This window comes from Dryobates pubescens, chromosome Z (genome assembly GCF_014839835.1).
Source record: "Dryobates pubescens isolate bDryPub1 chromosome Z, bDryPub1.pri, whole genome shotgun sequence".
Classification (NCBI taxonomy): domain Eukaryota; kingdom Metazoa; phylum Chordata; class Aves; order Piciformes; family Picidae; genus Dryobates; species Dryobates pubescens.
Window position 1 is genome coordinate 128795670 of NC_071657.1, and position 72089 is coordinate 128867758.

Consider the following 72089-nt stretch of genomic DNA (forward strand, 5'->3'; position numbering starts at 1 on the left):
AACTTTAGGACACTAACATCAATTCCTTCATTACCATATTGAGTTTTAGTAGGTTTCTGAAATAAATAGGCTGGACAGGAGGATCAGTGCCAAAACCTGGGTTTTTAACTGGATGGATACTGACGTAGGCTTGCATCATTTTGCCTCAAAAGATGAAGCCTCACCATTCAAGAAGATGTTATTTCAAATGGCTGTGTAATAAATACCTGAATTTTGATTATCCAGCAATGGACCCAAATCATAAGTCTCAGCTTCCTCATGCACGTCCATAAAGGAATTGCTGGCTGTTACGTGGGGTGTGCATTACTAAAGCAAGTGAGAGGATCTTTAGACCATGCTGCACACAAGTCTTTCAGTCATAGCCTACAAAATCTCAAAGCCTGTCTTATATTCAAGGGATCTTATTACCTTGGTCAACCAAATAAAACCCTATTTCCAATACCATGATATTTGACATTTGCAGGGTTTAAAATTAGTCAGAATTCATTTCAGGACATAGCATATAGAGGTATTCAAACTGGAAACTCATGTATTCTATTCCCTGGTGAACAGCCCACGGTCAGTAGTCAAGCTGAACAGGTGTAAGAAAGTCACTTGAAAGGCACTGTATGGAGGATTAAGGAAAAGTGGTCAGCTGAAGTGCTATCAGTAGTCCATAATCTTGAGTAATTTATGCTTCTGTTCTCTGTTGTGAGGGAAGTAAAATCCTGGATTCAAGTCACAGAGCCTAATTTTTGTTTACAAGCAGTGAACTTAAATTACTACCAACTTCACTCTCAGGTCCTATTGTGCCATGGCATTCTTGAGTCACATTGATCACAGGCATGCTGATACAGTGCACCCCATGGACCACAAGACTCTGGGAAACTATGCTCTGCACCAGCAGTATTTAGTCTTGAACACAAACACAGGATAACAAACATATTTTGTTTCTTGTGCACCAGAAAAGGAGATTTTATATGCAGTAAGACATAACTCTCCTGCTGACACGCTCTTCGGTGCATAGTTGCTTTTGGCATTTCAGTGCACAGAGGAGAAGAGGAATTAAATGCATAAAAAGGTTGTGCAAAGTATGGGAATGCATGTATTTTCTTATAAATATTTTCTCTCTCTCCTGAGTTATGCACTTACTTCATACACATACCAAGAGCTTCCTAAAGCTGCGGCTAGACTGTCTCCACACACTTCCCCCCTCCTCCAACACACAACCACTACTGACTTCTTGCTGTGGACTACACTGTGCTCTGTGTACTGAATGCATTTGTTCTAGCCTGTAACCACATGGACAGAGCAAGCAAAGAAACTGGAAGCAGAGTAGTGTGGGTTATCAAAGAGGGTCCCCAAAGGACATGGGAGCAGTACTGAGCTATGAGAAAAGGCATAAGAAAGGGGAAAGGCCACCTGTGCCTTTTGGTTAAGTGATAGGATGTACACATTATTTTAGTGGAATCACTGACCCCCCATACTTAGGCACCACAACCATGTAAAGCACTTTTTTGCTACATGTAAGCGAGCAAAGGTATGTTGAGAGGGCTGGAGCACCTCACCTATGAGGACAGACTGAGAGAGTTGGGATTGTTGAGTTTGGAGAAGAGAAGGCTCTGAAGAGACCTTCTTGTGGCCTTCCAGTATCTGAAGGGGGCCTACAAGAAAGCTGGTGAGGGGCTTTTTAGGGTGTCAGGTAGTGATAGGACTAGGGGGAATGGATCCAGGCTAGGGCAGGGTGGATTTGGATTAGACATTAGGAAGAAGTTCTTCGCCATAAGGGTGGTGAGACACTGGAACAGGTTGCCCAGGGAGGTGGTGGAGAGAATACAGAATTAACCAGGTTGGAAAAGGCATTTCAGATCGTCGAGCCCAACCTATCACCCAACACCCTCTAATCAAGTAAACCATGGCACTAACTGCCTCATCCATCCCTGGAAGTTTTTAAGGACAGACTCTGGGCAACCTATCTAGCATGAGGTGTCCCTGCCTATGGCAGGGGCCTGGGAACTAGATGATCCTTGAGGTTCTTTCCAACTCTGACAATTTTGTGATTCTGCGACTGTGGCTTTTATTCCCTGCTGTAACACTTCCCTAAAGTGTGACAAAGGAAGGCATCTGGAAAGCTCTCCAACCAAGTAAAACCCTGTGTTCAAGAACTGCACCATGTTATACACTGGTTTCCTCCCCTCACTTTTTCTTAATAATTTCACACAGCTGCTAAACTAGAATCCATCTAGTCAGGCGTTCTCTATGACAAAGCAGTACACAAAGTGAGAAAATAAGGAAGACTTAACTGAGAAAATGTAATTCTCTGAGAGTGTCACATCTGCAGTAAGAAGTCTTGCAAGCAGCAAGAAAAAATTCTGCTTGCATTTACACTAGAAAAGAAACACAATCCCCAATTATGCTCCTGCCTTGGCAGGATAAATCTCTGTGAGTTTAATGCATCTTGAATCTTAAGTCTTAGTTTTAAGCTTCTTTGAAGCAGTTCAAGGAGCAAGACCTAAGTGTTCAAGAGTCCCCTAGACTGAAAGAAGAAAAATTTGGTGACACTAGACTAATGAGTCTTCAGTTAGAAAAGCAGCAATATTCTACTGCAGAAAATTTGGGCTTAACTCTTTGCAACTGTGGCACTGTCAAGATCCATTTCCAGTTAAGTACAGAATTCTATTTGTTCACAAACTTCTGTAGTGCTACTAAGGTTTTATGTGCTGGAAATAGTAACAGTTTTCAATTAGGAAACTACACAGGTATCCCCCAGTGTCATCTCAGGCACGCATTCAGGTTATTTGGTTAGGAAATCCTCCTTGAGATTCTGGTAAACAACTAACTCATTTTTTCTTTCAAAAATATTAAAATCATTATTTAGAGCTTGCAGAAACTGTACCTCAGCAACGGTTTGTATTGAGTTCATCAGGCAAAACATTTTGTTGTGTGAAGCCTTAAGAGAATACTGCCTTTAAATTATGTTTTACAATTTTCAACTGAGTCCAGGGCAAGATTCCAGCTGCTGCTGGTCATAAAACTGCAAAATCTCTCTTCTGGCATTCAGCAACACTTGTGTCTCATTCTAAGCCTCTAAGATGCAGGGCAAGACTTCACCCAGTCTTAGCTGTAATTTATTTCCCCATCACATCGACTTATGATTTAGCTTTCAGCTGTGTAAATATCAAACTACCAGCTCCTTGACGTCTGGATCTTCAGAGGGAAAAGAAAGGGGGGGAGGGGGGGAATAAAGGCAAGTAACTTCCAAGCCTGTAAACCAGATGTTTGGTTACTTTTGTGGTCTTAAAGAGAACTATTAAGATATTGCAAGTATCTTGCCGTTACAGATTGCCACTGTATTTAAGTACAATCAACTTACTACATGAAAACTTGTAGGCAGAAAAGACGACTCAGGAGTACTCATTTCCATTTCTGGGTATTTAAAGCATCACATTTTTAAGTAACTTGTATTTTTAGGATGCTAAATGAAACCTGATAGGAAGCACTTAAAATTCAGTCACTGACCCTGAACATTTACTTGAGTACTGAGATCCATGTCCTTGGAAGATTAGGAACTTTATACTCTTCAACAGTGAATCAAAAAAAGAGTACTTAAAAGAGAGAAGGTGAAAAAGGAATAAAATTACCTTGCCACCATTCCCAAACTTCCCTTACTACAGAAAATAAATGTGAAGTTTATTTTTCATGATGGACCTTTAACGTGGAAGTTGCAAGGATAAATATTAGCTCTGAAATGAAAGATGTGAGGTTTCTTTTAACTTTGGGGGTTTTGGTCAAAAAACAATGTGCAGTTCCAAACACAAGTTATCACAGCCCCCAACTCTTCTTCCTAAAAACACCAAAGTCACTTGGAGGGGGGAGGGGGGAGGGAGAGAAAAAGGAGAGGCATTGACTAAACATAATTTAAGACTTCTTGTCTCATTGACTTACAGCTTTGTGTTTAACCCTGGAAAAATTAATCTCTTTCAAAATGCAGTTAATTATAATCAAATACCCATATCAACGTCTGTCACCACATGAGCACATCTGGCAGCAATATAGACAAATTAACAATGAGAGTCAGAAAATCTGGCAATATGATCAACTAAAGCACGCTAAATCCATTCTCTACACTTAGACCACCAGTGACTAAGAATGGATTAACTTCCTGTGTCTAATGCTGGTGCCCAAATTAAAGGGAAATTGCATCGCAATGTGGGCACCAGGTTTCTGGCTACAAACAACAAAAAGCCCTTAGCTCAGCTACACCAGGCAGCTAAACCATTGCTCTAGCTTTAGCCATGATGTCTGCAATGGCTTACGCTAACAGCTGCTTTTAATTTAGTTTAAAAGAAGCAATTTGGCAACCATGCAAGCTTGCACCTTCAAAGTAGGCAGATTTTAAAAGCTGATGTCCTGTAATATTAACCATTTTGGAGTCTTGCTGTTTTAATGCAGTGATGACCACAGGATTCACACCTTTTTAGAATAGTAGGCATCTGTATTCAGAAAAACAAACCAGAGTGCTTTCACTTAGTTTTAACTACCCTTGTTCTCTCACTATAGTTAAAGGCATTGGGCTCATTACTGCAAATCTACTCCAGCAAGAATTACAAATTGCTCAACTTGACTGAGCAACTGAATAAAGCACAGATCTCATCTATAATCGGAAAAGGAGAGCTGAGTAAAGAGCAGAAGCATGAGTTAAAATGGAAAGAAAACATTATCTTGTACTTGGATTACCTTCTCATGCTGGGTGTGGAACTGGCTGCAGAAGCAAAAAAAAAAAGAAAAAAAAAGAGGGAGAAAGGCTATGGGAAAGCAAAGACTTGGGCATGCACTGCATATTTGGCAAACACTTAACATTCAGCCACTTGGAAAAGAGTGGTGCTACCAGGCAGATATCCAGTACCTTTTTTTCTTCTTCTACTAAATAGCTTGACATGGATTTTGCACTTCCTGTGCACGTCCTCCACCAGAAGCATACATGCAATTTGCACACCGTTGTGTGCATGGAAACGTCTGACCGGAGGAATTCACAAAGTGGAAGATTTGCATACTTACTTTGGCACAAATTGCATCAATTCGCTTTACCACTGGTCAAGGCAGGGCCACAGCCACTCTTAGAAGTTGAACTTCTTGAACACAGTAAATCTAAAGAGACAAGTTTTAGCCAAAAGGTGCAAACACGTAACAGAAGGCATCTACATATGCAACACTATCTCCAAAACCAATCCACGTTTTTCATGCCTCATACACTAATGCTGGTCTGAGACCACATGGCAGCAGAGTTTATTAAAAGTAATGTGCAAATAAGATGCATGATACCTGCAAACAGCATGGAGTTGCCATTTGTAAAAAGGTACAAGTAACAGTACAAAATTAGAATGTTTATTACTCGTCTCAATAAAATGAAGTCTGACATAGAAATACATATGCTGTATTATTTACACCATTAATTTACAAAAGATATTATTTGCATAAAAGAAAGTATTTTTATAAGGAATGTTTTCCCTGTATTAAAACATAAGGGTGTTTTGGCAATTGTGTTTTATTTGCATTTAAAACAAAAAAAAAAGGTCTTTATTTGTTCTGATTTCATAGCACCATGTGCTTGCCTTCTTCCCTTCTTCTTCTCCTTAATCACTTGTTAAATAGAATTCCACGCTGAGGTAGTAGTATGCAAAGTGTTTCTTTGGTTCCAGAAATCAATGGCAGGTCCAAAAGAAGCTATGTATCCAAATCATAGGATTGGAAAGTAGAAGTCCTAAAGTTTTCAAAGGATTGTTTGTAAGTATAAATGCTATCTTCTCCTTTGGAAACTGTCCTTTCCTTTCCATCTTCATCTGCCTCCGCACTGCAGATCAGTGAGGCATGAGGATTATTATAGGAGGGTTTTGGTGGGTGATTTGCTGGCTGTCTACAGCTTGAAAGAGAGTCCAGCCGAGGCCTCCATAAAGGCTTTCCAAATGTTCCTGAAACACAGCAAATGTACAGAAATACTTAGGCTAATGGTCTTGTTTCACTGGGGGCTGCATATTAAAATGCAAGCAAAGAATCATAGAATCATTAAGGCTGAAAAAGAACTCTTAAGACCATCAAGTCCAACTGTCAACCCAACCATGCTCACTAAAGCATCTTCTGAAGCACCACATCTACACCTTTTTTTTAACACCTCCAGGGATAGTGACTCCACCACCTCCCCTGGGCATCCTGTTCCAGTGCCTGACTGCTCTCTCAGTAAAGAAATTTTTTCTAGTATCCAATCTAAACTGCTCCTGGCATAACATGAGGCCACTTCCCCTTGTCCTATTGCTAGTTACTTAGGACAAGAGACTGACCCTCACCTTACTCCAACCTCCTTTCAGGCAGCTGTAGAGAGCTGTAAGGTCTCCCCTCAGCCTCCTCTTCTCCAGACTAAATAATCCAGTTCCCTCAGCCTCAGCTCAAGACTTGTTCTGCAGGCCCTTGTGTTGCGGTGCTCAAAACAGAAGACAGTACTGACGGTGTGGCCTCTGTACTCCCGTTGGTCACACTATTCCTGATACAGGCCAGGATGCAGTTGGCCTTCTTGGCCACCTGGGCACACTGCAGGCTCATATTCAGCCAGCTGTCAACCAGCACCCCAAGGTCCTTTTCTGCTGGGCAGCTTTCCAGCCACTCTGCCCCATGCCTGCAGCGTTGCATGAGGTTGTTGTGACCCAAGTGCAGGACCCAGCACTTGGCCTTGCTAAACCTCACACAACTGACCTCAGCCCATCAATCCAGCCTGTCCAGATCCCCTCTGCAGTTCACCAAAGTGTGATTTTACTTAACTGTTATTTTACCCCTAAAAGAAAACATCTGTGTGATCACAAGCACAAGGCAAGATTCTGCCGCCTGACATTAAAAAGGTTTCCAAATTAAATGCACAGCCACACACAACCTCTTTCATTTGTTTTTAGACTACTCCCATGCCCATTTTAATTTGAGGAGGGTGATGGGGGGGGGGGGAAGGGGGCACACAGATCAAACTGCAAACATATCACAAGACACATTCTAATGCAAAAGTCACAACAGTCTCTTTGTTTTGTTCTTCAGTGAATGAATGACACACAAAATCTGCTGTGCAGTTCAGCAAAAATAATAAACACATGTCAGAGCCCAATGACTCTATTGTCTCAAAACAATGCATGTCGCAGGGCAGGGCTGATAGCCCCTAATTACTCTATTGTCTCAAACAAGGTGTGACATTACCTGGTCTGAGTAGACAAGAGTGGTGGTTTTGATAGGCTTAGTATCTCTCCAGGAGAGCTGCCGTGTTGTCAGAACGGCTTAACATCGATAAGAGATCGTTTCTGTGGCAGTGGGAATTCCCTCTTTCATTATTTTAAAACCACTGCAACAGCGCCACTGAAAGGCCTACGTGCACACTGCATTCACGCATACCTCTGTGACTTGGAGAGGCTGTCCCACTGCCAAAAGGGTATAAAAGGACCACAGCTTCCGGGGTCCACGGTTTGCATCTACCACAGAAGACACTGAAAGAATGTACACTCGCCATCAAGAACTTGGACTAAGCCCATGAGACCTTGTGGGAACCAAGGGTGGTGATATCTTTCTTTTCCTTTTACTTAATTCTCTCTATGTATTTTTTCCTTTCCTCTTTTCTCCCCATTTTCCCTCTGTTCCAGTACAATCTAATAAACCCAACTCATCAGCTGTTTGGCATCAGTTCACTTTTATTTACTCCAAGAAAGTTTTTGAATCTTAGAACGGCCTCCCCCACTGCCCAGGGTTGGCTCAGGATACTGGGTGGTGACAAGACATAAATAAGCAACCACAACTTGCATAGGGCTACACATCTTCCCACCGTGGAATCTTTTTCTGGTTGCTATCTCCCATTGATATCAGGTCCCACTAGCCAAATTTTCCATTCATACCTGTAGATCCCTTTGCTCACAACTGGCTAGAACAGCCATATGACAAAAGAGAATTTGGCATTTCAGCAGAACGTTTGTTAATAATTAGACTTTACTAGCCAGAAAATAATTATTGTGCCTGTCACTTCACCGTTGACAAGCTGCAAGATGGGCCTTTGCTTTTTTCACTGAAGGAAGATTTGGCCATAGCAAGTCACAGTGTCTGTGACAATCAAAAGACTTATTTTCAGAGGACAATGTGCCACAGGCAGATTTTGAAGTCCTCAGTTTTTATTAATAACACTACAATCATTAATAAATATTGCACCCAAAATCCTAGTTTTGCCTTCTAGCTTTTGCTTCTAGTTTTGCTTCATTGCTGGAAGTTTGAAGCAAAACTGTAATCTGAGGAGCTACTAAAAACGGATTTGGACAAGATCTGTATTTGTATTAATGATTTACAAAGCAGTTTTATTCCTATCACAATATGGAAAGATGTTCCTCTAACCTACAAACAAATCCTGTCTAAAAAAAATAAAATCCCATTTGTGAACTTTCAGGCTTATGAATCTAGTGATGGTAATTCCAGCTTTCATCTTCATTGTGATGGTGGAGGCAAAAGTGGGGTTCAATTTGAAGATAATGATACTAAAGAAGTGAAATGATGCTAAAGAAGAATGATGCTAAAGAAGTGAATCCACAACTTAAGAGATCTGCAAGACTTCTTCCACAGCCACTATCTTTAAGATCTACCCATAGACTCTTTGAGTGAAGAGGACTAATTATTATGAACCATTCAAGGCAATGAAGGTGGGTGGGGTAATAGCTCAGAATGTAGCTCTGCATAGATTTTAGGGCAGGAAGGGGAATATGAGTCCTTGACACTGCCTTAACTCCTCAGTACCCCAACATACACACACTACTTTCTGCAGGTGATAAAGCCCTATCTGCACAGCTCCACCACAGAAATAGTGGCAAACAGCCAGGAGGCCCTCTAGTCCCAGGGCTTCTGTAAGATGTCAGGGCACAGATCTGCAATGTTTTTGCAGTCCAAACATCTGGCTTTTGCAGGGGGAAAACTTCAGAGCTTGTACCTCCCTCCTCATCCCCTGAGAACAAAGAGCCCAGTGATGCACATTTCCCCAGGTTCCCTTGCAGAATGAGTAGGCCCAGGCCTTCACCAACTATGCTGACACACCAGCCAGGAAATAATCCATAAGAGGGCTGCACTTGGTGCTCAGATATCACAGGGACAAAAGCATTTTGGGTAGCTTCAAAGGTGAAGCAGTACTCTTTTGTTTCCCCCTACCTCTCCCTGAAATCTGGATCAAAACTGTAAAGTCTGAATTAAAACTTCAGCAACAATTTTGTCATATAAATCATAAGCAAAGAAGTACAAAAGAGGGGTAGAGCATTTTTTCCACAGTGCCTTACTTTGAAGGGTAAACAAGTTCTGGCTCACCATGTTATGTACCTTCATACAATGGAGTTCAACAACTCTCCCCACCTGCCCTGAGCCATCCTGGAACCCTGCACACCTTTTGCCTGCTGGGCAAGACTTTTGGTATACCTGAAGTTTGTTAAGGTGTATCTGATTATTTATGGAAATCTGGCAGTTTTAATATTAAAAGATGAGAACCACAAGACTGATGACATCATTGAGTGCACTGGTAGGGATGGACCTTTAGAGGTCATCTAGAGACATTCCCAATCAGATCAGGTTGCTCAGGGCACCATCAAGCCTGACCTTGAATGCCTCCAGGGATGGGGCCTCCACCACCTCCATGGGCAATACCACCCTCATAGTAAAGAACTTCTTAATGTCCAATCAAAACCTACCCTTCTCTAGCTTAAAACCACTGCCCCTTGTCCTAGGTGCTACCTTTGTAAATAGCCCCTCCCCAACTTTCTTGTAGGTCCCCTTCAGGAACTGGAAGGCCACTCTAAGGTCTCCCCAGAGCCTTCCCTTCTCCAGGATGAACAATCCCAGCTCTCTCAGCCTGTCTTCATAGGAGAGGCGCTCAAGCCCTCTGATCATTTTTGTGGTGCTCCTCTGTACACACTCCATCAGGTCAATGTCCTTCTGGCCTCCATGTCCTATGTAAGTGAGAGACATTAAAAACTCCAGGTGATCTAAATATGCTCATCATACAGTTTTACTGTAATTGCTCTCCTGTTCCTGAACTTCAAATACTTGGGACATTGTATCTTATGGTTCTTAGAAGTCAGGAACAGAAGACGGCTCACAGTTATACCTGGAGGTGAACCATCTCACTGGACTCCCACATTTAACCTGAGGACCAGAAAGCACCCTGAGTTCTGGGGCATCCCAATTGTCTTCATGCACTGCAGAGAAGAGACAGCAAGCCTATGTGTACAGTTCAGTTCAGTGAGCCTTAAAAAATTAGATACTGCAGCACCACAAATTAGGAAGGAGAGAGGGGAAGAAAGCAAAAAGACAAGAACACAGGCAAACTGTCAAGAACTCAAAAAGCCTTTTGCCAGATATTTTCTCTCTCTCCTCTCCTCATTTCTAAAGTATTTGTATTCCACATGCCACATTATCTTACTAAATTCACAGACACTTGCAAAAAGAAGCCTTTGCAAAACTGCATGAAATAATTTTTTTTCACAACTCTCTCTCTATGAGCATCTAAAAACGACCACAGAATTACCTATTCAAAGACTGGGAAATAAAAAGCTGATAAACCAGTTTTGCTTAGTGCTGGAAGTAGAAAATGAGGCAGTAAGGATACCAGAAGCTTGTATAAAAACCAATAGCTAGAACATACCCATGAAAGTGCTGTTACTGATAACAGATGAGGGTTCCAAACATCTGTTTAAATCAAACGTGTCTGAGTTCAGACTTTTGCTTTTCAGTCCAGTTCCTTCATTCTGAGTATAAATGGAGTTAATCAATTTGCTATTTGCTGCCTGCATCCCAATAATGCCAACACACTGGTCAAAGGGATCTTCCAGTGGAGGTGAGTATTGATAGCATTCCTTTTTCTTTAAATATCCAGACTCATAGGGGTCCAGGCATGCTGTTCTTTGTTCTTGGTCAGGGTTGCAACCTAAAGAAAATGAAGAATTGGTTTTATACACATTTGTGGTAGCACAAGATCATATAATGAATTCCCCACCCTGCCCCTGACTTACTTGCACTGTAGGCTTCAAAGGCCTCAGAGCTGTATGTGTTTCCTTTTAAGTACACGGTCCCTGAAGTCCCCAGATAGTGGCAGAGGAATGGATCTGCAACACCCTCCAAGTCTGTTTCACTGCCATTATCTAGATGGCAATTGCCTTAAAAATAAAACTGACATGTCAGTGTATGGTCTTTTCTTAAACTTCATCTTCCACTTTCCCAAGTAAGTTTTGTTCTTTTAAGAACTTAATCTGTTCCAACAAAATTTCACAGTGTACTTAGAGTTTAACCTTTTGATGAAGATTCTAATTCTAGCAAATGTTCAGTTAATTAGCCTGACAGAGCATGAGTCACGCTGCTTCATTATACAGTCTCTAGGTTACAGAACAAACTCAATCCCAGGAACCAGATCTAGGGAATTCCTTCCTCTAAAGCACTGGAAGTTAGACTCATGCTCTGTCACAGAGCCACCTTTTGGAGCACTGAGTGCTAATGAGACAGACCCAAGTGGCAGAATCTGAGGGAATTATGGGCTGCCCTAACAGCTATACTGACTTTCAGCTCAACAGTTCTTGAAAGCTGTGGACATGGTGTGTGGTACTTGCTTCATGAAGAAGCTGCTCCTCCCACTACACCACAATGCAGAACTATCTTACCAACTGCTCCCTTCTCATTTGCCCCAACTCCTGACAGTACCTCAGCCACAATTCCTTCCCAGAGCAACATGCCTTTTCCTACCTAATCCAGGAATGTTCTGGATTCTCAGGGGCCAGATGTATAAATGCTAAATACAGAAGCTTTTAACTTGCAGTGAGCTTTATTGACTCTGATCCTAATAACTGTTCTAGCAGGGAAGTTTAATCAGTTGTACTATACTGAAGTTACACCAGTATCACAGTATCACAGTATCACAGTAACTAAGGTTGGAAGAGACCCCAAGGATCAGTATTACCACTCATGCCTACATTCTATTAAAAGCATCCTTTTCATGTCCTAACAGAGGAAGATATGTTACTGTAATTCCTTTTGGATACTCTTGGTTTAGAAATGTGCCCATCAGCTTAAACTTACCCTTGAAAGTAGAGAAAAATTTCATGACTTAAACAAAGCCATAATGCCATTTGAGTGAACAGAACCAAGCTTCTGCTACTATCTTGTTGAAGCAATAAATTTCACATCCTCTCTTAAACTGCACTGAAGACATTTCTTTAGTGTTATTTCTATTAGTTAGAAAGACAATAGCCAAACTGTGGCTACTCAACCAACATGGAAAATCTGCTTAACATTTTACACATACCATTACTGTCTCTCTGCTGCAAAAAATACCCCCCCATGGAAGATGTGAGGAACTGATGATGACTGCCATTTTCAGATGAACCATATCCATCCTGCCTTTCAGCCAGTGTGCCCTGGGATGACAGGTAACTCGGGATGTCAGCAGGCAAATTTGTTTCATCTGTGGGGGCACAAAACACACACAAAAGGTATCAGCACACCTCAGAATTTGTATTAGAATTTTTTAACTTGTCAGCAAACTGCTGAAGGTAACAAGTAATTCATCCTTCAGACTCTGAGTCAAAGCACACAAATGTTCCTACAATAATGTAGGAACCATAAACCTTTTCTTTTTCCCTTTCCAAGGTAAACCTTCAGTTTACACACCTGTATTTGTGATGCTGCAATCTTCATTTCTCCTTCTGGTGTGGTAGATGATGACCACCCACACCAAGGAAGTGCCCACCACACAGCAAACCACAGCTATGATCACAATGCCAACTGTGGCCCATCCGTCATCATCAAGTGATGGAACAATGTTTTGAGGAGAATCACAGGTGGGAGTAGGAATTACGTTAAGGCGGATGTTGCCCCGTTCCGTTCCAAGCGTATTAGACATTTCACAAGTGTATTTTCCAGCATCTTCTACATCTGTATCCACAATAATTAGTAACTGATTGCCTGCAGCAAAGAAATGCCTTTCTGTTACCACGAGGGAACTGTCATCCTTAGTCCAGTTCAGCCGGGGTGGTGGGCTACCACCAGCGATACACTGCAAGACTGCAGTTTCACCTTTTGTTACAGTTCGATCCAGCAACGGCCGCAAAAATGATGGTGTTTCTGAAAGAAAAAAAAATAAGCCTTATATTTTAAATGACCCTGAAAGAATGAGAACATGTCATTTTCCTTCACAGCTCAAGAGGAAAAACTAAATTAAATGCATCAGTAAAGCCTAATGAAGCTTACTCTCATTCTCAGAAAAAAACACACTCAAGGAATTTGAACTCGGAGCCTACTGTTTACTTGTCAATCGATCAGACCTAGATGCTTGAATACCTTAGAAGGTAAAAAGGCCAAATCATAGCTCAAGATTGCAGAGAACTAAAATAAGAAGAGTTAACAAAATGTCAGAAAATTATAAGTTAAAAATCTCCTGTCTCTAAGCAAAACTAGCAGCCCCTTTTCCCATTCTGACGTATCAGATAATATGTACACATAGTGAGACATAATTAACTTTTATTGTTTTGCATCATAATAACAATGATGTGCTGGAATAGATATTTTCAATCTACAACAGTGTGGTAGGTTGAGAGAGGGCTTAGCTCTCCCTCCTCCACAGAGTAAGAAACCACAGCTAACTCAGTCGAAGAGCAAAAGCTATATATTTACAAGCATATATGGAAAGCAGGTTATATATAACACAATATATACAGGTATTTACAATATATACACAGAAATACACAGCAAAGACAAATAACACAACAAAAATCCCTCCCTCAGGGAGGGATCCCCTCTTTGGAACCCCCCTCTCTCCCCCCCTTACCTCCCTTTTTCCCCAAAAAGGGGTTAGAGAGAGAGAAAGGCAAGTTACTAAGGAAAAGAGTTGTTAGCAAGCTTCAAAAGCCCATGCAGGATTAGTGTTTGCTTATCTGAAGGCCAAGTCCAGCAGTTCGCAGAAGAAGCAGGCAGGGAGAACAGGCTGAAACACCAAACTCCCCCAACTCCCAAACCGAACTGAACTGAGGAAAAAAAAAATTTTCCAACCGCTTCACAATCTAAAGCTGAATTTTTGTTTATCAACCAATGAAATTCGTTTAGAATATCAGAATGTTTTGGTTCTAGTACCAAAAACATTAGCCAGTGTGTTCCAGCAGTGTTTGTTCTTAAAGGCACAGCCTCAAACGACCACAAACAGTTACAGGACAAGGGACAATGGCTTCAAATGAGAGAAGAGCAGATTTAGATTGGATATCAGGAAGAGGTGCTTTACCATGAGGGTGATGGAACACTGGAACAGGTTGCCCAGGGAAGTTGGTTGGGGCCCCATCCCTGGAGATATTCAAAGTGAGGCTCAACAGGGCTCTGGGCAGCCTGATCTAGTTGAGGATGCCTCTGCTTACTGCAGAGGGGGTTGGACTAGGTGACCTTCAGAGGACCCTTCCAACCCAGACCATTCTATGATTCTATACCAGTTTTGCTCTTCCAAGGAGATTATGCCATTAAGAACTGCCAGCATCTTACCTAGCACTGTTAAGGTCGCGTTAGCTGAAATGCTGCCGGCAGTGTTTTGAGCTGTGCAGCTATAAACGCCGGTGTCCTCAATCTTCACATCAACAATAAAGAAGACGTCGTCTTCAGGCATGACATGCATGCGCCTCTTGCGTGCTGCAGGAAAATCTGTTCCACCATCTTTCTGCCAAGCAATCTGTGGGACAGGATGCCCAACTGCAGCACATTCCAAACGGGCCATTGCCCCAGCACGGATGGTTAAGTCCATGGGGATCTTTGTAAATGAAGGCAGCACTAAGAGGAAAAAAAAGTTAGCGATACCAAAATGAGCAAGCGAAACACACACTTTTAATTTCTTTCACAACATTTTCTTAACATTCTTCTTGGTCTCAAAAATGCTGGTGAAGCATACAACTTAAATTTATCAGCAACCAGCAAAGAGAAAGAGAGGCAGTTGTGAAATGTGAGACTGCCATCAAAACCTCATTTCTGCTAACAGCCTCCTACATGACCTTTCATAATACCTTGAAACAAAATACACCTCTTGACTCCTGTGAAGGAAAGATTGTTTTTCCATCATTACACAGACTTTGGCAGATTTGCTACAAATTTGGTCTGTTTGGTTTTTTAACTGTACGCTGGTTCAATGCAGTGGGGCCAGGTGTAAAACTGAATGATAATCTTGGAAAGAGATAAATATTAAGAAATCATCTCAGTCTATTAAGGGATCTTCTAAAAGACACAAATAATAGGGGAAAAAACCCACTATGTTTATACATCTTGATTAAATCATTCTATTTTGAGTCTGCGAGCAAAAAGTAACTAACTCAATACTTACTGTTGACTGTAAGCTTCGCTTTGACAGAGTAGGATGAACCAAAATGGTTTGAAATAACACACTGGTATTTCCCTTCATTACTGAACTCAACATTGCGCAGCCGAAGGATGGTAGTGTACTCCATCACTTCACCTCCCTGTGCCCGGAGGTGGGCGTAATTCTCCATTTCAGCGTCTTGCAGTAACTCATTGTCCTTCTTCCATGCAAAAGTCATTGGGGAATCGCTGCTGCTGGCTGCCGAACACACAAAGCTCAAATTGGAGCCTTTGATTGCTGACTGGGTTTCTGGCTGGACAGTGATCTGTGGTTTAGGAAAATCATCTGCGCAGAGGGGAGAAAATGTAACACAGAGAAAAAGAAAAAAATATGTGAGCCTTAAGGATCTTTCTAGAGTTTGCAAGCCTTGCTTTATGTGTCTGAGCAAAGAGTCAGGTATTTATAAAAAGGATACACAATGCTTTTGTCTCAGATTACCTTGGTCTTAGGGCTATACTCATGAGTTTATTGTGCCAAGTCATCTCTTACTAAAAGCAAGCACATTTCAAAGCAGATTGCATACATTTTGCTCAATGGCAGCACCAGGGAGGAGAGATCTACCCCTGACATCTACAAGAACTGTTGTGAATGCCAGTCATGAAGCTGGGTCTCTTCAGTTTGCAGAGGAGGAGACTGAGGGATGACCTCGTTCATGTTTATAAATATGTAAAGGGTGAGTGCTAAAAGGGTGGGAGTCAGGTTCTGCTTGGTGATGCTCAGTGACAGAACAAGGGACAATAGGTGGAAGTTGAGGCATAGGAAGTTCCATCAAAACATGAGGGGAAAATTTTTCACTATGGGGGTGACAGAACACTGGAACAGGCTGCCCAGAGGGAGTGCAGAATCTCCCTCTCTGGAAATATTCAAAACCTGCCTGGATGAGTTCCTGTGTGATCTAGTTTAGGCGATCCTGCTCTGGTGGGGGGGTTGGACTAGATGATCTTTCAAGGTCCCTTCCAGCCTGTAACACTGCGATTCTGTGATCTTTACAACAACTTAGGCTGCTCTGAGTTCTTCTTTATTGAAAGTACAGTTCTTCTACTATCAGAAACTGTAAGTTAAAGTTGAGGGGTTTCCCCAAACCCATAAAAAAAGTTACTCTTCCAGTGATCCAGGGCTGTTTGGTCCAGCTAACAAACACAGCAGCGTTAAACATACTTTATACAGGGTAACACACAAGGACTTCAAAAGATGCTAGCCTTTACTGTTGGAAAGTTACCTCCAAATTGGCATTTGGTGAATTAGCTGCCTTCTGAACTACTGATTCTGTCAACTGCACATATATTGAATGCACAAAACAAGTGGGCAAGTGCTTGGTCTCCACAATGCAAAAGCCTTAGTGCAGTCCCAGATTTCAAGATGTCTTGTAACTCCTGACAAACACACAGGCCCAAACTTCATAGGGAATACAGGAAAAGCCCTGGGCCCCAAATACTTCTTAGTGCAGATCTTACCTGCACTGTGGAGAGTCAGGTTTTACCTAGCAACCTAGCACCTTTGCCTTCCTACATTTCATTTGTGTAGGAACAACATATCAAGGTCAAAGTGTTATTTCCTCCAGAAGAAGCAGGGGTGGAGGGCAAAGTGCAGATAGCCTGAACTATTATGAGAAAGAAATTGAAGTGCTGGAGCATGTCCAATAAAGGGCAACAAAGCTGCTAAAGGGCCTACAGCACAAGTCTTACAAAGAGTGGCTAAGAGAACTGGGGTTGTTGATCCTGAAGAAAAGGAAGCTGAGAGAAGACCACCTCACTCTCTACAACTACCTGAAAGGAGGTTACAGGGAGCCAATAATCAGTGTCTTCTCCCTAGTAACAAGTGATAGGACAAGATAACATGTCCTCGAGGTGCACCAGGGCAGGTTAAGTTTGGATATTAGGAACCATTCCTTCACTGACAGGGTTGACAAGCATTGGAACAGGCTGCTCAGGGAAGTGGTTGAGCCACCATCCCTGGAAGGATTTAAAAGACATGTAGGTCTGGTGTTGAAGGACATGGCTTAGTGGTGGACTTGTCTGTGTTAGGTTAACAGTTGGACTCAGTGATTTTAAAGGTCTCTTCCAACATAAACAATTCTGTGCTTCTACAACTATGTAATATAAAATAAGGTATTAATCACTTAGATGGTACTTTTCTAGCATCACTACATCAACTTGAAGTAATTAACACATGCCAAAAAAGCATCTGTTCTGCTATTCTTCCACTGTTACCTTCAGTGCAGAAATGTCTCATGGTTTGTTTCAACTTGAAAGACATGATCTCAGGAAGCACAACACACAAAGATTTTGTGTGTTTCTAGTTTCACAGATATGTAATTCCTGCCTAATACATGCTTGTCTTCAACAAAATTAGGATTACTCCCTCCCATCTCCAAGCTGTTTTCAAAAATGCAATTTGGCACTACTTTCAGGATTTATACACTCATATAAATTACACATCAGTTTAATCAATTTCAGACAAGACTTAAAACTCCTCTTAAAAAATGCTATAAAAGTGGCTATTGTAAACTTGTATGGCAAGGTTGTGTATACTCCAATGTCTAGTGATGGCATAATTTAACGATTCAATAAACAGTGAAACATTGATTGCATTAAGACATTCTAGTTACTTCTGCATGACAATTACTTTACATATTACATGTAACAACTTTGTACATCCCTTTGTGCTAATATGTCTTAAAGTGTTTGAAATTATTAATTAAAAATGGCATTCAGCAACTAAACCAAAGATTACACACCCCTGTGGTTTAATAAGAGATGCTACCTTTGAATACCTCAATTTAGTTTCTTTCCAGAATAATCTCCTCATAATAAGGCTGTATACTTCATATATACTCCATTAGCTATCAAGTAATTTTTATTTCCTGCACTATGTCATCTTCTCCTTTTCAGCAGTAGCTAGATTATAAACTATCAACTCATTGTGTAACAATAATTATATTAAACATTAGATTGCTGATAGGAAGCGAGAAACCAACGTTTAAGTACACTATTTTATATTCTGTGCCTGCTTTTCCACTGAATCACAGGATGTCAGGGGCTGGAAGGGACCTCTGGAGATCATTAAGTCCAAGCCCCTTGCCAGAGCAGGTCAAACAGGAATGCATCCAGACAGGTCCTGAAAGTCTCCAGAGAAGGAGACTCCACAACCTCTCTGGGGAGCCTGTTCCAGTGCTCTGTGACCCTTACAGTAAAGAAGTTCTTCCTCATGTTGACGTGGAACTTCCCATGCTGTAGTTGCCCCTTGTCCTATCACAGGGTGCAACTGTGAAGAGGTTGTCCCTTCCTTCCTGACACCCAGCCCTCAGATATGTATAAACACTTATTAAATCCCCTCTCAGTCTTCTCTTCTCCAGAGTAAAAAGCCTCAGGTGTCAGCCTTCCTAACGCTCCAGTCCCTTGAGGATCAAGTAGATCCCAGTCCCTCTTGGAACTGGGGAGCCCAGAACTGGATGCAATATTCCAGGTGAGGTCTCACTAGAGTAGAGTGGGAGAAGAACCTCCTTCAATCTGCTGGACACACTCTTCTTAATGCACCCCAGGATCCCATTGGTCTTCTTGGCCATATGCTGTCCCATGGATAACCTGTTTTTCCATCAGGACTCCCAGGTCCTTCCCCAAAGGGCTGCTCTCCAGTAGATCATCTCCCAACCTGTACTGATGCAATTTATTCCTTCCCAGATGCAGGACCCTGCACTTTTCCTTGTTAAATCTCATTAGGTTACTCTTTGCCCATCTTCCCAGTCTGTCTAAGTCTCTGAGTGGCAGCAGTAAAAATTAAGCAGTCGTATTTGCTATGTGAGCAAAGTTACTAAGACAAGTATGGTTACTGTTTTGTCTTCAAGGAACATAAAGTCTGAAGTTTCTTTAGTAAGAAAAATATGTGTAAAACAAAGATAGATAAAAATCTAGCTAGCTTTTAATTTCAAAGTTCCCACAACATATCAGACTACTGAAACACACATCTTCTCTCTGAATGCTTACCTTTGCTATAAATGGAGAACATCATATATAGGTGATAATGAATGCTACTACATACATATAGAGATATTTCATTTTTAAGGTGGATGCTATCACCTCAAATTCTTGAGTCTTCAGAGTACAAATATTTTACTAGCATTTACTCTCTGATGCATTGAAATACAAAGCATCAGCAGCATAACTATAGGAAACAGATCTTTTAAAAGAGAGTTTACATACAGGTAGTAACTTCCATGGTTCAAATAATTTTTGAAGTGGACAACAAAGGCATATAAAAAAGGTCAGAGCTGAGGTCACCATGGCTATTTCATCTTCAAATTTCTCAGCTCTGCAATAAGCTCAAGGGAGAGAAAGTATGAAAATGATTTATAAAACAATCAAAACCAAAAACTGCACCCTACGTTTGCCAAAATATGTCTCACTGAAAAATGACAGTTACCTAAACAATGTCCATCTTTTACATTCAGAAGCACATTTACCACCACAAACTACTGAGCTTTCTCTTCTGTGCTGTGCTAGGTACTATGTAAGCACAATCTACATGAAATAGAAGTCAGATAACCGTTACCCTCCATGTTGTACAAAGCCACAAGCTTTAAGCATCTACATCACAGTTTAGGAACAGAAAAGGAAATGTTAGCAAATACTCAATCCTTTTCATTTTGTTAGAGTAATAAACACATTTCAAAGAAACAATAACAAAAATCAAAGCACTCAACAAGATTTGTGCAAGGCAATGCAGAACAAAGACTATACTCACCACAAACAAACCCATCCAGGCTGACAGCAAAAATACTTCTCCCTTTTAACAGCTGAGGATGGGCACAACTGGCATTTACAAAGTTCTGAAAGTTGTTCTCTGACATCCACTGTGGCAGCCATTTTAACTGGCAGTCACATAAGAGACTCGATGTGTTTAAGTGCCTAAGAAAAAAGAGTTATGTTCAAAGCCTGTCTGGTTGTAGGTTTTTCTCCTGTTTGTAATATAGATCAATATGAGCATGTCAGTAACAAATCCGAATTAGTAGGTTAAATACATATATCACAAGAGAAAGAATCTAATACTACTTAGCTCAGATGTGGTGACACATTGTTGTGACTCCTACACTCTACAAAGCAGAGACATTATCCTGAACACTCAGCTTCTCCTATGAGTCCAAGCTTTTAGGCATGCTCAAAGAGTTTTGGGTAAAAAACTATGATCAGAAGGGAGGTACTCTAAAAGCTAACATCAAAAAAGTTCAGAGACAATTTCATTCCTTCATTTCCATTCCAGTCAGAATTTATCTTGAGGAAGACATTTAAAAAGGGGGTTGGGGAGATGAAAAATCATCAAGTGCTGAAGTAACAAGTGCAGACCTGATTATCAGTTTACCTAACTTACGTGAATAGCTACATTCACAGAGGGGGGGGAAAACAAAAAACACCCCAAACAACAAAGCAAAGGGATATTCTATGAAGCATCTAGAATTAGAAGCTGAAGTAAGAAGAGTTCTCAGTTGGGCCAAGAACTCAGAAACTCAGAATAGCCCTTGAAAATTGCATTAAAAAAACAGAGTCAGTAATGAAATTCCCCCTCAAATCTTACCTGTTCCTGGTGGTAAAAATACTTTATGGGTTTAGGGAGAGAAACAGCTTTAAAGGTAAGTGAAGATATACCAGCTCTTGATTTTTTTTCTCAAAGAAAATGAAGAGTGTCTCTGTGCTCTTTTTTCACACTAAAACTGCATGGATAAAAGCTAGGGATGTCAGCTTACCAGTTCATATTGAGATGAAATAGATCATCTTTCACTGAAGTTCTAGGGGCATTCTTGTTATTCTTAGGAGGCAGAGAAACCACAGCATTTTTTGTTATCCTGATGCAATGAGTATCTGTCCTGCCATTTTCAAAGGGCTTCAGAAAAAAATTACTCGATGGGAATTTATACTAAATAATCTTACTTCTGGGAAAGTTCTTTTTACCATCTCTCTACATCTTCCTCAAACATACGGAATGTCTATGAGGTGTTTCAATGAAAAAAAATAATCTTGAATTATTATTTAAGTGTTCAGAGTTTGATACCTTGTAGGCACTCTTAAAATCATTTTTATCAGTCCTTAATAGTCAGCACTGTACTCCTACTGCTTCTGTTGTGCCAGGATCCAGCAATTGCTCTGCAGATGGCTGAGTGAGTTCAGCAAACTAATCAAGCAATACAACCAGATCCAGCTCAAGGAAGAGGAGAGGCAGAAAATCCTTGATTAGGGCTAGAAGCTAGTTTCTTTTTAGAGCAGCTGCTGCTACACCAGAATATGGGGAACACCAAACTGAACTTTGAATGAATGAAGTATTGTCTAGGTGTAAGAAATGTTTTACAGTGCAAATAATCATACGGTGGAACAACCTCCCCAGAGACATGTTGGTGTCCTCACCATGGAAATTGTCAAGACACAATTGGTCAGGGTGCTAGAAAATCTCATCTAGGCTCTCTCTTCCATGACAGTTTGGACCAGATGACTGTTAGAGGTCTCTTCTAACCTGGGCTGTCCTATGATTCTCTGAAATACACAAAGCTACTCACTGCTTTCTCTATGACACCCAATATGTTGTAATAATATGAGATGAAGTAGACAGCCAGCTGCTAGGGTGACATTTTAAAGGCAACTGGAGAACAACAAATGAAAAGCACCAAACAATACTCTGGCAGTTTCTATTCATAATGAGAGCAGCTTCTTTTAGTTATTCTTTAGTTTGTTGACAGATTACCCACAGAGCAGCTCAGGATAACATGTGTGACTAGAAAAGATTCATAGGAATAGAGAAGACATTGCAAGAGGAAAAAATCAGCTGTGCTTGAAACACAGGGAACAGTGGCAGTGTTTTTCTGCACTGATCAACAGAAAAAGAGGGTATGAGTTAAAAAAAACCCACACCACTAGAGAAATACATTCATCCCAGTGACCGCTTCATGACTTCTCTGAAGATCTGCCCCTTTGCTACTACTACAGGACAGATAGAAGGACTCAATTACAAGCACTGACAACCAGGTCTTTACAGAAGAATTACAGCAGTGTATTTCACTGGTCCAATAAGCTTTACCTCAGTGATAGCACTGCTGATCTTATAGCACATTATATCAAAGTCTCCCTTATCTAATACCTATTAGAGATCAGCCACCTTAAAATAAGGACTCTAGACACCAAATGCAGCAGGAAATTAACACCTCCTATCCTACACTATCTCACTTAAACACAGCCATCATGTGCAAACAAAAAACCTTGAAACACTGACATACCCTTTTTACATCACTTCAGAGAGATTATAATGAGTTTATCGCTGCATCAGGTAGCATCTCACAAGGCTCTTATTTATACTTATATGGAGATATATATTTAATAGAGGTGATGTCTTTAGACAGAAACTTACAATTCTTTGAGTTTCTTCATTTGTGAAAATGCATTTCCTTGAACTGACATAATTGCATTGTTACTTAAATCTCTAAGAAAAAAAAAAAAGAAAAGAAAAATAACATTAGAGGAAGAAAGAGTAACTTATTAAATTTAATGAAATATTAAGGTATTAATAAACTTAAAAGATACGAGGAACAGTTTGCTCTTTTAGTGATATACAAAAATCCCTTAGCTCAAAACCTAAAGGATTAAGAAATTTTATAGAATGTTTAATATAGAATAGAATAAACCAGGTTGGAAGAGATCTTCAAGATCATCGCGACCAACCCATCAACCAATCCAACCCACCTAAACAACTAAACCATGCAACCAAGCACCCTATCAAGTCTCCTCCTAAACACCTCCAATGATGGTGACTCCACCACCTCCCCCAGCAGCCCATTCCAATGGACAATCACTCTCTCTGTATAGAACTTCTTCCTAACATCCAACCTAAACCTCCCCTGGTGCAGCCTGAGACTGTGTCCTCTTGTTCTGGTACTGGCTGCCTGGGAGAAGAGACCAACATCCGCCTGTCTACAACCTCCCTTCAGGTAGTTGTAGAGAGCAATAAGATCACCCCTGAGTCTCCTCCTCTCCAGGCTAAGCAACCCCAGCTCCCTCAGTCTCTCCTCATAGGGCTTGTGTTCCAAACCCCTCACCAACTTTGTTGCCCTTCTCTGGACTTGCTCCAGCAAGTCAACATCCTTCCTAAACTGAGGGGCCCAGAACTGGACACAGTACTCGAGGTGCAGCCTAACCAGTGCAGTGCACAGGGGCAGAATGACCTCCCTGCTACAATTTCTGCATTAATTCCAAAACTTATTTTCAGCATACCTTCAAAATAAAACAACCTTCTCAAAATCACAGTGGTGACCACTTCAAATGTATTTTATTCAAAGTCATAAGTAGTCTTATTTCAATTAGTATTAATATCAAAAGTAATTTTTTCCAATGTTGGGTTAAATGTGAATGTTAAATGTTTCTACTACTTACAGGTGTTCAAGTGCATCCAAACCAGAAAATGCTTTCTTGGTAATGGATCTAATCCTGTTTCCTTGGAGCACCCTGAAAAATGTAAGCACATGATGTAAAAAAGATTAATAAAATTGAAGCCATTTTTTAGCTGAACAATTGCATTTTTAGCAATTTCTAACCTGCGACTAATATTCACATTTCAATTTTCCCTCAATGCAGCAAAATGTCTCACCTCTAAAAGACACTCATTTATTCTCCTAGACTAAAGCCTTTGATTTTTCACAGTATCACAGTATAACTAAGGTTGGAAGAGACCCCAAGGATCATCGAGTCCAACCTTAACTTACCCTTAACTTTAGAAGATGTTTTAATGTGTACAGTTCTGGTATGGATTATTCTACATGTATATATATCAATTTCTTTTTATTTCATAGATGTGCACTTGAAAATAGTAATGTAATTAAGCCACTTCCATTGGAAGTTGCATTACATTATCACAGACTACCCCTGTCATTACACCTTTGTCAAGTAACACCCTTATTACCTCCTATTATGGGAAAATTGTCCTTTTTTGAGAAATGTTTGCACAACTAGTATTAATATTTACAATATTTCATACAAGTTAGACTAGAAAAATCTGGAATTTCTTTTACATAAAACAAACATTTTATAGATAACAACATAGTAAGGGGAAAAGGGGAAAAAAAACCAAACATCTCAGCTATGGAAAACATATCATAGAATCGCAGAATCAGTAAGTTGGAAGAGACTTCAAAGATCATTAAGTCCAACCTGTCACCCAACACCACCTGACTGCTAAACCATGGCACCAAGTGCCACATCCAATCCTCTCTTCAACACCTCCAGGGATGGTGACTCCACCACCTCCCTGGGCAGCACATTCTAATAGCTAACGACTCTCTCTGTGAAGAACCTTCTCCTCACCTCGAGCCTAAACTTCCCCTGGCGCAGCTTGCAACTGTGTTGTCACTAAATGTTGGGCTTGTCCCTTGAAACACACACAATCTCAGCTAACTATTTTAAGGAATGATTAAATATAAATATTGTTTGCAATACTCACAGTTTTCTAAGTTTATCCAGGCCAGAGAAGGCACCATTCATATCTTCAATAGTCCATGATATTTCATTGTTTTTCAGATCCCTGTTTGGTGGGGGGGGAAGGGAATTAGTACTTTTTTCCATTGATAATTAGAAAGATCACAAACCCAACAATTTTAAGAATTGCTACAGATGTAACACTATCATAAGAGAAACAGTGTCATAGGAAGGGATCAGCTGTTGCTCCTTCAAAACAAGATATGCTCATGCCCTTTGAAGTTCATAATTAACACACAGAGAACACAGATTTATTTTTGCACACAACAACATTCACACCACCAGCCTACTTATCTGCAAAGCATCAAGAGATGAAAGGCTTGTGAGAAGAATGGTACAGGGTAAATCTAACAGTTCCTAGACACCTTGCAAGTCTCTGAATTCTCTCAAAGGTCTCTTCCAACCTGGTCTATTCTATTCTATTCTATTCTATTCTATTCTATTCTATTCTATTCTATTCTATTCTATTCTCTCCCTCTGAACTGCACCTTTGCTAGACGGCCAAAGTGTGATTAAGTAAATAAACTCCTGGAAGTAAAGTGTCTGAAACCTTTTCAAAGTCTAGATGGCAACCATTTCATTCATCTAGCTAACAGATGGCTTAATGGTATGCTATTGAGTCAGCAGCGTGCCCAGGTGGCCCAGAAGGCCAATTGCATCCTGGCCTGTGTCAGGAATAGTGTGGCCAGCAGGAGCAGAGAAGTCACTGTCCCTGTACTCAGCACTGGTCAGCCCACACCTTGAGTCCTGTGTCCAGTTCTGGGCCCCTCAGTTTAGGAAAGATATTGACTTGCTGGAATGTGTCCAGAGAAGGGCAACAAAGATGATGAGGGGCTTGGAGCATGAGCCCTATGAGGAGAGGCTGAGGGAGCTGGGATTGCTTAGCCTGGAGAAGAGGAGGCTCAGGGCAGACCTTATTGCTCTCTACAAGTACCTGAAGAGAGGTTGTAGCCGGGGAGGGGTTGGTCTCTTCTCCCAGGCAACCAGCACCAGAACAAGAGGACACAGTCTCAAGCTGTGCCAGGGGAGGTTTAGACTGGATGTTAGGAAGAAGTTCTTCACAGAAAGAGTGATCGCCCATTGGAATGGGAGGTGGTGGAGTCATCACTGGAGGTGTTTAAGAAGAGACTGGATGAGGCGTTTGATGCCATGGTTTAGTTGATTAGATGTGTAGGGTTATAGGTTGGACTTGATTAATTCAAAGGGCTTTTCCAACCTGGTTAATCCTATCCTATCCTATCCTATCCTATCCTATCCTATCCTATCCTATCCTATCCTATCGGAAGATTTCAATGAAGTGAAATATATTTACATTTATTTTACCATCTTTCTTCCCCTTCTTTTAAGAAATGCTATTTCAATAAATGTTCAAATGCTTAAAGCAATTGCCTAGTCATGACAAGCATCAGCATCCATAGTAATAAGTTTTGAGTTTTGTCTTCCTACTTCCACCATGAGGGAAATGTTGATTAAGACACAAGTAGGATCCAGATCCCTAAAGCTGTTGGCAGTTGTGCTGTTTGCTGCCTTCAAATGGAGACATGCCTTTGCCATAATAACGCTACTGCAAGTTCATATCATAATTACCACCACTCATTATGCACAGCCTTAATGAAAGAGCAAATCCTCCCTCTCTAAAGTACTCTGAAGAAAAAAAAAAAAAGCTACTGCAAGAAAAACATGCTGACCTGGAAAAGTTAACAAAACATTCTTGTATATTGCATAAGGGAAAAAATGAATATGTAAACACAGAGGGTTTTTCTTAAGATTTTTGACCTTAAAAATTGAGTTTGTCAACTTACAAAATCTGTAGACTGGAAAGCCCCCGGAAGGCACAATCAGCAATGTAATTTACTTTGTTGTTTCCAATGTACAGTCCAACCAGCACACTTAAACCAACGAAGCTTGAATCATCTAACCTCGCTAAGTGATTAAACGTCAAATCTCTGCAAATTCAAGACCAAAAAAAATATTTTTATGTTTATGCCAATGTGCTTATTACTCAGTTCAACCCAGGTGAATTCAAGGGAGGTAGAAAGTTTTTTTCCCTTACAGCTATCTCAAAACCTACTGCATCGCATTTTATCATACCGCTTATGTATCGTTTCCAACAGTTCACAAATTACTGAAGGATTAATTTCTTACATTTGAAGATGACTGTGTTACAGCTTTAGTACAACTGCCACAGTGAAATGAGGCAGTCAGGGCTGGCTTCAGTTTCTTTCAACAAAATATAACTGTCTCACATACAAAAAAAAATTGTAGCCACATTGGAAACTTTGTTATGAAAAATCCACAGATTAGTGGTAAGAAGCTCATGCTTTGGCATGTACCTAGCTTTCAAAACTGGAATAGAATAGAACCTACTCACAGCTCACTGAGTTTTTGGCAAAATTCCCAGGCATCAGGACTGATCCTGCTGATGGCATTTTGGCTGAGATGGAGTTGCTGTAGCATCAGCAAACCGTAAAGCCAGCCTTTGGTTACCTCTGTTAAGTTGTTATGGTCCAGCTGCCTTTAAACACATACAAACAGATAAAAGACATAAGGATCAGAAACTCAGCAGCATGCACGCTTTGCCACAGGCCCGTATCTGATACTGGCTGGATGGCTCTAGCCTCCATTTACATTTACAGTTGTACACATGCATTCAGAATGTGCTGTCCCACACGTTTGCCAATGACTGCTACTTTTCAAACCACATTAGAACAACTTAACTCAAAAACATCTTTACATTTTACCAAAGCAATTCTATTCGTTTTGTGCACTATTAGCAGAATCTTTCACCAAAAAGTCAATACTTACAAGACTTCCATGTTGGTCAGTCCCCAGAAAGCACCATCCATGAGCCTAGTAACCCCATTTCTCTGCAGTTTTAATGATTTCAAAGCTGGCAGTCCTTGGAAAGTAAGTCCATCTATTTTTTTGATTTTATTGCGACTCAGCTCCCTGCACCAAGAAAATTCACAGTTACAGTATAGTAAGTTTACCCACATGACAAAAAACTTTCCCTCTCTGGAAACAAAATGTTATTTAAATGCATTTCTTGCACATAAAACAACAGAGGCAAGATATAATAAAAATCAAACACTGTACAGTAGCACATTATGTTTAACCATGCCACCACTGTTCTCTAACTTTTTGATAGTGAGGACAAGTACTTGGCAATTTCTTTATTTTCAGAGTTAAAAGACTGTACCCAAGAATATCATTGTTAATCCTGTTTGCAGATTCAAGTGAAAGCAAGTTCTTTGTGCTTATCCAGCAGTAGAGCCATCCAGATTAACTTGTAATATCAACCAATATTCAGTCAGAAAGAAAAAAAAATTAGTTGTGTTAACAAGGCAAAATTAAATATTCTGGATGATCTCCTTCCTTCTTAATCTGGGACCAAGCATTTGCTATGCATTGCTCACCCATTCTCTATAGCTAGTTATAAAGAGTTCCTTCCCTCTTTCTCCAGTAGTCTTTGCACTCACCTTCCTACCTCTACATATACCCCACCCCTTGTAGGTCAGAAGCTGGGACCTATGTGTATCCTGGCAAGGAGTTACAAGGCATAACTAGTTGGAGGGCAAGCTGCAGGGACATTAGTACTCAGTATTTTTTGTTTTCCTGCTCTCCACAACACATTCCTGGCTTTAGTCATTTTTAACTCCAAACCCTGCACCAACTACAAGCTGCTTTGCACATTTCCAAGCTATGTGAAAAGAGAAGTCTGCCTGCACACACACAGAACAATGTTAACTGTTTTTATAACTGTGAATTTTCAACTCGCCATAATTTGTTAAATTAACATTTTATGCATCAGCTGTTTCTAATAAAAAGAGACAAGATTAGACAATACTAGGAAAAGGCTTACATACAAGTGATGATCTGCCCCTTCATGATGAATCCCTCCCTTCAAAAATTTACTTCCCCATAGGAAGTGAAGGCCTAAATAATGCTTTCTTGTAGCTATACCACAATTATTTCTAAGACTCTCAAGGCTTGTAAGAACTCAGCTTTTCTCTCCTGCAGCCTGATAAAAACCCTAGCTGACAACAGATAACTGACAGAGAACCCTACTCTTCTTCCTATGTCTAAATACATACAAATAGTGAAGAACACTCAAGATCAGCCTTCAATTCTTCCCCACTTCTCCAAATACTTCTTTGAGACGATAGCACAAATATGCCTTCATTACAGATTAGCTGCTTAACATAACTAGGTCAGACTACTGATTAAATTGGGAACAAACCAAACATTTTTAGGCAAGAGTATCATCAGCTTCTCAAATACACCTGAATCTGGAGATCACAAAGTCTCGTAAGCTCATTGACAAATGATGCTTTGTTTGCTTTTGCAGGACTGCTCTCACACTCTTCTACTGAGGCTACTTTCTGCATTTGTACAAAGAAAACACAGTCACCATTTTCACGTGTCAAGCATCCTAACACTTCACTGTTCTTATGACCTTTCACTCTCAAGGTTTACCTAAAGGAGTCCATTAGTTTTTTACTCTTGGCTATCTAATATGGAAAATAATTATTCAGGATTTGACAAAGTGCAATCCTAGCCCATCATCTTGTCAATTTCCTGTACTCTAAGGAAGAAGTGGGAAGGGGAAAAAAAATAATAAAAATCAATGGAGGTCTATTTACTCAAGCATACTGCTTATTGTCACACTTGAAAGCAAATTAATTCCCTTCATTTCTCCATGAAAGCACAAAATAAATAAGAGACTGCTGCAGTGAGCTATGTAAGTTTACTTCATTTACCATTTTTCCAATGGTTTCTCACAGGCATACTGCTATTACACCTTCTCCAGCCTTGTCTGGGGTTTTGGGGGTTTTTTTTGTCCTTTTTTTATAATAGGCAAACACAATTTTAAACACAAAGACTATTCACATCTCACCCATATATAAGACTAGTTTTGTTCACTACAAAGCTGCAGTTAGCAAGGGCTGCAGTAGTATGGGTTTTGTGTCTGTCTCACTCTGCTTCTGGTTAAATTAAGGGCTACAGTTCAAGCGCTGCCAGTGCTTTGGAAAACCTGAAAACAATTAGTCAATTGTAGGTTGCACTTACAGGTGCTGCAGATGGGAGAGTTTAAACATCTTTTGAGGGATTGCTGAAATTTTGTTCCTGTTCAGTTTCAATACTTGAAGTGTGGTAGACAAATTGTCAAAGGTACCAGGCTCCATGGAGGTTATTCGGTTACTGTTAATGTACCTGTTGAAAAAATGTCCAGAAGGATAAATTTACAGTTATTTAATAAAATCTTAATACCAAGTAGTGAAACACAAAGCTCTTGCACTGCATACTCCTTGATAAATTGAATTTAATTTATCATATTAATTAAGAGCTCCTGACAGCTCAGTCTATGGTCAAATATTTCACCACCAACATTTTGCTCTGCTCTGCGGGAGTGTATTATTGGCAGAAGACTGCACATTGCAACTCCATTACTTTATTCTCACTCAGGAGACAGCTCTGGCATTTCAGTATTAGTGAATAAGGATTAAGGTAGATTCAAAAAAGTCCACCAAACTCGGTGTAACTCAACATTAGCCCCATCATGGGGAACTACCTGATTTTGTTACGTAATTGTAACATAAAAGGCACATCTATTTGCTTCACCTTAAGATACCTACTTTCTCTTTTATGAGCCAAAACATCTCATTGCAACAACTCATGTATTTGAGCTATCACAGTCCATGTTAAACTCAACAGATGAAAAGTAGGGATAAATATTTAATGCCTGTCTAATTAAAAATTTTAGTACATTAACAAACAGCTGCCAGTCCACAGTTTATAGTACGTTTTTTGAAAGCAACCTGAAAGAAAAGAAGGAATACTAAGTTTTACTTACAAATACTTGAGCTGTAATGATGGAAATGATGATACTCTTAGCTCTGATATGTTGTTGTTGCTCAAGTCCAAAGTCTCTAGACTCTGAAACGGCTTTAGGTGTTCAGAAAAGATGCTGGCAATCTTGTTATTGGTTCTGAAATTAAAGGGTGGTAGTCAAGGTTATCATTTCCAGCATAAGCAGTTGTTCCCTACACATGACTGATGAAAGCTACTTCTGAATTTCTATGCTTGAAAATAACTTCTATTTAAAGAAAACCAATAAAGTATGTTCTCTAGACATAACATTCATTTCTAACCATTTCAAATCACAAATCAGAATGCTCTGTGTTCATCAACAGTTCTTTAAAACCATTCCCAAACAAGATGAAAAAAATTGCCTTATAACCCAATTACTGCAAATCATGGCTTTTAAAACAAGATACAAAACTCAATGAACATCTATTATTGAACAGTAGAAATACCTGGTTATTTTCATTTAACAGTATGTCACAGTATTGTAATGAAATGAGATTAGAGTTGTTCTCTATTTTAACCAAATTAACATCCTAGTAGCTAGACACTGTTTCATTTTTTGAAGATGCCTACAGCATGGAAATTAGACAATTTCCAGAAAAAACAGAGCTTTATTAGAAAAGTGACAGCACCACCACCACCACCACCACCCCCCCACCACCAAAAGATATTCTGCAATTCTGCAATTAGATCTAGTATTTCATCCCATAGATTTTTCTCATGACTTCGCAAAGAATGACACTTCTGCTTATTACAGCTCATTACAGAGGTTCTGGACTTCATGTCTGGTAAAATTTCAGCTAAGCATCACACCCAGTTCTTCTGCAACTGGTTAAAGACACGGGTATCCTAGTCTACTATAAGGAACACTCCTTTCTCATCCAGTGAAATATATTTTTTCCAGAGATCTTATTTCATGTTAACATCCACCAACCCAGCAGTTTTTCCATCCCAGTTGTATCCTGTACAGAATCATACACACAAATCAGCAATATGACTGGGGTTATTTGTTTGGGGCTAATATTGCATAGGGCAAACCAGATCACGACCAATTAAATGAAGGCAACCCAAAACCATTCTTGTTATCTTGGGAAGTTTCAGTCACTTCTGGCTGTGGTACATTCTGTACCTGGTATGATGAATAATCAAAATTTAGCAGCTCTCTCCAGTTCCTAGAGATTGCATGAAAAGGCAATTCCACTAGAACTAACAACAAAAATGTTGATTCTGGAAGGCCCTTATGGGAAATACTTGCTCTTACTATCAAATAGTAAGCCACACATTTAGGATACGATGGACAACCTTTCACATGCTCAAGTGGCGCAGAGAGATTACTGCTCAAGACAAAAAATATGCCTACTCAAAAACTAAACCAGAAGTTAGATTAATGGTCCTTCTGACCACATGCAGGAATGGGTAAGTGATCTTGCAGCCCTTTCAACGCTGCACTTGTATCATGTTTCATTCCTCAGGCTGCCTGGTAGAGGTACACTCCATTTTTTTAACTCTTACCTGAAAGTATTTATAATAAATGGAAACAAATTACTTTAATAAAAAACAACAAACATCAGCACCATGTGTCAGTTCCACTGGCCAAATAGGACTGTGAGTTAGATAACAGGTCACAGAGCCCTGCCTTTATGCATTAGTTTGTTTATAAGGTAATTACTAACAAGGTATTAAAACTGCCAATTACTTGAGCGACGAATAAAATTTTCCTTGCAGTAAAAGTGTGCTCCAGCCGAAGCCAGCAATTTCCTGAACTGCACGCCTCCTAAATTGCAGTGTGAAAGTGCTCAGTTATGAGACAGCTTGCACAGTGCTGTCTTTGTGTCAGCACTGCTCCATAAAACAGAAATTCTTCAGAACTGGCAGGATAATAGCCTCTGTATTACAAAGTTTAGTTGGACTTAATGGAACAGAATAGAACTCTTAAACAGCCTTCAGATTAGCACTTAAACTATCTGGCAAATTACCTGACACAGAGCAGGTTACAACAAAAACAAACAAACGAAAAAACACAGCTTTTTTGCTGCAGGGAACATACTTCCTTGTTTGGAGATGGTATGGTCATATTGTGGGGAGAAAGCAACTTCTTTTGTTCACTGAAAGAGAGCTATATATCAAAGTCCTAGTCTATCTCACCATGAAAATCAAACCAGCCCTCACTGCACCTTCCCATTCACTCATATTTGTAGTTGCTACTCAAATGAAAAATACCTGAATGGTTCACTCCTTATTGCTCCAACCTTCTCATGCAGTTTTCTCTTAAAAAATCCAGGTACCACAATTCACATCTGGAAGGAGATTATCCATAGCTATGCGAACATATGCAAATAGTTCTACTTTAAGCCCCACTTTTAGTTAAAATGAGAAACTTTAATTCTAACTTTTATTTTCCTTCCCAATCATCACTTAAGCAAATCACATAAAAACAATGTATCAGCTTCCTCATAACTGCCAAGTGACCATCAAAATTAGTCAAGAAGGATGTGTTTGAAAATGTGAGCCTATCCAATTGTCAAGGCAGAACCAAACAGCAAGCTGTGTCAGCACAATGTCATATAAATTTGTTCACTGTGAAAAACAACAACAAAAAAAACTGAAACTAAACAAAACAAAGCCTCCAACTTTCTAGCAAAATGCTGTTATTAACTGTGCTCAGACAAAAGGAGCTGCACACACCATATTGTTTTCATTTCACAGACCCTCAAGGGGAGATGAGCGCAACAGAGATCCTGTGCAACAAGAGAACCAGTGCATCAAGTTCTCACAGAAGTGGACCTGCAGCAATCTGATCACGATTTCTTCAAGTGCAAGGAACAGCAACACACTGTAGACTCCTTAAACTTCTGTTACAACTAAAGCAGCAGGAGTACTGAGGAACACAGATCAAACCACCAAAAATACCTGCATGAATCTGAATATGCCTTTTGCAGGTTGAGTGCCTACAGTCTGACTTGCAGCAGAAGAGAAACCAAACAACCCAAGAGTGCCAACAGACTGATTTAAGTTCTTTTACATAACCTCTGTAAATACCAGCTTAAGGCAGAGTATCAGCTTTTTGTTATGGGTATGAGAAACCTTCGCCATCCTTCTCAGCCTTCATGACTAACCACACCACTAGGCCAAAACATCTCTAACAGTCCTATCAATCATAACCTCAAGATTCACTCTATAAACAACAACTATAACATATCTCACATACTGACTTGTACTTTCCTTGCCCCTGGGGAGATATAAAGCAGGACAGCAACTTCTGTATGCACTTTGTTAGGGATCTAGTTCTTATATGCTGAAGAAAACCCCAGATTTTAAATATCTGAGATAGCATAAGTATCTCTTAAAAATTGTCAATTAAAATGTTTTCTAACTGAAAGAAAAATTTATGCAAGCTTTATTCTCTGATCCTATAACATGGAAGCCCCAGCTCAAATACACTAAGACCTAAAGTCCAATCTTTTGATTTACTGCTGCACTTTCTTCTCCAACATAATTGCTTCTTCCAGGTAGATCTTGCTTTACTGTATTTTAAAAAACTCTTGGTCTTATCTTACACCATGATCCTAACAAGGAACAGGTGTAGGAGCCTGGAGGTGGAGCTACCTGGTAAAAACCAAGTTGTCTAGAAAGACAGTTTTGGAGAACTGTGTCTCTGTTAGATGCAAAACATTTTAACATCTGTGTGATTCTAGACTACTATGTTACCTCTCATCCCTCAACTAAGCCCCAAGAAGTATAAAAAGGCAAATAAAATTGTGGAGTGTCTTACTGGAGACTAAGAAGAGATGTAAAGAGGAATAAAGCACACTCTGCTAGCTGGGGCTTGATATATCTTTCTGAGCAGCTCTGAAGCCAAGATGCTGGTGTTCATACATGTTTTGTTTGATCATCTTGGGTTTGTTTACCCAGCTTCCAAATTTGAGCTGCCTTGAAGGCAGCCATATCGGAGCACCGTAAAAAGCAGATGTGACTGCCCACATCCAAGCACGTATCAGGTGGTCTCCATTACGTGCAACTGTATCTCCCAGCCTCCTTTTTCACATTTCCTCTAATTTTTGTGGTTGCTTCACCTGTTCCTCCCTCCATTCACCCACTGACATCATATGACTCCTGGAATACACTCCCTCAGTCCTGCCCTCACAAACTCCTTCGGACTTTTAAGAAACAATGACATCAAGGCAGTGAGTGGAAGAAAATTTAAGCAAAAAAAACCCAAACCAAAACCAAAACAAACAAACAAACCTGACAGTAAAGCTGAAAGATCAAGACTGTAATAAACTTCCTTAGAAAGTGCTGGAAGAGACACATTTTGTGGCTTTTAGGATAAGGCTGGACAACTTTAAGAGCCACTTATCAGAAGTCTCAGTAACTCCCACAAGGAGAGAAAAAAAACACTTCATTTTTTTCCCCATTTTCTATTCATTTGACTACTAAAATTACCCATATTGTAATGAAGAATTACATCATTTAAAATACTGTAATTATGGTTTCAAGCTGAACACTACTCTTACAATAAAAATCTCCTCATATGAATGGGACTATGTGATCTTCTGACTATTAGACATCCAATCGTATTTAATTAAGAACATTCAGAGTTTTTTAATCTTTGCAACCATGAGCTACAGAAACATTGCAAATTAAACTGTTTTTCTCCAAGATATCAGAGAGACAGGATTCAGCCTCACTTCCTACTAGTAGATCTACAAGTCTGATGCTTCCTTCACACATAGGCATCTCATGTTCTTTGTGGCAAGAAGTTCCATGTCTTTTGAAGATCTCCTTCGTTCTATAATCCATGCCTGTCACTGCTCTTGCAAGCCAGATGTCAGCAAGTTTCTGCTCTTATTTTTTGTGCTTTCTGTAGTATACAGGCATGAAGTAGAAAACGAAAACTCAGAACTCTGTAAGCTACTGATATGCTGCCCAAAACTTAAGAACAAATGGTCCCAAACCAAACACCAACTGGCAAAAGAAAAAAAGAAAGATGCAAAATGGAACAAATCTGGGATGAGAATTGTTTTCATCAATAAGAAGACAGGTGAACCCAAACTTTCAAACACATACTTCCATAGCAATTCTTTCCTGTATGCAACATTTAATTAAAATGCAATTAATTAAACTTTCCTTCCAAACTCTCTTCTTGACAGCCTTCCCATTCCACTTTCTGGCATTTCCAAAATAATCACAAGTTACATAGCATGTGACAGCCAAGTGAATGTGTAAGTTCATCACTGTATTTGAACAACAATAAAACTAAAGCCATGCAGGCATAGCTATTTCAGCATGTCCTGACAACAAGAATAACCTACTGCAGACTTGGTGCACCGTGTGACTGTCAGTTAATGCTAAAATCTTGAGCGATAGGTATGACTTGGATTAAACCCAGCACGGTGCTCTTCAGTGTTAAAAATTATCTTCCTAATCTGCTGTATGGATTCATGAAGTAAAAAGATCTATCCTTCATTGCTATAGAGCAAACTCTCCCATCTGGAAGGAAGAGACCTAGGCACTTCGAATTGCACATGTAGATCCACTCCTCATGTCAACTGTAGAACAAGTTGAGGAGTGTTCTCCTGTTACACTTTTACTACACTCAGGATACTGAGTCATTAAACTTCACTGCTCCATCACATTAACCACCTACCGCTTCCCTAAAATACAATCCCAATACTGACCTCTTAACTTCATTGCTACTTCCCTAATTCTTTGTACTGTATGCTCTACCACTTCACACCTCCTCCCTGGTGAAATTTCCTACCATTCTTCCATTTTGCCACAAGGGAATAATGTTTGTTATCTTAGCCATTATTATTCTAATTCATCTTTTTCTTAAATACTGTTGATCACAAAATCATGCCATTTTTTTCCCACTGCAAATTAGCCCATAAAATTTGCATTCTTTCCCATTCTCATTGCAAAAGCATTCGTCCAGTCTCTCACTACTTTGGTTTCTACATGGCTCTTCCCTTTCCCATCATTCAGCCTAAATTGCTGCCATAAAAACCTAGTTTCCATGTCTGTAAGTCTGACTAAAACAGGTTACTTTTCAAATTCTTCCATTTACTTCCTCTTGGTCTCCACACCAAATGTCAAAGACTGCAAGAACTAATTCCAGTGAGTTTCTTCACTCTAGCTTTTTGCTCACAACTTCAGCCCAAGTCACACATGGCTTACCACCACTCATTTTTAGAACTTTTTCCAAGCAGCCTGAAGCCCAGCCTGACATTCCTCGACCCTTTCTTTCAATCCTTCTTCAAAACAAACTCTTCCAGGCAGTATCCAAATCTTAATCCTTCCCATAATAAAGTGGTAGCTGAAGGGATGACAAGGATGTAAAATATTTGACCAACAATTTCTTAATATTGGGAGCCAGGCTTCAGTTTAGTATGCTAGCTTTATAAACACACAATACCACTTTCTCTGGCAAGCGCAGAAGGGAAAGGCATCCGCTCCTACTGAATGTAAGCTTTCATTTTCAGGAGTTGTGTCTAAACTTCTTTCTTGCAACTGTAAATTTCTAAATGCAAACTTAGTGTTCTTTTGGATTTTACACACAGCTGCCACTCCCAGCCTGCTCTGTGATGACAAAGAGGCAGATTTCTCACACCTATTCCTATTCCAAATAACCTTGCAAACAGGGATTACGAAAAAAAAAACAAACAAACTTCTATCTTTACAGAAGGCCTTTTGCAGGAGCTTTCCTTATTAAGTTACTGCCACACAGTGCAAACTATCACTATTTCCACAATGCCTGCTGGGATAAATGTATTATCTATTTTGTACATTTGCTTCAATTAGTTGAATTTTCATTCACAGTATGTATGTCTGGAACATGAACTGGGATGGCAATTATCACAAAACATTTTTTATCTTTCCCACATTCTAAACAGAAGTGGTCACACAATACTAAAATAAAAATCCCTTGTAAATAGTATTAGGGCTTAACTACCACTTCTCGTTTAGTAACTACATCTGTGCATAAAGTTAGAAAGACATTTAAGCTGTGTGTTGGTTAATCAAAGCTAGGATGCAACAGTGTACGCTCAAACTTCAGAAGGTATCTTTTTGGCAACACAGTTGGGGTTTTTTTTAACCCACCATAAGAATCAGTGACCAGTATATGCTCTTTGCTTCCCCTGCAAAGGAAGAAGGTAGCACTATTTTCATCTTTCTGGTAAGGAGAATGGGAACAAACATAAAGCTGCCTAAAATACAGACGAATTCACAAATCTTTTTCACAAGCTCTGTACCTTGTTTACCAATGATCTATGGATAAACCACTGTAACTTAAGATTTAATTTATTTAGTTTTAAGAGCTACAAAGAAAATCCTTTTTCAGATTACATATTTAAATTAGGTAGCATGAACAATTTCCTTTAAGCCCTATCAGTGAAGATACGGACACTGCAGTATAGTAAACTCCACATTCTAAAGGTTTGTGTTAGACTGAAGTTAGCTCTGTCTTCATTGCCTGATAGCACAATGCTTTATCCATTCCAAGAAACAAACCACATTGAAACCAAGCCTTTCATCAACAGGATTTCATTCAGACTGGAGCAAAGCATGCTGTCCACTGAAGAAATTTTACTGATGACTGAAATCAGGATTAATGAGCAACAAAGTAAGGCAGAGGGAAGGAACTAGTATAGGAAGACACAAAGCTAAATCTGGGCTCTTCTGATAACTTAGCATTTCAGAGCTTATTTATGAAGCCTAGCATACACTAAAACTTGCAGATCTTCTTCTCCAACAAATTCCCCACTGCAGCTGCACAGATTACATGAGCAACATGTAGAGCCTCCCATTCAGAGCACAGCTATCACCTGGACCTCAAAAAAACTTCTTAAACATCCTCTGTGTTTTTGTTTGGTTTGAGTGATCAAATTTTGTTTTTTTTTAATCATTGTTGATGGATTAGGTGATTTTGCTCCCTCTTCATGTTGTTTTTTTTATTTTGAAGAGGATGATTTTGTACTTTTTCAGTACCACAGTTCACTCCTAGCTTTTAGTTTTGCTTTTCGGAAGTCCTGACTGAACACAAAAGGCCTGAATTTAATAATCAAGTAATTGTAACCAAGCAATCATAGTCATTCTGTAGTAGCTGATCAGAAATGTATATTTAACATTGAGACTATTTGGTTACTATGAAAACTTGTAACCCCCGCAGTCACCTAAGACTGGGTACTTTACAGTCTTTTGGTCCTACTTCCTAATTAATCTTTTTTGATAATACTGTTTGTTCATTTACCTTTTTTAAACATCCACAAACAACACATGTGTCTTCATAGGCAAAGCATTTTAACTCAGCATACACTGACAGGAAGATGTTACAAACCAAAGGCTGTAAAAAGCCTTCAGAAAAGTGACCTGTGGATTCAGTCCAGCACCTAACAAACAAGTAGGCACAGTTCAAGAAACCTCTTCAATAGTGGCAATGGGCATGGAATTCCTTGTTTTAACTGCCTTAAATGCTCCCTATACAAGATGGGGTTGGAGAGTCCCCTCAGCACAGCAGAGGAAAACCTGCAGCACATTCCATATTCTGTATGTCGCTTATGAAGAGATTTCATATTCTGAAAGAAGTGAAGTGAAAACCTAATACAAACCCCATATTAATGTAAAACTTGAAAAACATAATTGACTTGTGAATCATCCATGCTCTTTTCATTTCCACACCATGAATTTCACATTTTCCACTCTGGCTTTAGTAAGACCAAGGGTTTTCTTTTGCATTCTAGACTAACATGATCAGTCTATACAACATAAGGTACAAGGGTATTTTCATCTAAATAGCCTGCACCATATGTACCAGTGCTTCTAAATAAAGTAATTTCTAGCCTATAAAATGTAGAATCACAGGTTTATTTAAAACATTCCATCATTTAAAGCTAGCCTAATCCTATTTTCACTATATGCACTACAGACTTTGGTATGTACAGTTTTTTCTCGGCACTACAGACAGCAAGATGACTGCTATAGAACATATCCTGCATGTGGGTTATAAGAAACCTTTAATTCTCATTCTAGTTCTACACATTCTTAAAAGAACAGTTAAAATTTAGTTGGGGAGGTAAGGTACTTTAATATTCAAAGCTGATCTGTCTTTTTAAAGACACTTCTGCCTTCCTTTTTCACAGTACTCAAGCATACAGTGCACTGCTGATGAGTCTACAGTTAAACATTTCTTAAATTTCTGCAAGTCAAGTAGCATAGGTCTCTTATTTAAATTGCATATCCTTCAACAAAATCCTAAAAAACTTTGCAGCATTTGCAATTTGGTATATTTCTTCCTTACAAAGCATTAATCACACTAGAAGTAATTAACACTTTCTGCAGAGTTTTTAAGTAAAACCCCTATGTAAATAGTAGTTGGTGGCGCTTCAAGTAGGACTTTTTAATCTAGGTACAGCAGTAGGACTTCAAGTAGGACTTTTTAATCTTTACAGCAGTGACCTAAAAGGTAACATTTTTATTCCCTTATGTACCAACATCCAAGATTCTAACACATTTTCAGGACAAATAGGAACAGACTGGTACAAATTGGATAAGGAATGCCATTGGAAGAGGAGACAAATTCAGAACCTTTGTTCTCCTGGAACACAGCATTAGTGTGCATTGCTCTGCTCAACAGAAAAAGTGCTCCATCTATCTAGAAGCAATGACAAGTCACTTGTTTATTCTCCCACAACTGAAGAATTATCTACCACAACAATTTAAAGCAACTGTGTTAACTGTTTTTACAAGCATTTTAAGAATGTAAATTAAGAAACATCTAATTTTTTTACTTCTAGAGATCGATAAATTTATCTCCATTAGTATGGTGAGCAACATCTGAATAGATTAGAGTAGAATAAACCAGATTGGGAAAGACCTTCGAGATCACCAAGTCCAACCTATCATCCAACACCAGCTAATCAACTAAACCATGGCACTAAGTTATTAAACGCCTCCAGGGATGGTGACTCCACCACCGCCCTGGGCAGCACATTCCAATGGCAAATCACTCTTTCTGTGAAGAACTTCTTCCTAATATCCAGCCTGAACCTCCCCTGGTGCAGCTTGAGACTGTGTCATCTTGTTCTGGTGCTGGTTGCTTGGGAGTTTTACTACAACCTCCCTTCAGGTAGTTGTAGGCAGCAGTAAGGTCTCCTCTGAGCCTCCTCTTCTCCAAGCTAAGCAATCCCAGCTCCCTCAGTCCCTCCTCACAGGGCTTGTGCTCCAAACCCCTCCCCAGCTTTGTTGCCCTTCTCTGGACACATTCCAGCAAGTCAACATCTTTCCTAAACTGAAGGGCCCAGAACTGGACACAGTACTCGAGGTGCGGCCTAACCAGTGCTGAGTACAGGGGCACAATGACTTCCCTGCTCCTGCTGGCCACACTATTCCTGATACAGGCCAGGATGATACTGGCCTTCTTGGCTCTCTGGGCACATTGCTGGCTCATGTTCAGCCTACTATCAACCAGTACCCCCAGGTCCCTTTCTGCCTGGCTGCTCTCCAGCCACTTTGACCCCAGCCTGTAGCTCTGCATGGGGTTGTTGTGGCCAATGTGTAGCACCTGGCACTCAGACTTGTTCAATCTCATGCCCTTGAACTCTGCCATCTGTCCAGCCTGGCAAGGTCCCTCTGCAGAGTTCTCCTATCCTCTAACAGATCGACTCCTGCCCCCAGCGTGGTGTCATCTGCAAATTTGCTGATGATGGACTCAATCCCCTCATCCAGATCATCAATAAACATATTGAACATTTTATATCTACGGAAATCTGTTGTTAAATGTACTATTCTCCCCAAAAGTTCACCTTGTCCAGAACTTCAGGAATTTTGGCCTGCTGACTAGAGCTACTGTGTTGACCTGGAAGTCTCTGATGTAAGGCCAAACTTCTCCCTTTGCACCTTGACACTCTGCTCTCTTCCTGCCTTCTCCAACAGAAGACAGAGAAACTGGGTAGCTACACAAAATGAACATCCTGCAATTTCAATGTCAAAAAAGTGACTTAAAACTGACAAATATGCTGAAAGATGCAATCAGACCTTTGAAAGTAACATCACTGTAAGACAAGCAAGCCCAACTACATAGGCTGGATGTTTCAAAAAGAACCTAACTTTAGATATCTAGAAGTTTAAAATAGATAATCTAGGTGCATTTCGGTAGGAAACCCAATTGAAGTATCTTAAGGAAAACAAATCACTTCAGAGGGAGTCTTTTCTACTCCACTCATCCTGAAGAGGATTTACACTTTGTAACTTATACTTATGATGTCAAACTTTGAAAAATTTTGGGTAGGGAAGATGAATCCTACTCTTTGCTTTGTCCAGTAAATATTATATCTGTCAGTGTCAAGTAAGCCATCAGAACTTCACAACCTAAGGCTTCCTGACCAGATGTAGCCCAAAGTACCACCCATTTAGTCCACAGCAGTCTCCAGATTCCCAGAAAGCTCAGAAGCTCTCCTGTGCCACGTGACAAGATACATTCTCACCACATGAATGTGATGGGTTAACGCCCTTTTCTGAAAAAAAAATAAAGCTGAGTGGAGGGCTTGCTGTACTTTACCCTCCCCTGCGGGGCGTTTTCCCCTAGGAAGTTGAGTCTGTTCCACTCCCCCCTCCCTGCCCAGCTAGGGTATAAAAGCAGGACATCGTAGCTGTTGGCCTTCCTTTTGGCTCCTGCCTCTGCTGGATGAGAGCTGCTGCATTTGCCCTCCTGCTCCTCAGCCACGTGGCCGGACCTGATCCTTCTCCTTGCTGCCTCCACACCTCCTCAGAGAAAAGACTGGTTTTGTATTCTTTTTTTCTCTTGTCCCCCTCCCATCCATCCTTGTTCCTTGTCCCTTGTGAACCTTTCCTGTTATTGTTATACAGTTTAAAGAAAATTCTTCACCTCTCTACTTCCAAGCCGACTCCAGATTATTGTTTTGTGGATCCGCTCCTTACCCTTTTTCTTTCCCCCTCTGTTTGGGGAGAGGAGGGGAAGTGGGGGAGAGATTCTCAACCTTTCCCCTATCTGGGCTTTTCAACTCCCAGCTAAGGTTCAAACCATTACATTTTTTGGCGCCCAACGTGGGGCTTGGAAATTAATCTTGCATTGGGAAAGCAATACTTTGTCTGAAAAAGGGACTGGAAGTAGAGATGGCAATTTTAAAGAACCTTATAGTCCAAGCCTTTGCATGGGTGTTTGGCTGGATCTTTTGGACCCACATCTACAAATTAATAACTTACCATGTGGTGTGGTTAATGATAGAGATGCTGCTCAACTGGATAAAAACTTTACCAATGAAGCTGGGCATGTACCTCTTGAATTCATTGAATTTCACTGTCAGTGGTAATTTTTCTAACATAGGAAATCATCCTGAAGCAGGCTATGAAGCCAATGGTGTAGATAAAAGTGCCTGTGATGGAAAATTGCTTTACATTGCAATATACTCCATATGCTTAAATGTAATCCTTATAGGGGCATTTGCTGTGACCGTGTTGGGTGGGGGACAAGCTAACCCATTAAGAGCTCTTTGGAGGGTGATAACACACTCCATTGCACTCTTTAACGACTGGGGGCGTGTCTGCTGTGGGCATTGTAAGCACTCTGTAAACACAAAGAGGGAGGGGTCAGGTTGTAATGAGTGTGCCAGATCTCAGCCTGAGCCCCAAGAACAAGGGTTTGCCCCACCACCAGCAGTTCCACACTTAACCCCTGATGCTCCTGCCAATGCAGTCTCTCTAGCACCGGTCACCACGCGCAGGAAAAGAAGTCAAAAATCATCACCTAGCACAGATGGTGAGGAAGGAACCTCAGCAGGCCCCAGCACCTCACAGAACCCAGCGGTGGATGAAGATGAGTCAGACCAGGAAATAACTGTTACATCGCTGCCCAGAAAGGAACTAAGGCAAACTCGTCTGGACTACGCAAGGAGAGAGGGTGAGCCAATACTAAGCTGGGCCCTGAGATGCTGGGACGAGGGGGTGGACACAGTGGACCTGGATAAGAGGGAGGCGAAGCTTTTAGGCTCCCTGACTCGTGATGCTGGTCTGGACAAAGAGTTAGCCAAACTTGATGGTATACACACTCTCTGGGCCCGGATACTTAATGCCATCAAGAGCCGGTACTGCTCAAGAGATGACCTGCCCTGGGCCCCAGTTAGATGGACAACTATGGAACAGGGCATTCGGTATCTGAGGCAGATGGCTGTGCTGGAAATAATTTATGGGGATGGCCAGCTCCCCTCGGACCCAGATGAGGTGCCCATGAGACGGCCCTTCGTAAAGAAACTCACCCAGGGTGCTCCTCAGAAATATGCTCACACATTAGGAGGGATACTCCTGACTGGACAGGATGGGAGCCCTAAAACTGTCTGTGAGTTTGCCAATGATTTAAGGGAATATGAGGACAGCGTAAATCAGAAACCCCTGATCTCAGCCATAGAAACTATGGCTAAAGACATTGTCAAAGAGATCAAGACCTCCATGTCTGAACTGAAAAAGGGGAGCGATGCCTCCTTTGCCCCTTCTCCCTCAGAATGGGTCCAGGTTTCGGCAATCAGGAACAGGCCATCTTCCCCTAGGAGGTCACCCCAAGCCAATCGGGGGATGTCAAGGGTGTCTCTGTGGAGGTTCCTCTGTGACCATGGAGAAGACATGGACACCTGGCATGGCCAACCCACCTCTGCCCTCTGGAACAGAGTGCGGGAGCTGCAAGGTGGGCATCACAGGGATAACTCATCCAGGAGAAGGGCTGCCCCAGTTTCCAGGGGTGGTCCCTCTCGCTCAAGAGACCCTTCCCCTAGTAACACAGGACCCTGTGACAAGTGTGGGCATCGCCGCCAGCATTAGAGGTGCCCTACCTCCAGCCAGGTGGAGGCCAGGGACAACAGAGTATACTGGGATGTGTATGTAAAATGGCCTGGCACTTCAGAAGCCCTGAAGTACCGAGCTCTGGTGGACACAGGGGCCCAATGCACCCTGATACCATCGAGGTACAAAGGGGCTGAGCCCATAAGCATTCAGGGAGTTACAGGGGGCTCACAAGACCTGACTGTACTACAAGCTGAGATAAGCCTGACCGGGAATGAATGGGGAAAGCACGACATAGTGACTGGTCCAGATGCACCTTGCATTCTTGGCATTGACTTTCTGCGGGAGGGATGCTTCAAGGACCCTGGGGGGCACAAGTGGGCGTTTGGGGTGGCAGCTGTGGAGACTGCAGGCAAAGAACAGCTGTCCACCATGCCCGAGCTGTCGGATGACCCCTCCGTAGTGGGCAGCCATAAGGTACAGGATTTGAAGTTACCTATTGCCTCTCGCATAGTACATCGCAGGCAATACAGGACCAACAGAGACTCTCTGCACCCCATACACCAACTGATTCGACGACTGGAGAGCCAGAAGGTGATCAGCAAGGCTCACTCCCCCTTCAACAGCCCGATATGGCCAGTGCGGAAGGCGAATGGGGAATGGAGACTGACCGTGGACTACCGTGGCCTGAATGAAGTGACTCCTCCGATCAGCGCTGCCGTGCCGGACATGCTGGAGCTGCAGTACGAGCTGGAATCGAAGGCGGCCAAGTGGTATGCCACAATTGACATTGCTAATGCCTTTTTCTCCATTCCCATTGCAGAAGAGTGCAGGCCACAGTTTGCTTTCACCTGGAGGGGCGTACAGTATCAATGGAATCGGTTGCCTCAGGGCTGGGTCCATAGCTCAACCATCTGCCATGAGGTGATCCAGACTGCCTTAGAGAAAGGTGAAGCCCCTGAGCACCTGCAGTTCATCGATGACATCATTGTATGGGGTGAGACAGCAGAGGAAGTCTACCAGAAGGGTAAAAGGATAATCAATATCCTGCTGGAGGCTGGTTTTGCCATCAAGAGAAGTAAGGTAAAAGGGCCTGCAAGGGAGATCCAGTTCCTGGGTGTTCAATGGCAGGATGGCCGTCGCCACATCCCTCAGGAGGTGGTGAACAGAATAGCCACTATGGTGCAGCCCATGAACAAAAGGGAGACACAGTCCTTTTTGGGACTTGTGGGCTTCTGGAAAATGCACATTCCTGGGTACAGCCAAATTGTGAAGCCTCTCTTCCATGTAACAAGGAAGAGAAATGATTTTGTGTGGGGACCTGAGCAGCAGGTGGCATTCGACCAGATCAAACGAGAGGTGGTCCATGCTATGGCTCTGGGACCTGTTAGAACTGGACCAGAGATCAAGAATGTGCTGTACACTGCAGCCGGTGAGAATGGTCCTACGTGGAGCTTGTGGCAGAAGGCCCCTGGTGAAGCCAGGGGCAGGCCCCTAGGTTTCTGGAGTAAGGGATACAAAGGCTCCGAGGCCAACTACACCGCGACAGAGAAGGAAATCCTGGCTGCCTATGAGGGTGTCCGGGCTGCCTCTGAGGTAATTGGGACTGAGTCGCCTCTATTTCTAGCTCCAAGGCTTCCAGTCCTGACCTGGATGTTCAAAGGAAGAGGCTCAACCCCACACCATGCCACAGATGCTACCTGGAGTAAGTGGATGGCCCTGATAACTCAGCGAGCTCGGATGGGGAGCTTTGAACGCCCTGGCATAGTGAAGTGGTCACCAATTGGCCAGAGGGTGCTGACTTGGGAATGCCACCAGAGCAGACAGTGACTCGTGCTGAGGAGGCTCCCCCATACAATGATCTCCCTGATAATGAGAAGGGCTATGCTTTATTTACAGATGGGTCCTGCCGGCTTGTGGGCAGCAAGCGGAGATGGAAGGCAGCTGTCTGGAGCCCGACAAGGCAAGTGGCAGAAGCAAGGGATGGAGAAGGTGAATCCAGTCAGTACGCAGAGGTAAAAGCTGTCCAGCTGGCCCTGGATATAGCAGAACGAGAGAACTGGCCAGTGCTGTACCTCTACACTGACTCCTGGATGGTAGCCAATGCCTTGTGGGGGTGGCTGAAGGAATGGAGGAGGAACGGGTGGCAGAGAAAAGGGAAGCCTCTTTGGGCCGCTGACCTGTGGCAAGACATCGCTGCCCGCCTGGACAGGCTGCCAACCAAGGTACGGCACATCGATGCACACATCCCCAAGAGCAGAGCCACAGAGGAGCACAAGCACAACCACCAAGCAGACCTGGCTGCTAAAATCTCCCAAATAGACTTGGACTGGGAACACAAGGGCGAGCTGTTCTTAGCTCGCTGGGCCCATGACACTTCTGGCCACCAAGGGAGAGATGCCACATACCGGTGGGCTAGGGACAGGTCCGTGGACATCTCTATGGAGGCCATCTCACAGGTCATCCATGAGTGTGACATCTGTGCCGCCATCAAGCAGGCCAAGCGTATGAAGCCTCTGTGGTATGGGGGGAGATGGTCAAAATATAAGTACGGAGAGGCCTGGCAGATTGATTACATTACCCTGCCTCGGTCTCACAGCGGCAAGCAGTACGTACTGACCATGGTGGAGGCAAGCACAGGGTGGCTGGAAACCTACCCAGTACCTCATGCCACCGCTCGCAACACCATCCTGGGCCTAGAGAGACATGTCCTGTGGAGACACGGCACCCCTGGCAGGATTGAATCGGACAATGGAACCCACTTCAGGAACCATCTCATAAGGGACTGGGCAAAAGAACACGGGATTGAGTGGATCTACCACATCCCATACCATGCACCAGCTGCAGGGAAGGTCGAGCGCTACAATGGCTTGCTAAAGACCACCCTAAAAGCCATGGGGGGTGGAACCTTTAGGAACTGGGAAAAGCACCTAGCTCAAGCCACTTGGTTAGTGAACAGCAGAGGATCTGTGAACCGAGCTGGTCCAGCCCAGTCTGACCTGCTGCAAACAGTGGATGGAGATGGAGTTCCTGTGATTGCTGAGAAGAACCTGCTGGGGAAGTCAGTGTGGGTTTTCCCTGCTGCTGGTGGGGGCAAACCAACCCGAGGGGTGGTCTCAGCTGAGGGTCCTGGTCACACCTACTGGGTTATGTTAGAAACTGGGGACTTTCAGTGCATCCCACAGCGGAACATGACTCTGGCTGAGAGGGGATGAACTCAGAGGGGGCAATACTCATCAATGTGTCATAGTCATTGTGTAAATAATTATAACTTGTTCTAAGTTTCCCCCTCCTAGCTTAATACTGGCCTAGCATCCAGGACTCGACGTACACACTGCACACCAACCCAGAGAGCTCCTGCATCATCTCACCTCACCTGTTCCTGATATCCTTGCAGCATTGGACTATTCCTGATGTCCCTACAGCAGCGGACTGTTCCTGATGTTTTAATTTCCCTTTCAAAGGCAGACTGATTCCTGATTCTTCTCCACATGCCTGCCCAGTTCAAGCACACCTACACTGACCATCATCAGAGAGAGAGAGAGAGACTGCCCTGGGAGAGAGTAAGCCGGGATAACAAGGGACTTGGGCCAAGGATTCAAATACCACGTGTCAAGATTGCATGAAGGGGCTGTGGCAGGAGAGAGGAAGTGGAACAGAGGGGGTGGATTGTGATGGGTTAACGCCCTTTTCTGAAAAAAAATAAAGCTGAGTGGAGGGCTTGCTGTACTTTACCCTCCCCTGCGGGGCGTTTTCCCCTAGGAAGTTGAGTCTGTTCCACTCCCCCCTCCCTGCCCAGCTAGGGTATAAAAGCAGGACATCGTAGCTGTTGGCCTTCCTTTTGGCTCCTGCCTCTGCTGGATGAGAGCTGCTGCATTTGCCCTCCTGCTCCTCAGCCACGTGGCCGGACCTGATCCTTCTCCTTGCTGCCTCCACACCTCCTCAGAGAAAAGACTGGTTTTGTATTCTTTTTTTCTCTTGTCCCCCTCCCATCCATCCTTGTTCCTTGTCCCTTGTGAACCTTTCCTGTTATTGTTATACAGTTTAAAGAAAATTCTTCACCTCTCTACTTCCAAGCCGACTCCAGATTATTGTTTTGTGGATCCGCTCCTTACCCTTTTTCTTTCCCCCTCTGTTTGGGGAGAGGAGGGGAAGTGGGGGAGAGATTCTCAACCTTTCCCCTATCTGGGCTTTTCAACTCCCAGCTAAGGTTCAAACCATTACAATGAATAAATTCATAGATGCATCTACAGCCATGTAATGGAAGTGTGCTGCATGGACTTGCATACTCCCTCACACAGACGTTCCCAGAATGGTGGGAGGTATATGCCTGCCTGACACTTTTCTCTCCCATGGTGTTCAGATCTCAACTGGATCCATAAAACCAAAATGTTAGGATTGCATTTTCATGTTACAGAGAGACCATGACATTAGACTGGGAACATCTACTGCTCTGAGTATGTTTACATTGCATATTTCAACAGTATGTAAATATCTAATCTAGATAAATATCAATTAACCAGAAATGAGATAGCTCGAGAAATCAAAACTACACTAACATGATAATCCACTCATGCTTGTTTATACTGCTTAAAGAATTTAGACATACAGCGCTGTATGGAAATACTTGCACTATTATTCACTGTAGATGCACCAGTCGTGTCATTTCCTTTGCAGAGTAAGGAATGTTTTGCAGAACAGGTAAAATTCTAAGGCTCCACAGCTGAGTGTACAAGTACTAAGAAGGGGAAAAGAAAATCTTTCAAGAAATTTCTTCAATAATGCATATTTTTGGCAAGAAAGGAGGGCACTACCTTCTCAGCATTCCTTGAAACTGGCTTTTCAACCAACAGTAATGAAGCACTGTATGTGTATCTCATAAGAAATTTAATCAAATCAAATTCCAGAAGACTAGCACCCTGTTTTCTGATAGTACTTGAAACTAAGAACAAGGAAATTCAACAAGGAAACACTGGTTTGTTTTTGAAAGGTTCCACAAGCTCCCTTTCTATAGAAGTTTAAAATCCTGAAGAAACTCAACAGATATTTCAAGTAATTATTATTTGAATAGTGGTTCTGAGAGTTATAGTCTAACTGTCCCACATGTGTTCTCTTCACATGACTTAGATATATTAACTGGGTTTAATTCAACACCTCCAAGTAACATTCACAGTAAAAATAAGTTAACATATTTTTTCACTTACAAAAAAATATGTCACTAGAGTATTTGTCCATCTACACCACTGCATTGCATATATTTTTATGCCAGACAACTGCTGTATGTTTGTTCCTCTAAATATATATATATATATATATATATGTACACACACTTTTCTGTAGAATGAGATTGAACATCATTACATAAATAACTTTCAATCTGTAGTAAAACAAAGCTGAGGAGAGGAGACCTCACTGCTCTCTACAGCTACTTGAATGAAAGTTGTAGCAAGGTGGTGGTCGGTCTCTTCTCCCAAGAAGGACAAGAGGAAATGGTCTCAATTTGTGTCAGGGGAGGTTCAGATTGGATATTAGGAAAAATTTCTTTTACCGAAAGAGTTGTGAGGCATTGGAACAGACTGCCCAAGGAAGAGGTTGAGTCACCATGCCCGGAGGGATTTCAAAGATGTGTGTATGTGGTGCTTAGGGATGTGGTTTAGTGGTGGGTTTGGCAACGCTAGGTTTACGGTTGGACTCTTATGATCTTACAGGTCTTTTCCACAATCCTAATGATTCTATGGTTCTAGTCCATGTTTCAAAGAGAAACCTTTGAGAAAGAAACAAGATGCTTTGGTTTTGAACAATATGATACTACTCTCTAATTTTATGCTCTATGTACATCTGTTTTTACACAGAACAAAAATTGTCTTAATTGCTACACACTGACATTCATAAGTTAAGGTAAAACCTTCATATTCCTTAAAGAAATTTTTCTACTGTATTAATCTCAAGGAATTTCTGCTATGGTCATAGAATATGTATTAAATCTCAGCTGAAGCACATTTATATTCAGCTACCTCCTGACACCACACAGAAGTAATGGAAATTAGAACAAGAACAAACTAGCACCCAACCAGGCCGACTTTCACTTCATTGGTAGCATGGTAACAGCTTTTAGAAATACCTTTTTTATCTTTCCTTTCAAGCATCAGTACCTTGAGTGCAAAACACAGATCTAACCAAGGTTTTCCCATGTTTGATCGCCTAAGTAGATGAGTCAAGCTAGTGATCTAAGAATATGGAACAACCAATCCAACAGTGACAGATCTTCATTTATTCTCTCAAAGGAATACAAAAATCTTTGCACATCTGCAGTGGGAAGATTTTATATTCATCTAAACTAGTTAAGTTTCCATGAGAAGTATTAGAGGAGATGCTAACGCAAATACTCAATTCTGTATTCATCAGAAGGCTGGAAGACATAAACCACTTGGTTATGTTAATATTTTCAACTTTGTGGTAAAAAGAACTTTAGCAAGGTAGTAAAAGCAAAACAAATAAAAAGGCCTTAAATCAATTAGATGCTTAAACTGCAGAACGCTATGCCAGTGTAAAATTAACATCAACACTAATGCAAAATAGAAGATATGCTGAAATTCAGCAGTTATTTGTCAGACACCATCTGCTTTTTCTTTCACTCTTTTCTGATTCTGATCTGTAAGAAACCACATCAGTATCAAATGTCACTTAGTTCTTATTCAAACAGAGCAGTCCAGACACAGCGGCTGCACCAGCTGACTTAGCTGACCTGGGCCTAGAGCGAAAACAAACCCCTATAAATCACCAGATGTAAGCAATTGAATAGCGATCAATTTAATTAACTGAACAGCTTTCTGAAATTAACTGTATTGTTTTAATCCTTCAGTTTTCTTCAAGAAAGTTAACTTGCAATTTGTATTCAAGGGCAGGATTTGGCCAGAGGGCTACATATTAGTAGCTTTAGACACTTTAGATTTCCACTGATAAAACAGAAACCCCACACATGAAAAACATGCCTTTTCTTTTTTCAAACTAATAGTATGATAGTAATTATTTTTGTTAACAGCTTCTCCAACATTTTAGAGGAAATAGATCACTGGGGGGTGGGGTGAAATCAAACTCATTCCAAGTGAAAACCTCAGGCATAAAGTCTTCTTCAGAATCAACTGTTTTGGTCACGAGCTTTATATGCTTTTTACAACTTAATATCTGTATTGCAGATGCCACTTCAAGTAACCTACAAGTTTCTTGCAAACAAAACAATGAACATAGACATAATTGTGTGTCACAATCACATGCATTAACTGCAGCCATAAAAACATTATGCCATACATTAAAATTGTCTCAGACAGATGTTTTAAAGATACTGGCAAAACATCTTCTAACCTAGCTACTTGTCCTGAAGCTGTGTCTCAAGGGGATTTCCCCACGTTGCCCAGTGAAATTAATGGAATTCTGCCATGACTTAACACAAGTGGGATTTCAGCCAAGATGCATAATGATAGAGTGCAACTCTTGTTTTAAAGTTTGCATTGTACAAGTTTGTATAACGTTTACTAATGTTTGTGCAATGCCTAGCATGACAGGGCTGAGGCTTCTGGGCACTACCACAACATAAATTAATTCTAATGCAGTCTTTGTATCTGAAGGAAGCACAAAAACTACCAGGATTAAGCTCAATTATAAACATTTTAAACAACCTGCTAAATAATATGACATAATCAACTTCTTAACCACAAGCTACTGTATTTCCAATTATTTCACTTTAATCTCTGCAATGCATATGTTTCCACAAACCCTGTAGAGTTAGTTCCACTAAGGACAAGAGGAAAATATACTTACAAAGACAGAACAGTTATATTTGCAGAGATAGGTCCCAGATCCGGAATGATCTCCAGTTCATTGTTGTTCAACTTCCTATTAACATTAGAAAAGGGAGAGTCAGTTTTGATGTATGAACATACAGAAATATGCATACTGGACTTGCTAAACTGCTGAACAATGTCAACCTAAAATTAAAAAAAAAAAAAATCCTGGGTTATTTAATGTAAAATGTTAGAACACCAAACACCTTTGTTGTTCAATTATCTTCAGAGAAATAGTTATACAATTAGTATACACAAACACTGGTTGGCTCTCTTTGGTTCAGGTTTTGGGGGGTTTTTAGGGGGTTGGGTTTTTTGGTGTGTTTTTGCTTTGGGTTTGGTTTTTTTGTTTGTTTTGTTTTGTTTTCTTTTATTTTCTTTTTTTTAATTAAGATAAATTAACTTACACTTCCTGAAGACTATGAAGGTGATCCAAAAGACCAGTCTTGATTGAAGATAATTTGTTGTGACTTAAGTCCCTGTAAGGTTACAAAAATAAACAGCCTGTCAGTTTCACCATAAAGTATCAGGTAAAGCAATACAATTTCTATCCAAATTATGTTATCACTTGTTCCCAAGTACATAAAAAAGTTTAGGTTTTATATTAGTAAAATTATAATAGAAATTGAGTACACAAGGTATAAATAAGTGTAAATATCCAGATCACTGCCAGCAGTGTCCTATACCTCTGTACAATTTATAATTGTTCTTTGGGATGTGTGCAAGACCAAGAAAAACATTAAGACTTTTGACTCATACACTATCACCAACCCCTCTTCCCCATCCCTTCACAACAAAAGATCCTTGGTTACAAGGAAAATTCATAAACCAATGCTCACTGCAGTTTCATTGAGTCAATCATAATATTTCTATTATTTACGCTTATCACTTCTTTAAAGCAATGCATAGATCATAATTACCCTATGAGGACTGTCCATAAATCACATAATTTTCATGCTTTCACATAATTCAGGATTCCACTCCTACATAACTAAATTTAATAGGGATCTTGAACACACAATGTCGGAAGAAAACTGACACATAAAAGCCTAACACTACTCTGACCTTAAAGACTTCTGTACGCAGTTGCCTCAATACTGCACTTAATTGCACTTGTAGAAGTAGCTCAAGCACCTAGACTGTGCCACTTTGTATGGAAGATGCCAAACATACACTGAGGCAGTTTATAAGAAAACTTGTTAGCATCTTTGCAGTGTTTGCTACAGAACAACCCAGGTTACTAAGTATGCAACGTTTCCTTACAGACACCAAGCATCTTCCATGTATGTCCTCTCAAATATTCGACAACACTATAAAACAGCCCTAAGAAATTCCTGATGTAGCTTCAGAAGTACTAGAAACACCACAGAAATAAAAGAATGACCATACAACAGAAGACATAGAAGCTAACTACAGAAACTCAAACGTCTATAGAGATCTGCTCAAGTGATACAGATTCACAACTAGTCTTGTAACCATGGCCCTGCCTTATTAGTCACTCACCCATCACAACATGCACCTTCTTGCTTCCATACTAGAGCCTGTTTCTGAACTGATTCAGCCATGTGAGAAGTGCTCAGTGAATGGAGTTTATTCAAGTCAGCAAATAAACCAGCACTACTTTTAAGGAATAGTAAATCCAGTTTGCAATGCAGACACATTAAGAATTGTATCAGCATACTTCAACATGCCTTACCATCAGGTAAAGAAATTTCTCACATTTCACAGCATGTTTCTCCCTGATAATTAAGCACTGGAACAGACATCTAACATGCCTGGGGAACTCATCAAGTCAGAGAGGCATGAAGCATACCTCAAGATGAATCTATGAGAAGACTGTGGGATTCCTTACTTTTTCTGTATAATATGACTCAGCACAGTCATGTCTACTGAGCATGCCAAACACAAGCCTGACTGTCATGGATATGTATACTCTCTGTCTACAGTTCTGGAAGCAAAGAAACTTCATGATCAGCATATCCTTGCTGCACACAGGCCAGAAATGGCTTAAATCAAGCCAGATTCAAGGTCTGTGCTAGGAGTTCTGCTCTGTGACTATGCTGGGAACAACTGCAGATAGAGGGAATTCTGGTTTCTCTACACCCACCCTTACACATTCTTAGACACCGGTGTAAAGCTGCAACCCAGTCAGGCACCTAGGCTTCTCCAACAGCACATGGGGATGGTAAAACCGTATTTTAGACTCCTCTAATCATTTGGTCCTTTACACAGTTCTTACTCAACGTTGCCAAGACAACTCCATCATCCCTTTTGTCCTCCCCTGGAGTCAGTGGTTAAAAAAAGAAGAACAATAATAAAACCCAAACATTAAAAATAACCACAGGCACATAAGGATGTTACAAGGAGTACCACCAGTACTCGTTTATAACATGTGCTCTGAGCGAGGCAAGTGGATCAGGCTCAGCAGACTGCAGAGCTATGGCAAGCCAGGTCTACACAGAACTGTGCACAAAGCAGACCCACAGGTGGGGAAGGCATGTTCCAGTGCCAAAAATGGGCATTGAGGGCTGAGGGAAGACACCAATAAGGAAAACACTCTCCACCATCTTCAGGTGGCCACATGGGGGATGTTTTCTGTGACTCCACTCTGGACTCTAACACCTAGTATACATGTGTGCCCTCCTCCAGGTGTCTAAACACCTACAGATTTTCCTCTTAAAGACAGAAAACCAATACAGTGACTGCATCTTTCACTGCTTAAAAATCTAGTGCTATAATTCACCTGGCCATAGACTGGATAAAAATCCCTTTTGTATAACATTTGAAGGTGTTAGCTGCATAGATCTGAAACTCTTCTACTGCATTCTTAAATGTAGATAAAGGAAAAAAAATCTGGTACAGAGATCTAGACTGGAATCTAACTTGGTCCTTTACACTAGACAGAGTAGAGACAACTTTTAGCCTTAAACTTAATTCAGTATTTGGTTTTAGTCTGCAGGGATTATAAGAACTATGCAAATAAGCTGCCAAAATTCACTGAAGTTATGGCTGTTAGCGCCTAATATGTTACTGCTCTTCATGCTTCAGACAAGATTTAGGAATCAGTAATTATTTCAACAAAGGTCTTTCAACGTTAGTGCTAAAAACCTGCATTTCTTCATTTCATCTAAGAACCCCGCAAAAGGTTTATTTAAAACATATTTGCCTAAAGGACCTACCAGACAGTAACAGACATGAGTAGATTTGTTCTGTTGGAGTTATAACATGTTAAGAAAAAAAAAATCTGGCAGAGTCTTTAAACTATAAAAATCCTGCAATTACAACCACTGCTGTGCATGATCACCACACTGGAGCCAGACACTTTCACTCAGAGCTCAAGCTCACATCCATCTGGAGTCTATCAAGGCAACCGTGAGTGCAACAACTTACACTAGATTTCAAACTATTTTTTTGTGTGTGTGTTTGTCTTTTAACACTAAAGATACCCTCACATTTTCCACCTATCACCTACTTAAAAAAAAACACATACATACAAAATCCTCATTCTTGGTTTACTTACAGGTTGTCAAACACAAATTGCAAAAAAGACTCACAGTAAAGCAACAAAAAAAAATCTCAACCCTCCAGACATTACTGAATCCCCTTTTTCACATAGTTGTATTGATGCTGGTCTGCCAATTGTTGGATAAAACATGAATTATAAAGACTTTATTAAACGTTATTTCACTACTATATTACTGGCATGAGAAACACGTATCTTGTGAGGCTTTTCTGTTTGTTTTTAAGCTAAATCAGTGGTTGGAAGTGAACCATGAGTTATTAAAATATTTGGGTTTTACTAATGTTCTAAATGAAGGTTAGACCCATAGAAGCTTCTAAAACCTATAAGGACTAGATCTGAGACATTTTTAAAACAACAATCTATCATCCCTGTCACAAAGCTTCATTCCAGTGCATTTCTCAACATATCTTAAAACAACTGTGAGGAAAAGGTTTGAAAATGAATCAGTATTTTTCCTTCACAGAAGTGATGATATTAAAAAACTAAAATTATTAACTATACATTTTCTTTGTCTGTTAAAACCAAATTACAAGTGTGGAGAAAACTGCCTGATTACTCTTGCTACTAGAATTTCAGAAACCATGAAAGATGTAACAGTGAATGCACTCTGAAACTTCAAAAAACAGATTAAGAAATCGTTTATTACAACGAAAAGTGTATTTACCTGTTCTTCACCTCAAATTTCTAATAGAAGTGATCAAGCATTTAAGTGGAAATGCCTCCACTTGAAAAAGCATACCAGTTTTGTGAGGTCTTTTAAGAAGCCAGTTTATGAAATAAGCTATTTTCTCTATTCCATTGTTTCTATAACCGTCTTTCATAACTCACAGGTCTCTGCATTAGAAAGCTGAAACATAAATCTGAACATCAGTGTTTATGTGATAAAAAATTTGAAAGGAAGAGCTAATGTATTAAGGGAGAAGATGATTGCTTCTTCACAGATTTTATATCTTTTAGACCCTAAGTCAATTTACAACACTTAGTCACAATTATCATCTTCCTTACAGAACTCAGAAACCTGAGCCCCAAGTCAAATTTTAAAATGCAAATCCAGCAACAGCTTCTTAATCAGTCCCACTGGGGCCTATAGAGCTGCTAATTCAGCAGAAATCAGGAGAGCTGAAAAACAAAAAGCCAGGCTGTAGCTGTTTTAAGACACTGATCCAAAGTGACTCATAAATCAGCTTGTTCAAGTTTTAGTCTGGAAAATATTGAAAAACAGCTGTGAAAACCATACGGCCCTTTTTCTGGCAATTCTGGTGGAGAACTAGAGGATTTATAAAATATAAACACTAAAGATGTAATACAAACACAAGTGAAAACCATCTTTCAGACTTTCCCTCCTGCCCCACCGACAGTTCTAGCATTCCTTGGTGAACCAGGAGAGGGGTACAGCAATACCACCAAGAGCTTGCACACATGGAAGACACTAGTCAAATGCTCTTCCCCCCTCCTGTTCCGCTACACCACTCCAAACAAAGCCACATACTTGCAATCTCACAACACACATCCTGAAGTGAAGTGAATCTAACTTCATACTTTGTACACAAAGTCATTACAAACACTTATCAGCTTCAGATCGCTATCTTCCATGAAGACAGGGTTACAGAAGACTCTATTTTTTGCTAAAATCACAGTAAAATTAACACTTATAGACTGTTTACACCCCATTTTGTGAAGCCACTTACATACAAAGCAGTAGCTTCACACTTGTCACCAAGAAGAAGGGGATGTAACCGAGCACTCAGGCTGATTTTTTATCATCTCCCTCCTGGTCCATTCTGAGATCACACAGTCCTCCCATATTAGACACTCTCATTCTGTCTCACCAGGGAATTTAAACACAAAAGCCATGAAAGCGTCAAACGGAGCTTCAAAACACCAACTTCAGCTGACCCACTCTCCATCTGGGCAAGAAGACAAATGGGCACAAGAAGGTGTAAAGCCTAACGCAAGCCTAGACTTTCTTGGACACAGGAGCTTTCACGCTCTTGCTTGGAAGATCTCCACTGCATATATTGAGGCATTGTGTCATAGATTTTGTTTTTTTAAAGAGGATTGGAAAGCCTGCAATTAAAACTACTAGCCTTTGGCTATACCAGCTATGGACTTCCATGGAAAACACAGTAAACATATACCAATAAAAATCATAAGCAGTATTTTACAATTTGTAAGTGCACGTTTTGTTGCAACAATAATCCGGGCTAGTCAAACCTTTTTTTGTGTATGTAATACTGAAACACACGATAATCTTATAGATGGCGCAATCCCAGCTCCAGGTACTGGAGTTGCTGGAGTTAACAGACAATTTGCACTCTTCCTTGTTCTCTTATTAAGAAGAAGAGAAGGAAAAAAAGAGTAGAGTACTTCTAAGGGATTTGACACAAAGAAAAGAAATATTTACACAAAAGCAGCCAGACCACATGGTTTGGTGACACCTACAAAGATGTACTTTTGTGAGTTTAAGAGCGAGTGACACAGCTGTCCAATGAGTACTCACAGCAGGGTTTCTTACAACAGACCAAAGCTTATTTATACAAGTGGAACTTATTTTCTCACACTTTTAAAGGAATGTGAACTTACATAAGGACAATTTACACTACCAAGGCAATTCTAATTAGAAAAATCTCCCTTGTGCTAACAAAAAGGCCCTGAAATGTGGCTTATTGCTTCTCAGCAACATAAGTGAGAAAGACAAATTTGGATTACTGTTAATGACAAATGCTTTCTAAAGCAGCTCTAAAAAATTAAAGTTCTAGTTTGTTTTTGTGTTTAGTATACTGTCATATCTGGATTTTTACAGCGCTAAAGAAAGCTAAGAAACTAAGCCATGAGGGTTAGCTTGGCATCCAAAAAAGCATTTGGTTTTGTCAGAAATAGTTTAAAAATACTGAAATAGTTTAAAGTGACAAAAAGAATGACATTTAATAGGAAGCAAAACAAGTTGTTGAATACAGAGCAGATCCAGTATTTGATTTGTATGTTTCAATCACGTAAGCCAAAGGGGGGGGGAAGAAAAGTTTCTTTCCCTCACACATTCCTGTATCACTCCTGGAAATATTCAACTCCCAGAGCCATTCCTATGTTCAGTTCCATATGGTGTCAATACAGCCATCCACATTTCACGAGTAAAGCAGCATGACCTCCAGACAAGGCAATTGAAGAGAATTAGCCACAACTAATTGAAAGTCTTCCTGTTTACTCTAAAGTCCTTATCTCAATCTGTTTTGGAAATGTAATAGAAAATTAATACGAGTAATATGGAAGATCTTTAAGTGACAAGAGATTAAAAACAAATGTGAAAAGTCCCTCAGCTATTTTCAGGCTTTTAGAAATTTCCCGTAATTTATGCTTTGTCCATAAAAGTTTTTTACTGAAAGTAAATTCTGTACAGATGGCATTTCACGGACGCGTTACTGTGGATTCAGTGAACCCATGCCACAGGACCCAACGAGGAAAGCTCCCGTGAGAGTCAGTCATTAAAGGCACAACTGTCGGGGAATTTCGATTAGGAAAACTGAGACCAGATCTCTCCATACACGAATCAATATTAACTTAATGACTAGTACTGCAAGTTTCCCAAGAAAGTCATCAGAACTTTTTTTCCTCCGTCTCTGAAAATACTGAGCAGCGCTCCCGGGGCCGGTTTCAGCCCTGCTGCTTATCGCCACCACCTCGGGGGCCGCAGCCCGCCCGAAGGACGCTGTCCCGCTGCGGCGGCCCCCGCTCCCGCTGACAGCTCGGCCGCCGGCCCCCGGCGCTGTCCCCTCCTGCCCCACGCACCTCGCTGCTGGCACCTCCCGCTTCGCTACGGCGACACAACCCGCGCTTCCGACACAAAGCCCACCCGCTGACGGAACCGCGGCCTCCACCGGGCACCTCAGCCCCCAGGGGCAGAAGATGGCGGACGGGCGCGGGCCGACACCCCCAGCCCCTCGCGGTGCCCATCGTCCTGATACTTACAACTGCACCGCCGCCCGCGGCAGCCGCTCGGGCAGCCGGCTCAGATCCAGGCGGCTGCAGGCAACGAGGTGCCCAGCGCAGCGGCAGGGCGCGGGGCAGCGTGCGGTGACGGCGCGGCCCCCCAGCAGCAGCAGCTGCGGCAGCAGCAACACCAGGAGGGCGGCAGGCGCCGCGCGGGGCCGGCGGGGCATGGCGGACTCGAAGCCGCTGCCCGCGCTCCCGTTCCTGTTGTTCCCTCACTGACAGAACCGGGCGCGGCGTAACCTCCTGCCTCTCAGCGCGGGTGGCGGCTCCTGCTCATGCCCCGGAGATGCAGCCAAGGTGGGAAGGCAGTGGGAGAGGGAGAGATTGTGTAGAAAAAAAAAAAAAAAAGTAAAGGGAGAAAGCGGCAGAGGGGGGCTCCGCAGCGCCGCCGGCCGCCAGCCACTCCACAAACTTTTCACCGCCTCAACCCGCCTCTGCCCGGCCGGGGGAGCCCCGAGCGCGGCCCGCCCCGCCGCAGCCCCCTCCCCCTGCCATGTGACAGCCGCAACCCCCAGCCGTCCCGCCGCCGCCGGGGGTGGCTGGCCCGGCCCTGCGGGGTTGAGCGGCGAACGATGGTGGGCAGAGGCGAGGGTGGGCTGGCGTCGAGCCCCTGTGCTGCCAGGCGGGAGCGGTGGCACCCCGGGCCCGCTGCCCACCCTGGGGGGCAGCCGAGGGCCGGCCTCGCAGCACGGCGGGCACACGTGTGTGCCCTCGGCCTCTCTTGGGGTAGGCGGGAGCGGGCAGCGGGCCCCGGGTGCCTTGAGCGTCGCTCACGGCACGCGAGTCAAAGCGCGAAGGCGCCCGGGCCCTGCCCGTGCGGGATTTCCCTTCGCGCGAGTTGGGGCAATCCAGGAGCTGCTCCAGAGGCCCCAACAGGTTCCCAGCCAAGCCTGGGGTCACTGGCATGTAAAAGGTGAGGTGAGGTTAACTCCTGCCTTCCGGGTCCTGCGCGGCTAGTCCAGACACCGTAATTAAGCCCATTACGTTCCCCACAGGATCCCAGTTCCAGAGGTTCAGGGAAGTGGGCAGGGTATACAGATTCCACATCTCTGAGGTAATCTATGTAATTTAAGTAAATACCTATTGTTCAAGTTCCATATGGAAGCCGGGACCCTGCGAAGGATTCGGTTACCATACGCTTCACACACCCTTACTAGGCAGCAGCAGACATCAAGCTGCTCCTGGACGCCGTGCTTTCTTTCCCACCTTGATACATTTCACCTGCAAGTTTGTAGACATCTTGGGACACTGGGAACCTGGAGCCTCAAAAGCCTGACGGCTCCCATACCGAAGTTTACATGGCTGAAACTTTGTTCCTGTTGTGTTCCCATGTGCATCCCAGAACACAGGTTTAAAGGATAGGAATAGAACTACATTTTAGTCAGAAATCATGAATTTGCAAGCCAAGCAGGTTAATCTTGTGTAACTACAAATATTCATGTGCAACTGTCAGCACGACTGTTTCCAGGTGCATAGGGTGTGCACAGCTGTGCGGTGGTTTGTCAGCTTGTCCTTCATTGATCACTGGTTCTCCTTTAGGAAGTTAACTGCAGGAGCACAGTTTTTTTCTTTTCTTTTCTTTTTATCTTTTTTTTTTTTTTTCCTACACAAAAGCAAACAAGCGAAGCACCAAAATACAGAATAAAAAACCTTGTATTTACCAGTTACCATAATGTATTTGTTGTAAATGAAAACAGTCCTGGCAGTTTTGGCGTGTCATAGAATCATAAAATGGTCTGGGTTGGAAGGGACTTCCGAAGGTCATCTAGTCCAACCACCCACTGCAGTAAGCAGGGGCATCCTCTACTACATCAGGCTGTCCAGAGCCCTGTCAAACCCCACTTTGAACATCTCCAGGGATGGGGCCCCAACCACCTCCCTGGGCAACCTGTTCCAGTATCATAGTTGTTCAGTCCCTCTGCAGACTTCTTCCTCTTAAAAACATTACAGTGACATTAGAGCAACAAAGCCTGTGAAACCTTGAGGCATTCTAAACAGCCAGTAGGACAGTGCCAAATTCAGATTTTCAGAGCTATCCATCATTAGCTTATTCCTGCTTCCTTCTGTTTCAAAATTTGGAGCATTTGTTCTAGCTGTCCAGTTGTTTCACACCATTATACTAAGACAAAGGGACACTTGAGCATGCTGTGTTCACACTTAAGCAAAATACTTGCTACTTTTGCAAAGTAATCAAAAATTCAAGAGGAAGACTTTTTGTTGCTCCACTGAATTATTGAGCATCTTACCAAAATTAAAATGGATTTAAAATGACTAAACCTTGTACTACAATTCCCAGAGTGCACAGCCAAGAGCCTCTTACCTATGAAAAGTGAGCTTATCTTGAGTGTTGTCAAAGGCAGTGATTCACTAGTAAGTGGCAACAGAGTTATTAAGCTGTCAGCATCCAAGGGAAAGAAAAAAGAGAAACATTTTGAACTTATCATAGCAGCCAATAATATGCACAGTGCACTTGTGAACTATAGAGAACCTGAGAAAAGAAAGCAGAAAAAGAAAAAGACATTAAAATGTTGGAAAGGGCAAGAACTTCTGGTTTTGTAGTTTTGAAAGCCAGTCATGCAGCCATGGAACACTGTGCCCTTAGAAAAACCTAATGCATATTTAGTATGACTAATGTATGAAGCTGTTTTAAATTAAGCAAGGTAAATCAATTCAGAAAATTAATCCATTTGTCTTTGTAGCATCTTTTCTAAAAATAATAAAACATTTTATATTGTGAATTCTAAAATACTTATGTTCTGTATCTCAGTGCCCATGACAGAGAGTCTTTCTTTCTACAGGGAAATTTGCTCTCTTCAGAAGTCTCAGGGACCAGCTCTGCAGCTGATGTGAAGACTGCAAGCACTTGGCAGCCCCCCAGTCTAGAGTTCTCCTCATCATTAGTTTTACCTTGAGAGAGTACCTTTGAAACTATGTCTAAGCAAGTACAAATGTCTCTTTCACAGTTTTGACTGGTCTATATGTGCCCTAAGTAAGCTTATATCAAAGTGAGAAGTCTCTTGTTCCTCTACCCCGTTATCTCTACATGTCGCAAGGGGTTTCTGCTTAGCCTTGTTTGGCATCAGCATTAGTGTAAATAAATATTCAACAGGATTAAGGGATTGATGTGACTGAAACCCCATCAAAAATAATAACACACACATGCCTACTTTAGTTCTGAGGTGTAATAATTCTCTCATCCAGTTTTTCACATAGCTGCACACAGAAGAGGGCTTACTCATAGTGGTTACGCAAAGACAGGCCTTTTCCATGGCAGCTTAAATATAGGTCACCCTAAGGGGATGATGTTGAGGAGGGGGAAGCACAGCTGCTGAGAAAAGTTCTTGTAAAACAAGACCCTCAAGCTCTCTCTTTGGCTAATGAGATTCCTCCACAAGACTACTGAATATAGTAGTCTGAGTGAGTTGGCTGTGGAGTAAAGGACCTTGCATAATGAAGTGTAGACCCTTCACTGGCACGTTCTAGGTTAACTCTAATGGTGTTGTTTTCAGTCTCTGATTATTTTAAATCAGATAAACATGGTTTTACAAATTCAAGTCCAAACATACGTTGTTTAAAATATGCATTCACTTCAGGCAAAAAGGCACACCCAAAATCTAAGCATGATTTTTTTTACATATCATTAACGCAGTGAAATCAGGGACTGCTTTCAAGTAACCTAGCTCCAGAAAAGGTCAACCTTAAATCAGGCTGGTTTTAGCTGATTATTAGCAGTAATTTGCCTTTTGCTAAGTTAAGTAAAAACAAATTAAGATAGTGTGCATTTTCTATTCTGAGTTAAAATTAGAACATGTTTTGTAACACTGGTAACTTTAACATCTTGAATGATCTAAATTAATTTCTTTTTAATTCTTAAAGAAATCTCAAGCCACTAAAAGAGACAGTTACATATAGTTGTATATAGTTACATATAGTTAAATCTTCAGGTTTTGTCAGAAGGTCAAAAAGAGTGAACAGTTGCACCTACTAAATAATGATGTCCATTTAAGGCCACCATGGGAATTAAGAATCTCCTCATGTTGTCTATAATCAGCAGGTAATCCACATCTGTGTCTAGTATATCTTTCACATTTTGTACTTTTCACAGGTACATAAAGTGACTTAAGTAGTGTTCAACAGCTAAATGCAGAAGCAAAGCATTGCTTATACTGTGACACATCTCAGTGCTGATAGAGTGAGACAAAAATAAATGGCCCATCTATACACTTTCAGTAAATGGCCCTGTAGGAATACTAGCAGAAATAATGTCCTGTCTATCCATTTCTAACCTTTCTCAGTTAAATTTTATTTTTGGTTAAAGATGACATTTAAGACTCTCTGGGAGAAGGAAAGGAAGAGTTCATCCTCTCAAGATAATCACTCCCTATTGCAAGTTTCCCAGTATAATCCATTTGGAAAAAATTAAAATCTTAAGGCTAACAAAACCTTTTCTAATGTCTCTAAAGCTGGAGAGAGAGATGAACCAGTGAGACCTATCCTGCTTAAAACACAAAAGTGGAACAGGATGTGTTTTTTGTGGAGGCTGCCTGCTTGTACAAAATAAGTTGTAATATGCAATAGTAGGCTTTGCTTTAGGTGCCTGTCTGGAGTCCCAGAAAAACTCCCTGTTGGATGCAGAAGATCCTTCACTTCTCCACTTTGTGTGTGTAAACAAGAATCTCATCCAGTATCATGGAATATTTATCATGGAAATAACACAAAATGTAAAGATTTTAATCTTTCTTTTGCCCATTGGACAGATACTATGTTTAGTGATGGATTGGGCTGAATTTGCTGCTGATATTCAATACCATGCTGCTACCATGCCAGCTTCAAAATGAAAGTGCTGCCTGGAGCAGAGTATCATGGGGCTTGAAGTTCGGATTGTAGCATGAGAGGCGTCCTGTGCCAGCTGCTGCTTCAGTTTCCAAGTTTGGGGTGTTGTTTTTTAATGCATGCTTGGGTGAGGGGGGTACCATTTTGTCACTGGCTTATGATTCTGCTTTGGGTAAGGTAACTGTATAATGTGTCCCATTAAACTCTCTTTATCTCAGCCTAAAGGTTTGTTTTGGATTTGTTTGGTGTTACTTTCCCTCTCGTCTGAGTGTGAGGAGTGAGGCTTGTAAGAGTGGACTGTGTTAACCCAGGAATTCATGTCCATTTATTTCAATTCCTGTGATTAACCACTGCAATTTCGGTTGTGTTTGAGGGGAAAAAAACCCAATCAACCAACCAACCAAATAAATAATTTCCTAGTAATTGTGAATCTTCAACTAATGTGTCATAAGTCCATGGTGAATATCTCAAGGTGAATACAGAAATTTATTTTTGGTAGTAATTATACTTGACTTTATGTGATCCAAAGCTGAAACCATGAAAACCAAATTATGCATAATTTGAATGCACTGATTGCAACCAGAAAAAAACATATGAACTCTTTCTGAAAACTTTGCCTAGGGCAGAAAGTGTTCAGCTTTTATAGAATTCATCTAAACAGTGAATGTTTGACTCCATTACAAATAAACATCCTAAGGCAATCCACATTAGTGACGATTGTTAATGTCTTCAAGTCATGTCCTGCATGGGGCTAAGTGGAAAGTTAAGTGCGTGATTGGAAGCACAATTAAACAATCAACATCTACAATGCTGTAACTTCAAAAGAGGAAGAGGGAAAAAAAGAAAGAACAGTTAGTTTTGTGTCATTAAGGAACACTCGAGTTGAAATGGTGTAAATTTGAATAAAAGTAAGTGAATGCAATTTCAGGATGGTGCTACTGTAATAAAACACTTGCCAGGCGTTGTTTTGGTTTGGTGGTGGTGATGGGTTTGGGGTTTTTTCTTTCTTTTCTTGTCTTGGTTTTTTTTTTCTGTTTTTTTTTTTGGTTGTTGATTTTTTTTTTTAATAATCTTTTACAATAAGTAAAGGCTTTGTGGCAAGAAAAATGAATCAAATGCTCTCTTGAACCCAGCAATGGCACTCCCAAACAGTAATGCCTCCAGCTCTTCCATCCTCTGCTTGGGATGAGGGGTTTACTGAACCTGAAACTTCAACACATGTTCCCTTTTGCAATGGGGATGGAAACTTCTGCTTGAGGAGAGGTGTGTGTTCTTGAAAGCTGTATCTGCTTAAATCGTCATGGGCAGATTTGGTAAGGTTTTTGTCAGTTATTTGCAGCCCCCAATATTAAGTATTCAGCATGTTTATGTGTCTGTAACGCTCATTGAAATCAATGGCTAAATGAATCTCACAGTGAGAAATCAATGGGAGTTAAGGCTTAAACCTTTGAAGAATCTAGGTCTGATTGTCCGTTCCAGGAGAGCAACAGGATGCAGCAGGGACTAACCTTGTAGAATTTTAGCAGTTTGGAAATTTACTATCTATTCTAAAAGGAGTTTTCTTGGCTTCTTCTGTAGTCAGTGTAGAAAGTCTTATCCAGAGAGTGATTACTACCTTTTGGAACAAAGCAATGAAGGCATTTGGGCTGAATCAGCCTCTGGAGGATTTTCTCCTTCTCCATTGACTAAAAAGAGCTTTATGACTAGACTAGACCTTGAATTTTTGGATGATTCTCACTCAGTGCCTTCAAATATGCACATTAAATAGCTAAATAGACTAATATGTAAGCACATTTCTAAACTTTTTTCTATGATACATACTATAGGTATTATAGGGTATGTTGTAACAGTTGCAAGCAAAATTTAGTGCAAATATGAATTGTTGTAGTTTTAAATTTTATTATACCTCTGTAATCAGAGTATCATACAATGGTTTAGGTTGGAAGGGACACTAACATCATCTGCTTCAAATCTCCTACCATGGTAATCCCTTGCTTTGTTGTATGCTGTATTAAGGATTTATTAACATCAAATCTTATAAGATTTATTAAAAAGAAGGGGGAATGCTGTGCTTAAGTGAAGTATTATGTACAAATACAAAATTAGGACCCTGTGGAAAAGGATCTATTAGTGCATCATAAACCACATAAGTATGTGTCACCAGTGAAATATTGAAGAAGATGTTTGGGGATGTATAACTTGGAGTTTTCTATGTGAGAAAATAAATTATGTTCTGGTGAAGGCCAAGATGAAGTACTATATCCTATTTTGGGGCCAGATAGAAAAAGACTGGAGACGAATGGAATGAACAGGAGAAGGATACAAAAAGTTAGTAAGATGCTTAGGAGAACACAGATTACAGCTCTCACTGCAGCAAGTAGCACCTTTGCACAAAGCTGTCCCATTGACATCATTGAGAAAACAGTGAGTCATAGCCAACTGTAGTCTCATCTGGGCTTGCTCCCCGCTTTCTGCAGTCTGCTGCCTATTGCTTTCTCAATCATTATATGACATAAGCAAGCACTGTCCCAGTAAGAAGTTGACTGAACATACATTGCACCACTTCTGGAGCTGCTCAAGTGGGTACTTGCAATAGCCAAATTTGCCAATAAAATCTGGCTTTCTGATCTGGAGCATCAAAGAGAAGGCTGGACCAGAGAGCAGCAAACACAGCCTGATGATCTGAATGGGCTGGGTGCCAGCAATAGCCAAGCAGGACTTGCAGCAAACTCTAGCATTGTGCACCAGCTGGCCAGATCAGTGAATGATGGTCTGCAGTATACTCTTTGTATTGATCTTGTTAATACAGAATTGGATAAAAATTGCAAGTGATACTGTTATGAATCTGGTTCATTGTTCTGACTCTTTTGGGGGAATCTTATACAAGCAAAACTTTCTATGGTGTTTTTTGCATCTCTTACATTCAAGCAATGTGGTTTGGGAAGCCTCTGAAATGCAGCTGTCACCTTTCAGGTAGCCTAGTTAGCTGCCACCTAATGCTAGGTGACTGAGTTTGTCCATTCCCTAGTGACCATGACACTTCTCTTGGTCCTCAGTGACTTTGTCAAGTGAGTTTTCTGCAAACTAAGAGAATATTCAGCACACATTTCTGTAAATGTTGCCTGTTATGACATTTTTCTATTGTTACTTTCCCTTCCAGGTTTGCAGTTTAGTAATCTCCTCTCACTCATTGCTCCCTTTCATTGCTCTCTCTACAATCTCCAATCTATCAGATGAAATATTTCACAGTGCAGAGTTTCACATATTGAATCTCAAGCCACTTTTTTTGGTTGTCTTCTGTCATCTCCAAACAAGAAACTTCTGCTTCAGGGACTCTCCTTGCAGCTATGTTCTCTATTGCTTTTGCACTTTATGCAAAGGAAATAATTAGGATGAAAGAATGCAATACTGTAGCATTTCTACAAGGCAAATAGCATTCTAGACTATACTGCAGTAGAAAAACAGTCTTCTAGATAAATGCCAACAACAGCATCAACATCTTAACACACCTTAGCTGGGTAAGAGGACACAGTGCCACAATATGGATTATTAGATACCTTGGCCCACATATACAGTGTCAAGATTAAAAACAGTACTACCACATAACTGTTCATGATGGGGACAAGTCTGGCAGCAGTGATTAAGAAAACATGGCTTCCACTGAACTGCAGACACTAGAGAAGTGAGGTATCCTTTGAGTAATTTATAATCCGAAAAGCCTCTATAAGGTTGGCTAAGTTATTTCTACAGAACAAATTTCCCAATTTTGGGGGGGGAATAAAAAAAAAAATACCCCCCCACCCCTACCCCAAACAAACCCAGAAATTAATCAGGAAAAGGTTTGATGATATTTCTGAACCTTTGGAAAAACTGCATCACAATTTAATCATAATGAGAAAAAAATGATCCACCGCTAGTAACCACATTATTCACACTAATATTTCTCGTTCTGATTTTTTTGTTAGAAAAAAAATACTAATGATAAGCATAAAATAACCTTCCTAAAAGTTGGATTAAATCATACACTCACTTACTGAGTACCACATGTGAGTAATGTTTCAGTTATCTCACTGATGTCACTGAGATGGAATTAAAAGTGCTGAAATTTTCAGTGATGGATATTTCTCACCAATCTCACCTCCCCCCTTAATTAGCCAATGAAATTCATTTAGAATACCAAATTATGTTATAAACATTTAGCCAGTGTGCCCCTTCCTTAAAGGCGCAGCCTAAAATGGTCACACACCTCAGCTATGAGCAATGTTCTCCTCAGAGACTGTAGTTCTCCTGGGGCAAAGTTAAACCCTTGGACTTACATCTTATCAGAAAACGAATACAATTTAAAAACAATATCAAGCAAAGAAACTTAGCCTTGTATATATTTCACTTCATATATAAACTGATATCTTGAATTATAAATAGTGTGTTTTTAACACTTATATCACATAATCACAGAATCACCAAGGTTGGAAGAGACCTCAAAGATCATCAAGTCCAACCTGTCACCACAGACCCCATGACTAAACCATGGCACCAAGTGCCACGTCCAATCTCCTCTTGAAGACCTCCAGGGATGGTAACTCCACCACCTCCCTGGGCAGCACATTCCAATGAGAAAAGACTCTCTCAGTGAAGAACTTTCTCCTCACCTCAAGCCTAAACTTCCCCTGGCGCAGCTTGAGACTGTGTCCTCTTGTTCTGGTGCTGGTTGCTTGACAGGAGACCAACTCCCTCCTGCCTACAACCACCCTTCAGGTAGTTGTAGAGAGCAATAAGGTCTCCCCTGAGCCTCCTCTTCTCCAGGCTAAGCAACCCCAGCTCCCTCAGCTTCTCCTCATAGGGTTTGTGCTTGAGGCCTCTCAACAGCCTTGTTGCCCTTCTCTGGACATGTTCAAGTGTCTCAATGTCCTTCTTAAACTGAGGGGCCCCAAACTGGACACAGTACTGAAGGTGTGGCCTAACCAGTGCAGAGTACAGGGGCACAATGACTTCCCTGCTCCTGCCGGCCACATTATTCTTGATGCAAGCCAGGATGCCATTGGCCTTCTTGGCCACCTGGGCACACTGCTGGCTCATGTTTAGGCAGCTGTCAATCAGCACCCCCAAGTCCCTTTCTGTTTGTGTGTAATAAAAATTAAATCATAAAGTACATTCAGATAAAATCAACAGGAAGAGAACATTCAGAATTAAAACTAAACCCATCATCTCTTACATGGCTTTTAAATGCATGTTGTTTTGTAAAAAATGGCAACACTTAAAGTGGTAGTGTTGTTTGTTTTTTATTTTAAGCATAGCTTCTTGACTTCTTTTAAATCTCTTAAACTTACTCTAATGCTTTCCAAATACTTAATTCTCTGATTTATTAAACAGATGTTTTTTAAATTAAGTATATATTCAATTATAAAATATGTTAGAGCAGCTCACAGAAATGAGTAATTCTACTAAAAAATCCAAAGCCCTTTGTTTTTGTCATAGTTATTTAGTGGCATACACTGATATCCAGAGCTGTTACGGACTGTTGCAGGAAGCCCCGATTCAGAAAAGCACATCAGTGTGTATTTAAGAAGAAGGTTTGGACACAGAATGGAAAGCCAGTGATAGGGATGGTGAGAACCATTCCTGACCTGGACTCCTGCATGAACTGGGATCTGAGTATGCAGGCTTCTGCCAAAGTGGACCTGACTGCAGTTGTTAGGAAAATCATTATAGATGTAAGTGTTCTGCAAGCATGAGAATCCCAAAACTGTCTCTAGCACTCCCCTACAGCAAATCAGATGTGCCTTAACAGCCTTTAGCATGTGGTCTAAGGACCTTTCCATATCCAAGGACAACTTTTCAGATGGGCAGGATAAAGGACTGCAGTGCAAACATACTATCCTCCTGGATGGTTCCTCAAATCTTTTTCTCAGAAGTGATAGCTTCAGATTTTCCCATCCAATGCCTGCTCAGACCTGCCCCTAGCACACTTTCAAGCACTGCTGCTTGTGGTGCTTTACAGGAAGCCAGGTCATGAGTTTTAACTTGAGTTGTTTTTAACCTGGCTCTGTTCATTCATTTGGTTTGTCCTTGGGCCCCAAAAATGATGCCAGGTGCCATAATATGAAGCATGGAACATGTGGCAAGGCATTAGGGGTCCTGGGTGTAACTCCAGCTGTTGTTGCCACTGAAAACAACATACCACAGAAGCTGTGGCCCAAAGAAACTCATTTAATGTGGTGACAAATCCACTCTTTTTAGCAATCCATTTTTTTTTGAAACATCACAGTCCCTTCAGCTTAAAAAACCTCACTCTGCCTCATCAAGTACATTCAATACGTTTTCTTACAAGTATCTTTGTCCTTGAAAACTGCTGGTTCAAATATTGTCTCCCTCTAGTTTAACTTTCTGGTGGATTAGAATGGATTTATTTGTTTCTCAAATAAAGCTAGCAATAGATCCTAAATGTAGCATTAAAAAATCATGCTGTCCAGTTTGGCAGAATACAATTGCATAATCCTCCCTAATCTTGCATCAATGTACAATTCCATCTACTCCAGTAACATGCAGATCTGATATTAATAATCATGAAATCTGCAGTACAAGAAAAACAAGCTCAGACATTCAGATTGCCAGTAAAAAAATGTATAGGAGCTCAAAAATTGAAAAGTGGTTGAAAGCAAACCAAACAGCATGCATCAGTGCTTGTATTTTAAGTTCTTCCATTTCTGGTGCTGTAGAAACCTGTCTAAAGACACAAAGTTTGCATGTATTCGACAACTCTTTAATGTACTTTTATCCTGCTTACTTATTTGGTTTATGTGCAGCTAGTGCTCAGACTGACATTTTTATATTGTATATGCAAATTCATACACACATCTATATATATATACACACAAATGTGTTCTATATGCATTTTAACTTTCTCCGCAAATATTTAACTTCATTTACTGTATGCATTTCTTCATTTCTGCATGTATTCAGGAATACAGTAGGTTCCAAGCATAGCTAGTGCAGCCTTCAGCTGAGACTATAGCAGCCTCAGGGTCAACAGCCTGGCAGGAAAACCTGCAAATCCTGCTGCACCCCACAGGCTTCTGTGACTTGCAGTGCCGATAGAAACACCCTCTCTGCTGAGGCGTTAGATCTTCCCAGATGAGGAACCTTTGTGCCACTCTTTCAAACTCACCAAATTGTTATACAACTGCAATTTTGAGTCTCTTTGATGCTAATCTTGGAATATGTGTTACTGCCACACATACAGTAAATAAACATAAACTAAGGGGGATAACACTGAAGCTAATGGGTGTTTTATTGCATGGCTTTAAAGAAGCTGGCATTTCTCCCCTGAAAGAAAAGGCTGGGCATTTCTC

General features: G+C 41.1%; 1 protein-coding gene across 1 annotated transcript; it reads right to left on the minus strand.

The window, feature by feature from the left end:
* Positions 1-5289: 5289 nt before the first annotated feature.
* On the minus strand, positions 5290-60184 carry LRIG3 (leucine rich repeats and immunoglobulin like domains 3). Its single transcript, XM_054178453.1, has 19 exons — positions 59884-60184; positions 52805-52876; positions 52375-52449; positions 30755-30889; positions 29971-30114; positions 27706-27849; positions 27272-27415; positions 26703-26846; positions 24866-24946; positions 23803-23874; positions 22784-22855; positions 20138-20301; positions 15362-15682; positions 14536-14817; positions 12682-13134; positions 12317-12475; positions 11034-11177; positions 10667-10948; positions 5290-5948 (listed from the first exon to the last, which is right to left on the minus strand). Exons 1-19 carry the CDS (start codon positions 60072-60074, stop codon positions 5704-5706), a joined length of 3324 nt encoding a protein of 1107 aa, XP_054034428.1. The 5' UTR covers positions 60075-60184; the 3' UTR covers positions 5290-5703.
* Positions 60185-72089: the final 11905 nt, after the last annotated feature.

What these genes read in the sequence shown, in the direction of transcription:
- LRIG3 (XM_054178453.1), bottom strand. Translation starts at nt 60,074, where the DNA reads ATGCCCCGCCGGCCCCGCGCGGCGCCTGCCGCCCTCCTGGTGTTGCTG. An exon ending in TTGGATGCACTTGAACACCT is followed by an intron (nt 22,856 to 23,802) that starts GTAAGTAGTAGA and finishes TTTTTTTCTTAG; the next exon opens with AGATTTAAGTAACAATGCAA. An exon ending in TTGCAGCATCACAAATACAG is followed by an intron (nt 12,476 to 12,681) that starts GTGTGTAAACTG and finishes GTGCCCCCACAG; the next exon opens with ATGAAACAAATTTGCCTGCT.